The sequence below is a fragment of the Notolepis coatsorum genome, assembly GCF_963971535.1.
Source record: "Notolepis coatsorum genome assembly, chromosome: 10".
Taxonomy (NCBI): domain Eukaryota; kingdom Metazoa; phylum Chordata; class Actinopteri; order Aulopiformes; family Paralepididae; genus Notolepis; species Notolepis coatsorum.
The window spans coordinates 88,361,995-88,434,083 of NC_140174.1; the positions used below are offsets into that span (position 1 = coordinate 88,361,995).

Here is a 72,089-nt window from a genome sequence, read left to right on the forward strand (position 1 = left end):
TGGCTGACGTTTGCGCTGCGGGCGTTCTAGCTTGGGAGAGCCGCTTGGGGAGTGTTCACCGCTGGCCATGGTTAATATTAATATTATATTAAATATTACACTGATACCCTCCGGCTCGAAGGACCAATTGTAACTGAGGGGTTACAATACCCTGACTGTATTAAAGATTGTGATATATTAAACCACTACTAGTTATGTACTTTAATTACTGGCCATACAGTACATGAATATATATGGTGAACACCCACACAAGAATACGGCATTGACACATAAAGTTCTATTTGGAGGGTATTTATTATTATTAAGCAACGTTAGGTTACAGATTGAGAATTAGGCTTGCGCTTGTATGGCGAAGAACACACGTAAAGTCAGTCAAGAGCGTAAGTCAATGAGAATAGTATGAATACTAGGATGGGTCTAAGCTGACGCCACCTGTGGTATAGCAATTATATAGGGCACACTGGTACCAGCTGGAGACACTGGGGGGTTCCCTCCGGGGTGTAAGGCCGGCAGGGGTAGAGGAATGTTCGGGTACAAAGTCTGGGTCAACGAGGAATAACGAGGCTCCAGATACAGGAGCCGGTGCATGTACTCCCTTGATCAGCAGACAAAGCAACAGCTATAATCCAGTATGCTCGACAGCATGGACGACAGCTAGCCAGCCTCTTCCTAGAGCCGGGCCCGAGTGATGATCCTCACGGGGGTAAATCCCAAACGACAGTGGGATCGACGGTTCTCTTCTCCAACGGTCACGGTCCCAAAGCAATATAATCCAACCAGAAATGGTTCTGCAGTCGCCGGTGTAGGTTCTCCGGTGTACATATCCAACGGTTCTCGCCTAGGACTCCTCGGGTGTGGGCGCGGATTTAGGCCGCACAGCCTGGATAAGTGCACTAGCTTGATCACGACGAACCGGTGGTAATGCTGGTCACTGAAGAACTGTAGCCGCACGATACACTATAAATGATCGACTATTACTTCACATTAGATTAAGTCGAACTCAACGTTACTGCGTTAAACTCTGACACTTTAGCACTCTATTCGCACGCGGTTCTCAATGCTCTATTTAGATGCAAAGTTGCTCACTTCACTGCACGTTGTATGCGTGGTGAAGGCTTGGACACTGAACTTGAACTACTGCTGTTTTACACCTGCGCCGTATTTATACGTAAGGTGAATTATCTAGTGCCAACCTCAGTTCTGTCTCGTATTACTGCGCAGACTCTGGGCATGTTGCGACATGCCCGGAGTTGCCTTTGAACTTGCCGTTGGGGGCTTGGTCGTTGGCGCCTAGGGGTCGCTGTCCAATAGGAGAGCGAATATTACTCTGGTTTGTACACAGGTAAAGGGATATTCCGTGTATATATACAAATAATATACAAGGGATATCAAACGATATACAAATATTATACAAGGGATATCAAGCAATAAATATATATATTCGGTTTAATCTGACCCTTTGTAACAGCCTAGTTTATCACTGGTTAAGCTTAGGCGATTCTTTCGCAGTTGGTTAAAGTTAGAGTTTGGAATCAGGGCTGGTGTTCTATCGCCCTGCTCTAAGACAAACTCTAACCTTAACCAACTTCGAAAGAGCGCCTAAGCTTAACCGTCCAAAGAACTTGCCGTCACACTATTGGGCGCACATGTCACATGACCAGAAACGTGCGTGGCCAATCAGAGCGCAAAACGGGAACACGGAAACACGAACCGTTTGGTAAAAGCAATGAGGCGTACAGTTCATCATCATCACTTTGCTGCTCACCAGTGTCAGATATAGCATGCATCCTCTTTGCCTGTGGCTTGATCTGACGTTGCTGTGGTGCTGACCTGCACATCCTGGCAAAGTGGTGGAATTTGTTGCAGTTGTTACATTGACGTCCCTTAGCTGGACATTCCTGAGCACGGCTGTGCTCTCTCCCGCATGCTCCACATTCCTCCTGCATGATGTCAGCCCTACTCACTGTTTTGCGACCATAACGTGCTTGGTCCGGTTTGAATGGTCTCCTGCTGCTAACTGCGTGGACAAACTGATTAGCTCCACTCACAGTCGCACACTCCATTGTTTTTAGTTGTTGCTGGGAAACGTCATGTGATCTTGCGATGTCAATCGTCTTCTCCAGCGTTAAATCTGGACCATAGCAGAGTAGCTTTTCCCTCACTCTTGCTGAGTTAGTGGCAAACACAATTCTGTCTCAGACCATTTCGTCACATTTGTCGTAATTACAGTCCTTCACTAGCAGCTTAAGCTCAGTTACAAACTGATCAAAGTTCTCACTGTCGCCTTGCATCCTTTCGTGGAACTTATAATGTGCAAAAATGGGGTTAGCTTTGGGTATAACATAGGCTTCAAAACCTTCATAGTACGTATTCAGTACCTTCCTTTCGTCTACCGACAGAGTCCACGTATTGAAGACGTCTCTGCCCTTCTCTCCTATCCACATGAGTAGGTAGCTGCATTTCGCCTCCTCTGTTCTTGCAGACAAAGGTCCCGAAAACATTAACTCCACATGCTGGCAAAACTTTCTCCATGCATCGGGTAGGTTGGACGAGTCCCAGTCCATTCTCGGCATTGGAACGCCCGAACTGTCCATTCCAAACATTTCCAAAATAAGCTTAAAATTCTGACACCATGTAATGTTTATATTCTGCCTGTCACTCTTAGTGTCTAGCAGAAAGAATTGAATGTCCACACGATGACATTATAGCTGAAGGTTTGTTTACTTCCACTTTGGGTTGCATACATAAAAACTGACAGGCACCGTATCTGAGGACAGCAGTAACAATCACATTCAGGACAGCTGAAACCAACACATTCAGGACAGCTGAAACCATCACATTCAGGACAGCTGAAACCACCACAGTCAGGACCGCTGAAACCACCACAGTCTGGACAGCTGACACCACCACAGTCAGGACAGCTGAAACCATCACATTCAGGACAGCAGAAACAATCACTGTTGTAAATTCCCAACTATTTGTCATACTGTGTATTATTATTTCCATTCAGGCACTACTTTGGACAGCCCAGGGGTATTCTCGGTCCTAGTCAGGCATCTCTCTGGACAGCCCAAGGGTCCTTAATCTGGTAATTAAATACAGGTGGTGAATTGCCGGCACCCGTGTTTCCATTGCAGACTGAGAGTGCGTTCTTGAGGAAGTACGTTATCACCAGCCTCCAAAATGTAGTGCCTGTGGTTTATGCTAGATAAATGTCATATGTAGCCTGCATTGTGTGTTGTTGGGATGCTGTGACTTATGTGTATGATTGTGACTTGGGGTTTGCTGCTTTGTGTTGTGTTTGGTTCGTGCCGCTAATTGAGCTAATGCTAGCCAGCTAGTTATGCTATGGCATATTTCCATCCATTGGCATGTCAGCACTAGTGTTGGCCGCATGGGCCGAGCATGGCACGGGGTAGCGCCTGGTCGTGGTAATGCATATGGGTCACCTAGCAGCCTAATGCAGGCAGTGCATGATGCATATGACCTTTACCTCTGCTAATTATGTATTCTACTAATTCCTTGTTTTCTGCTTATGTGTTGCAGAAACCACTCTGAAACACTCTAGCATTTTGAGAGATCTCTCATTCAACAACAAATCCTAATTAAAATACAAAAGGACTGTTCTCTGTCTCTTGTGTCCACTCTCTGACCGGGGTGTGCTGTTTTGGATGAAGTGGCTCCAGCAAACATTACAAAACGTTATATCTCAATAATCAGTCAGGACATCTGAAACCATCACAGTCATAATACATAATAGTTCACCCCATTGCATCAGCCGTTAGCGTACATATTTGGGATATTGCTTGTAAAAAGAATGCATATTTATTCCACCCTGCCTTTCATGATCATCACAGCTAAGAGGCTTGTATGCAGTAAGAACTTCTTCCTGATGCAAAAAATATGAATGAATATATAAAATGATGTGAAAGCCCTGTTCTATAAAAACCCTGATGCAGCCCCATAGAGCTGTTGGGATTCTATACTCTCTCCTGTCCTTAAACATTGTGTTCCAGTACCCTCTGCTGGTCTGTTGCCTCCAAGGGGTGGAGTGGTCACCAACCCGTCGATCGCGATCGACTGGTCGATCTTTGAGACTTTCCCTGTAGACGTTTTTTAGAAGTAGACGTTTTTTTTAAGATCTTTCCCTGAGAGTCCACATTACAGTTCTACTTTTGTTTTGATGTGAAAAGTGATGCTGCACTTAGCACTGACTGCACTTAGCACTGACTGAGAAAGTACACATTACAGTTCTACTTTATAAAATGCTAATTGTAAATATGTTTGTCAATGTTAATAAAATGAGAGTCCACATTACAGTTCTACTTTTGTTTTGATGTGAAAAGTGATGCTGCATAAGATGACTGCACTTAGCACTGACTGAGAAAGTACATATTACAGTTCTACTTTGACGTTTTAATGTTGGACCAAAGCATTGCATGTAATTAGAATACAGGCAAATAAGTCTTTAGTTTAAAGTACAATCTTGGCTCTCTTTTTCTCTCAACACTTCAATAGGTAAGATCTTGCCTTCACAAAAAAAAAAAAAAAGGGGGTTATCTTGGGCTTAAAAAGGTTGGTGACCACTGATTTAGATGATCTTTTCACATGGACCTACTGTGACCACACAAGTGGGGGAATAAGCACTTCACCACGCCAATGATATAACAAAAGATCTGCTAATTATTAGAACTTAAAACATGAAAAAAAACTAGACAAAGGATGCGCATGAATCAACATTTTATTCATAAATTATTCTCAAAGTTAAGACAAGTTTGCTCACACACCCCACAGCTTCTCTTAATACACTCACAATTTATAATTTAATTTATTCAGAGGCAACCTTATAATTTAAATTCCTTCATCTGCCACATGGTCCATATAACTGACCCACAAGTGTCACAAAGCAAAGACATTCTTTCAAAAGAAGAGGTGGAGGTACGTGTTAAAAGATGAAAGGAAATTCAAATATCACGTGAGAAGATTTCCCTGATATGATAGAATCATATTAATTCATCAGCAGTTAATAGAAAGAAGAAAGGGCCAAATGAAATCCCATTAGCCCCTCCAGTGCAAGTAATCAGTGCATAAAGAACTGAGAAAGCAGCCCATGTTACTTTGACACATCGGCTCAAGTGAAACAACAAGAGGTGTTTGTTAACATGTTTCATAGTTCATAATTCATCTTGCGTTCGGCTCACAAGTGGCGTACGGCTGACGCCCCCCCCCCATGGCTCCTAGGCGGTGAAAAGCAGATGGCCAGAGAAATAGCTGTCCTTGGTCAAGCCGTTACCGCCGAAGTTAGCGACCAGCCAGACCTTGTCGTCCTTGTTGAGCTGGATGAGAGTGCTCCCGCTGGCCGTGACGTAGCCGTTCTGCCGCGAGGTGAAGGAGTGCAGCACCAGCTTCCCATTGCGCCGCAGGTCTATGTTGCCATTGTTCTGGTAGATGGAGCAGGAGAACTCAAACTCGTAGACCCCCGGCTGGTCACAGGTGAACACCCCCGACTGGGTGTTGTAGCTGTTCTGTCCGTTGTAGATGACATTACGGAAGGGGATGGGCGCGCCTGCCTTGGGGAAGTTGTTGCCCAGTCGCACAGCGAACGCAACCGTCGCCACGGGGCCAGGAGGCCCGGCGGGGCCCCTCTCGCCACGGGGCCCTTGGGGTCCTGGGGGCGAGACCAAAATGCATAGTTTTTGCATTTTGTACTTGTAGTTTTGTATATTGTATATTTTGTATAGCGTTTGGTCTTTATTCTTCCAAGCATTTCACTGTAATATATCATGTACTTTATATGTGACAAATAAAACAAAACATGAACTAGTTTGGAGATAATCACACCAAGATGAGGTTGCCATTATGACATCTTGAAATGTTACACTTAGTAGCACATCAGTGTCTAGATTAGGAATAATACAGAAGGGCTTAACCCTTACCTTGTGGTCCTTGTGGTCCATCGCCGTCTTCTTCTTCATCTTGTTCAATAGGAAATGACAGTGAGAAATCAGTATTGGGGGGGGGGGGGGGGGGGTTGACTGATTGTTTTTAGTGACATAACTCAGTAGAGGGTTAAAGACATCCACTCACCATTGTCCTTCCACGGACTGAGGTCGAACGCAGGGATGTCTTCGCACTTTGTGAAAGTACGTCTGGGACGGTACTGGAAGGGTTTCCCTGGCACCTCCGTGATCCCGGTGTTGTCACAGATGATGCGGGCCAGGGAGGTGGTCCTCAGGGACTCTCTCTGGTCATCAGTGAAGACTCCCTCATTCTCCCACCACAGCCTGACAGGGAGAACATGTTCTGTTCAAGTCCCAGCGTGAGGGTACAAGTGTGGCAAGTGGGCATATACAGTATGAACTGTACACATTCTATATACATTTATCTATATCTGCATATCCATACCTACTATTAGTTAAACCACTGGCTAGTATGGTTTATTATCATAGTGTATTCATACTGTACCACTGTATATAATAATACTGTACATACAGTAGCTTAGTATACAGTTAGTCCGTAGCTTCATCATATACTGTATACTCCACATATTCACTTGTTATACTGCTACTTTGAACTCTGGTTAGATGGACTGAGGTCGAAAGCAGGGATGTCTTCACACTTGTCTTGTGTAAAACCATCAAAGTAGGCATATCTATGGGCATCTATAATACATGCCAGTGAGTGATCTCATTACAGGTTCCTCCGTGGTTTGTCTGGACCACTGCGCTCTGAACAAGTGTGTCGCTCTACAACAGCTTGAAGGATCATTGTAGACTGATTGGTGAACTAAAAGGCCTCTAGGCTATAGAGTTGGAATTATTATTATTATTATTATTTCTCCCCTCCCCTGTCTTGAACGTTGCTAGACTATGCCCCCCACTGGTCGGTTGTAATGAGGATAGAAGCCTTGCATCACGTGTCCCCTCCGGTACACGAGGAGGCAGCCTGTCGCATATTTTCACCAGACAAGGCGGACTCTCAGTGGCGAGGAGTAACGCGTGGGAGGCTCACGCTGCCCCCGCTACTTCCTGTCTCTGCTGTGCAGGCATCACCCAACCGACCTGTAGGAGTCGCTGTCCACAACGTCCAATCCCCATTCCCCACCCATCGACTTCCACCCGCTATACCTCTGCCAAATGATAGTATGACGACTGGTCCAAGCCGGAGGCAATGCCGACACCCAGATTCGAGACTGGAGTCTCTTGCATTGGTGACGAGCGCAATCTCCGCTACGCCACCCAGCCGCTTATTGCCTTTTTTTAAAAAAAATTGCTCAGTCATAACTAGTTGGCCTTTTCTCCACTTACCTGTCTCCCAGGCGGATGTTCTTGAACTGGGTGGAAATGAGGCAGGCAAACAATGGCCCCACTCTGCCTCCAGCGACGAAGGGCTCAGCCACGCCACCCAGCCACACATCAATGTTGTCGGGAGTGCCGTAGAGGTCCAGCAGATTACTGGCCAGTTCAGTGTTGTTCAGAACTTCAGTCAGCTCCTCCAAGCTCTGGGGTTGTGACAGTCCACAGAACTCACGCCACTTGTTGTAGCCTACACGAGGAGCGGGTAGCAGATGAGAGTCAGACCGTTATGTTACGTTTGTGAAGGTAGTATGGCTGTACAGTGCAAAATATATGTTGCACGTGCTACACTGACGTCAGTCTGTGCGATGAATGGATTGACTTCAGTAGCACTGGTGCGATGGCCCGTGCGTGTGGCCAAAAAAATTAAGAGGCCAATCAGGGCACGCAAACCGAACGCGGAAGGACAACTGCCTTGGGTAAAGTATTCACGCGTCCCGTTTGCGTAGAGTCCATATATCAAACACCAAATCCCATAATTCCTAGCGAACAATATGCCAGCGAGTCGCGAGCTCAATGTACACTGACTGAGTGACTTCGACAAAATGAAGCGCTTTTTTAAGGTATTAAATCCAACAAAAGAAGGATTAGTACAAGATCAAAACCCCAAACGAGCCCGAGAGGGACCACCGTTAATAGAAACGAGACAAAAGGAGAAGATTAACAAGATTTACAGATATAACGCAGAGTGGAAAAATTCTTTCCCGTGGCTATTATTCTGTCACTGGTGCCGGGAGGCTCCGGAAAAGATCCGATCAGAGAATCCCTATGTCGTGGGTAACAATATCCTAAAAAGGGATAACATCAATAAACATAATACGTCCCATCGACACAACCTATTGCACTCGCTGAGTAAACAGGCGACTAGAGCGGATGATGCTGATCTCCGTGAGGTAAAGCTTAAGATGAATGTGGCATATTGCATCGCCAAGGAAGAAATGCCGTTCACTAAATTTAAGCCGCTAATTTTACTCTGTAAAAAGAACGGAGCCGATATAACTCCATCGTATGACAACCACGTCCGATGTGGAGAGATGATCGAGACGATAGCAAATGAAATGAAGTCGGACCTGGTGGAGGAAATTGGAGGAAGCCGCTACCTGTCCGTGATGATTGACGGGGACACGGACAATTCGAACAAAGAATGAGAGATGGTCTACATTCAGATTATCAAAAATGGAAAGCCAATGAACAAACTGATCGGGCAACAGGAACTAGAGCATGCCCATGCATTAGGTGAGTAGACACTATTATGACGTTTTTCAATACTTAAATACTGACTACTTAAATTCCTCTCCGGGATCAATAAAGTATTAATTATCTATCTATCTATCTATCTATCTATCTATCTATCTATCTATCTATCTATCTATCTATCTATCTATCTATCTATCTATCTATCTATCTATCTATCTATCTATCTATCTATCTATCTATCTATCTATCTATCTATCTATCTATCTATCTATCTATCTATCTATCTATCTATCTATCTATCTAATAACGAGACAATATGCAAATAAGGTAATAATAATTCATTTTATTTATAAAGCACTTTTCATTCATGCAGAGTTCCTTGTACTTCTGATTAATGGTGTGTGTGTATGTGTGTGTGTGTGTGTGTGTGTGTGTGTGTGTGTGTGTGTGTGTGTGTGTGTGTGTGTGTGTGTGTGTGTGTGTGTGTGTGTGTGTGTGTGTGTGTGTGTGTGTGTGTGTGTGTGTGTGTGTGTGTGTGTGTGTGTGTGTGTGTGTGTGTGTGTGTGTGTGTGTCTTTGTTTTTTTTGTTTTACATTATGGGCAAATAAAGAAAGAATTTGTATGAAAGCATTTCTTGTTAAAGTTTGGATTTTGTGTGCCCTGTATGCAAGATTCATGTCCCTTGCCAGTCACATACCTATTTAAGTAATGAACTGCACTACTTGTGGTTGTTTTTAGAGATTTTAGAGACGTTTTATACACGTGCTACAAGATTTTGGCCTGTGCTACAAAACTATCAACCTCTGTAGCACCAGTGCTATGTGCAAAAAAAGTTTACGTACAGCTATGTAATTTTAAATATGGGTTCTCCTCAAATATGGCGGCTAGATGTCTGATCACAGAGTGTGTCTGACTCCCACCTAAATGGCACAGACTACAACACATCACTCCATACGTACCTTATGTATACTGCACCTGTGTATAGGTATACTTACTCATAGTATATATTTAGAGTCTAGTGTTTATTGCAACCATATTTATTGAATGCATAATATAACCGATGAGGCATACAGACCCTCATTTGCACCTCGATTACACGGCCTACTTGCTCATGTGCGTATATTCAGAGTTAAATTGTATTGTTTACACTGCTTATTTTAACTTTTTCTACTGTACTATAATTTTATTGACTATATTTATGTCTTTCTACTATTACCATGCCCATACCTCCCCTCCCCCATGCTGCTATGCCTGAATTTCCCTCAAGGGGATGAATAAAGGAATAACTTAGATCGTAGTTACAGAAGGGAATGAAGTCCATACCTGGGAGTCCGTGGTCTCGGCCTCTCTGCAGGTTGAGAGCCGCCAGGTCCAAGGCCAGTCTGCTGGAGAACTCAAACAGCCGGTCCCTCAGCTCATCGTTCATCATCTTGCTCTGTGTGTTGAGCTTGGCCTTCCGACCCACCATCCCCCTCAGGATGGGGTCCAGACCACCTGTGGAGCACCAGAAACTATGTCAGATAGCCATGTGGGGGCGACAGTGGCTCCTGGAGGTAGAGCAGTCGTCTGGTAATCCGGAGGTTTCCGGTTCGATTCCCGCTCCTCCCGGGAAGCGTGTCGAAGTGTCCTTGAGCAAGACACTTAACCCCTAACTGCTCCCAATGAGCAGGTTGGCACCTTGCATGGTTGCCTCCGCCGTCGGTGTGTGAATCATGTGTGAGTGAATGGGCAAAATGTGTGGAACAAATTGTAAAGCGCTTTGGATAAAAGCACTATATAAAATGCACCATTTATGTAAACACTGTGTGCACAGCGTCTAGATCTACCAACCTCATATACATTCCATAGTTAGGCGAACGCTAATATCATGATGGAGATTTTAGATTCGATTCGATTAGATTCAAATGTATTGTCATTATACAACGATAAGAAGTTTGGCATCCAACCAGATTGCAAATGTAGCAGTAAAGTGCAATAGTGATATACAATGTACAGGTGATTAAACTGTGTATGATATATATATATAAATTAGTACTACTGTGTATAGTGCTAATCAGATGTATGTACAGAGTTGTAATACCAATATGTACAGTGATACAGGTATAAAGACAGTATGGTCGTAGTCATACTGGCCAGCAGTGTAACTAGTAAGAGTACAGTAGGTAAGGGATATGTACAGATATAGATCTAGTAGTATCTACAGATACGTAAAAAGGATTATGTGCAGGTATGTACAGACAGGTGGATAGATATGAATGAATGATCTTTTTCGTCATCGTACAGGTACAGGTACGACAGGTACAGCGAAATTTTAATGCAAACCCTGGGTGCTAATGTGGTAGATTTCTCTGTTCAAACTGTCAAATATTATGGAATATGGGTATGTTTGATGAGACTTGAGTCCCATAGGTTAACAGCTCCAGAAAGAGGTTGGATTGGGTATAGGACCAGTGCACACACATTTTAGAATAGTCTGAATGTTCTCCCCAACAGTTAGTTCAAATACATGGGTTTTAGAAATCTCATATTAGTAAATCCCTAAAAAGCTTTTTATAATAGACCACACGTAAAGTGAGTGATTAGATTATGCACTATTTGGTCTGGGCAAACTGCACCGAGAGTAAAAGGATATCCCTGATTAAGCAACCCCCCAGGAGATCATTATATGTAAATAAGACAGGATACTAGCTCAGGTTGGTCGGCCAGTTTTGAAATTAGAACAAAAGACTGTGTTTACCAAAACAGGACGCTGAATAAGGCTGTCAGCAGACGCCCAGTTGTTACAATTTACAGGCTTCAAAAGGAAGTTTCAGATGACGCCGGCTGAGACAAACGGCCGGCAGAAAACGCCCCTCCTGGTTTGCAGGGAGAGAGTAACCGCGTTCAAACTAAAACATTGGTTTAATATAAGAATACACTAATTTAGTGATAATGTACTTGTTAAATAAACCTAACTTAATAGAAGTAGAAAATAATAAATAGGTTCCATTGGGGTAAAGTCTAAATCAGTCAGTAAAAACAGTTATAAAATAGTGTATTCATCTTTACAAAGTATAGTCAAGCTATAGAAATCAATCTGTTTACAATATTGAACTGATCAAATCAAGACTAAACAGGACATTATTCAAGATATATGGTTTAAAACAGGTGTAAGCATCAAATTAAACTTCAAAGATATTAACCTAGACTACAGAAAGTAAAACAGTTTGTCTTAAAAACCAACAATAGGTATAAAGTTATGTTTAGGACACTAAGAAATTCGGTGGAAAGACTAAATTAGATGTTTAATCAAAATAAGCATTACTCTTTGATTGATAAATTGATAAATCTAATGCCAGATACATTTAAATGCTAAACTAGAGAATTCGCTAAACAAGGAACAGCCTGCCCTGTAAGATTTACATCTAGCCCTATAAGGTAATATCTGGCGTCAGACCTGGTTCAAAATGGCCGACTATGCGCCTTAGCCAATCAGAACAAAGGGGTCCTCCCCCTCTGACGTAAGATCTAGCATGTTCCGAAGGGGAGGAGTAAAGGCTTTTAAACTAGCAGTCTAGGTAGAGAGAAATAAGGAACAACACACACTTTTGTGAGCCCACACAGAGACCCACAGGAGGACGGCAGCAGGAACACACGAAGAAGCCGCTTTTCAGACGAGAGACCGGATTTTTTTGTTGTCACCAGGCAACAGAGAAAAACAACAACACCAGACGAGGCTCGACTATCGGGCCTACATTGACCATTCCTTTTGTAACTACTTTTTGATTAGTCTGAAACAAATAGCCGATGGCATAGTATCGTGTATATTTGTTTCATTGCACGTTTTGAATCAAGCCTGTGTTATTTCACCTTTGACTGTGAAATAAAAAGCGTATTTCTACATTAGCTCAACTCTCTTCTCTTTATTTAATGCTTCTCCTGCTGCGCTGCCGTCTTGCAGGCCGTGTTGGCCTTTATCAGTAATAGGGTTTTAACAACGGATCAAACACAACACAGAGTAGCTAGGATATTTGGTTTTAATAAGTAAAACCATTCGACCCTATTTACGATACTAATAAGACACAATAATAAAAGATAATATAAAAACAAGCAATGACACATAAAGAAAAAAGAAAAAAATATATATACATAAAAATAAATAGAGGAGTAAACTACGCATATAGATGCACTATTATTGCACGATTTCGCTCATATTGCACGGTAGCTATTCGGCGTATACGGTGGAAACGCGTGACTACCTTCAAAGACGATTCTCCAGGGTGTGAAGAAGGCCGTGTGGAGCAGCGTGCTGGGGAACTGGGGGTGCTCGTTGTACTGCTCATCCAGGCGGAAGACGAAGGGCTGGACCATCAGGTGGGCGAACCTGTAGGCGGCCGTGGCGAACACGTTGGCGATGCTGGGGTCGACGTCCTCGTCGTAGCCGGGGTAGTTGGACAGCTCGCTGGCCATGAAGTCCGGGCCGACGATGTGGAGCAAGTAGTCCCTGAAAGTGATGACCTGAGAGAGTAAAGGAACGGAGCGGCGGGTGAATTGCTGGGGTGTAGACGTCACACTAGATTAGTTTAGATTACATTAGATTCAAGTTTATTAGTACAAAAGTACAGTACAACGAAAAGAGGTTTGGCATCCAGCCATATCAGCTGAAGGACAGGAGTACCAAGTATGTAGCTGTGGCTGGTCCAAGGTAACTTCCATCAGAGGCATCAAGGGAGGATGAAGTGCTTGAAGAAAGTGAGGCCGGGACCTCGCATTGATCATTATCTTCTGAGAGAAAGGTCAAGTCAGGCGAGTGAAGCTCAGCGGCAGGAATTAACCCACAGTCCACCGAGCATCAGTACCCCAGTGGCTGAAAGTAATTCAAGCACAACATCAGAGAACTTGGAACCAAGTCACTTGCAACCTTCTTTGGAGAAGAACATGCAAGGCCACAGACCTCATGTGAAGTGGCCAAAGTCCAGCAGCAAGAAAGAGTGGGCAACAATCGATGCAGACCTGATCAATATCCTGGACGGAATCAAAGGAACAGTGGCAAAGAAACTGGAGAATTAGGGCGATCTGATCTACTTCTACGGAGCAGAAAGGTTCGGAACAAAAGAGACAGGAAAGAAGGACATGACACCAACAACCCCTCCCAAGTCCAGAAGGCAGCAAGAAATCCAGCGCCTTGTCAAAGAGAGAATGGACTTGAGGAAGCAATGGAAGAGAGCCTCATTGGAGGAAAGAGTGGGCATCGACTTCCTGCAAACAGACCTGAAGGAAAGGGAAGACTGCGGAGAGCTGAAAATTCCTGGTTTCTCAGGATGTTTGGAACATACAAGCATGATATGGCACCAAATCCAATCTGCCAAAAGGGAAGGAAGAGACCTGCACGTCTTATTCCTGGACCTAGCCAACACTTTTGGATCCGTCCCCCATTATCTCATCTGGACAGCCTTCAACTTTTTCCACAGCTCAAATACCATCACAAACCTGGTGAGAAATTACTTCCAAGATCTGCAATTCTGTATCAAAACAACAGAATACACAACATCATGGCAATCTTTGGAAGTGAGAATAATGGCTGGATGTACCATCTCCCCACTAGCCTTCACCATGGCAATGGAAGTGGTCATTCGAGCTTCCAAGTGGGTTGTGGGAGGAGAACGTCTGCAATCTGGACAGTGTCTACCTCCTATTCGCGCCTACATGGATGACATGACCACCTTGACCTCAACCATCGCATGCACCAAACATCTGCTGGGAAAGCTTCATGCCAACATTACATGGGCACGGATGAAGTTCAAACCCAGCAAATCCAGGAGCATATCCATTGTCAAAGGAAAACTTGTGGACCAGAGGTTCCACATCAAGGATACACCCATTCCTTTGGTGTCAGAACTTCCAGTCAAGAGCCTAGGGCGATGGTACAACGCGAGCCTCAAAGACTCAGACCAGAGTGATCAGCTGAGGGAAGAAACCATCAAAGCCCTTGTCAGCATAGACAAGACTTTGCTCCCTGGAAAGTTTAAACTGTGGTGCCTGCAGTTTGGATTGCTCCCCCACCTGATGTGGCCTCGCGGTCTACGAGATCCCCATGACCAAAGTCGAGAAGCTGGAGAGGACAGTCAGCTCATACTGTACATCAAGAAGTGGCTTGGCCTCTCGCGTTGCATCAGCAACATCGGCTTGTATATGGACACAGGGCCCTGGAATTGCACCAAAGTGAGGCTGAACATGACCTCACTAATAAGAGTAGGTAAGGGATATGTACAGATGTAGATATAGTATCTACAGATATGTAAAAATGATTACATGCAGGTAACTATGTACAGATGTGGATGTGGATATATATATACAGTAAGAATAAATATATACTGTATATATGCGGTATATACAGAATTATTATACATGCTATCATAGAGTATATGGGTAGACTATAGTATGAGGTGGGTAGTGAAGATTATCATGCTTACTATGATTACAGTGTAGGGCAGTTGTAGACACTCACCTGGAGATAAGCACCAATGATCTTCCGGGTCTCCAGGTAGAGTCTATCTCCACGCCACATGGGGTTGAGCTCGGCCAGGGCTCGCGCCAGGCGGTTGTGCTCACGCAGCATCAGCGTGTGAATCGAGGTCAGCTGAATGTTCTCATTGGACCGCTCATCACCTATAGAGAGAGAGAGAGGCAGGGAGGACAGGCCGTGTTTCTTACGGGCGGTAATGTGAGGATAGGTTAGGCGGATGTCCAAGCTACAGTGGGTTGTGGTCAACTTGACACTCGCACATCAACACATGGGCGTCATGTTCTATTTGCAATGTGTTTCATACGTTTGTTTGTTTCTCACCAGCCATGAAGCAAGGCACCTCTTCGGTGGTGCTGTTTTTGGTGATGCGGGCCCGGGTGGCACACATGTTGGCGCCCATGTTGCTGAAAGGCAGGAGCTCGCGACCGGCGTCCGTGTACATGGTATTGACCCTCATGAGGCCCTTGTCGGTGATGAAGTCACGGAGCGCGCGTGCTTTGACCTCCTCCGCGCCGTACAACTGGCCCACGTCAATGAAGGCCGTGATGGAGTTCATCTGCTGACGCATCTGCTTACTGCTCCCGAAGACGTAGCCTGTCCTGCCCGAGCCGCAGGCCGGCGCGGAGCGGAAGAAAGGGATGCACTCGCTTGAGTTCTTGCCAAAGCGTGGATCGCTTTCGGGGATCTATCCCAGGGCGACAGGAATAACAATTTGGATTACTTGAGTGTTAGCGAGGTAATTGCTCTGGATCTGCTATAAGTGTCAAGTCTTGTGAGGAAGAGATGTTGCTTTTCATATCCTTGCAGTGAATCTTTCAGATGTTGCTGTATGTGCCAACCTGAATATCAGTTAATGCATAATGGTCTTCATTTACACAGTTTATGCCCCTTGCCTATTTTGTAATTAATTTGGGCATAAATAAATAATGTGTGTGTGTGTACGCGCGTGTGCATGTGTGCAAGCATTAATGAAAGGTCTGTTATTTAATGTTTGTGTAAAGGGCTATTTTAACTGTTGATGGGTAGTGCATCAGTCAACTGAATAGGGTATTGTGCTCTTGCTCTGTTTGAATAGGTGGAGAGAGTGGTTAACTGTATTATAATAGTAAATAGAAAAATATGTTGTGCTCTTGCTTTTTTCTTTTTGAAGGTGGAGAGAGTAGCGTTGCTAGTGCCACAACAGTTTTATTTGAGGTTCATAACAGTACATTGTACTAAGCAATTGTTGGCTCATTAGTTTGTGATTCACATGCACTAAAATTCACCAGAATGCAGGAAATTGCGTGCGTGTGTGCGTGTGTGCGTGCGTGCGTGCGTGCGTGCGTGCGTGCGTGCGTGCGTGCGTGCGTGCGTGCGTGCGTGTGTGTGTGTGTGTGTGTGTGTGTGTGTGTGTGTGTGTGTGTGTGTGTGTGTGTGTGTGTAAGCAATTACATGCATGTATATATTAATTTGCTTGTGTGTTGCTGTGATACTGACCGGGATGGGGAAACAAGGCTCTGTGCGATCGCAGCTCTTGTCACAGTCGATGCCACTGTTGAACGAGCGGATGACGGGGGAGTGGGGGGTGAAAGTCAGGTCATGGTCTGTCCACTGGCCAAAGTTGGTCACCAGGTGGGTGTAGAGGTCGTCACTCGTCACATCTGCCGCTTTCATGACACGATTGGACACTTCCCTCACCTGGAGGAGAGACATGTTGGGAGGGAACACATTAGAGACAGTGATAATGATACCAACTGTTGTTGTGAGGTTCAGATTCAAGTTTTGTTTGTCATATACATTAGAAAGTACAGTGTACAGACAATGCAATGAAATGCATTTCACCCTGGCCCTCTCTCTCTCTCAGTACAAAAAAATGATAAAAGCTAACCTGAGAATAATAATAATAAAAACAATAGCACCATGTAATAAATAAAAACAATAGCAACGAACGCATCAATAAATAACTAATCCACAGTTTCCCAAGGGGAGATAAGAGAAAAGGCTATGTGCTGGGTGACCTTCATAATGCAGAGTTTCTTATTGCAGTGGGTAGTGTAAATTACCTGTAACTGTGGTAATCACTTTTGTAATTTGTTATGCTGTTTTCACTATCCTGATCGGCCCTGTTCCTCGTACCTGTCTAACTGAGTTAGCCGGATAATTTTCAGGATAACTTGACATAAGTCAGACCTTTCGGTTCCCTGAAGCACGTTTTTATAAATCACTATGGCAACAGATCGAAAAGTTTGAACTTGCTCCAGCGCAGGGTTTATTTCAGTTAGCTGGATGAACTGGCCACGCCCTCACAAAAAATGCCAGCTCCCTTCCTCACAGATCCCATTATACCATTCTGAATTATGTTTTTGTGCTTCATTTTTCTAGAGGGGGCTTTTGAAATGTAAAATAAGAGACTTAAAATGCTGATAATAAATCATATTCAGCCTATGGATTTACTTTGTCCTAAATAATGCACGTCATAGCTATACGGCACTTGTGAGTTGAGACACACACTATGTGGTTATTTTAATAACGGAGCATTGCAAATGTGAATTCGTTTCATATTCTCCACTGTGGATGTATTTGCTTAACGGAGCGCCCGGATTGTGTTTCATTCAAGCATAAATTGAAGCGTATTAATGCATGGATTGTGGATGTGAATTACGACAAATCTGAATCTGTGGATTGTTGAATTGTATCACTGTCACTCACACGTTATTGTGATATTGTAACTGCTAACTGGGGTTAAAATGTCTGAGGAGATGCGCTGTTTGACGGATTTGATGACGTGGGCGTGACTTGAGAAAAGTGAATGAGCAATTGCAAGCCTTTGACGTTTTGATGTATGCATTTATCTGTTCAAGGACTGTTATATATCGTATAGCTTACGCTCTGCTCGTAGTGGAACTGTCCCTTTATCCAGTCTAATAATGAATAATTTTCTCCACATGCACACACCCATCCGCCTGGCCACACCCACATCCGCTCCTCTACATAAGCGGGGTCGTGGCCACACCATCAGCTCCTTCCCTATTTTCACCACCGAAAAAGTGCCTGTATACACCACTTTAGAGTTTAGTGCCAAAATAGTTTATTGACGAGAAGAGGAGCTGCGTTGACGTTGTATCTTTGTTTTCTCTCTCACAATTTTTTGAGGAAATACAGCGATAATGTCTTCGCCACCAGAGTGTCTAGAAGATGATGATCATTCTGACCTTCAATTCCCCGGGGCTCTGGACAAAAGGATACCCTCTGCCGCCGCGCTGGCCCCGCTTTTCAAGACGAAAAACACCCGGCGCGAGGGGGGTGAGCTTGGTGTTTCATTATGAGAATATCTCCGAGCTCAGGTCGGCTGCAGCCCGCGTACAACGAGGGGCTTGCTGCCGATAACGCTGTGTCTGGTAAACACCGTTCTGTAAGAGGGGCGTGTGATGCCTTTTTTCCTTTTTTCTTCGGATAAGAAGTGGAAAAGACAGCGGCTGTCTGAAGTGTTGGCCTGTATTGCTATTCTCACGTTGTACAGCTTTAGTAGTAGCCGCTTAGCTTGCCACTGCGTTAGCTGGTGGCTACGCTCGGCTAGAAACGTTAGCTTGATGCTATCAGTTAGCCTGGAGTTAGCTTTAGCTTATGCTACAACTATTGGCGCTAGCCGTGAGGATAGCGGGCCCTGGCACTCTGACTACGACGTCATCTCTGGCAGAAGATGCCGTCGGGCCTGCACCATGACCAGCTGCAGGAGGGGGGCGTCACGCCGGAGCGAGGCTCCAGCCATTGCCTCTTCTGGCCTTGCCAGCGAGAGGCCTTGTCAACGTGGTAGACCAACCTGTGTTGCGGCCTTTCGTCCTGCGTTCGTAGGTGCAGGTAAGGTGTCCATAGGACATTGCTCCACTCTTCCTTCCTCCCCCTCCCGAATGTTTTTGGTTAATAACGATGTCTTTGTTTAACAAAACATATGTTGCTTCACTACATTTGGAGATACGACGTGTGGTGTGAAAATGTTCTTGGTCGCTTTTGTATAGCTTAGGTTAGCATTGGCTAAGGCTTATGTCTTCTCTCTACCTGAAAACACTGTTGTTTTTTACGTGAGTAAAAATGAACTGGGTTTTTTGTTGTATGATGAGAAGTTGTGTGTGTTCATGTAACGTTTAGACAACGTGGCTGAGTCCACAACTGGCTGGGTGTTACCCTACAACGCTGTACATAGTGGCATATGATCGAGGGCCTGAATCCCTCTCTTAGCTTGTTATTCTTTACTTAAGGGTAATGATAAAAATAACGAGTGGCAAGTTTTCACACATAAGCAGAGCTGTGGGAAACCTGTTTTTCAAACGAGGTTATCGGCGGTGGCTGGCGTGCATGATGTAAAGCTTTTACTCTACAGGTAGAAGTATGTGCTCCATCTGGCGCGCCATGCGCCTGGTATCACGGCTCTGTTTTTTCATTTGGTGTCGTATCAGGGTGAGGTGGTGAGGGGGTGGGTAAAATTATTCCCTGGTTTGCCCCTGGCAACCCCCCCCCCCCCCCCCCCCTCCCCTCAAATATGATTTTGTTTACAAAATGTGTGTTGATTCACTATATTTTTGGGGATAAGGTGTAATCTCTCAGCTACTGCTGGGGTTGTGCTCTTGCTTAGAGAGAGGCAGTTATCTCTGAAAATTGTTTGGTCGCTATCATGTAGACTTAGCAAGGCCTGTAACCAGCACTTGATGACTTATGTCTTCTCTCATCATAAAAAAACAGCGTTCCTCTTGCAGTAGTGAGAGTGAACTTTTTGCCCTTTTTTATTGTGATAGAGGGTTGTGTGTATCGTGTTTCACATTTAAGTAAACATTGAGCATTGAGTCCACAACTGGGTTAGGTGTTGGCCTACAGAAGTTTACATGTGTAGCTCTTGTACCAAGGCATTTGGCCCCTCTCTTTGGTCTGTGTTTTTTTTACTTTAGGGTAAAGGTGTAAAAATTCAGGTGGCAAGTTCATCACATGAGCCTGAAGCCGTGTATAAAGCCAGTTTTGCACAAACGAGGTTATCGCCTGTGGCTGGCGTGCAGAATATGAAGCTGTTACCCTAACAGGTATAATGCGCTTTCATGTAGCGCGCTACGACTGGTGTCATGGCTCTGCTTTGTTGTTGCATCGTATCAGGGGTGAGGGGTCATAAGGGGTGGACTAATAAATCCCTCCCCCCCTTTACTGATTGGCCGGGAGGTTGGACCTCCTGCCTGTCAGTCTCCCTGTCGGCTGAGGGGCAGCGCGTCACAGGGAGGGGGAAGGGGGGGGGTTCCCTGGTTCCACTCCATGTTAGGATGGGTGGGTCACAGGATTTCCCCCCGGCCATGGAATACGTCACTAGGCGCGCTTTTCCTATTTGGCCATGAGACATCCGTGAGTTTACAGACTCATGCCCGTGCTGCAGACCGCTGTCATTGTCAAAGTTGGATGATGCGATGCATTCGAAAGCTGTTCGTTTTCTGCTCTGCTCTCTATTACAGTGTGTATTGGGCCGCCAATTATTATTACATGTATCTTTTTCAATTGTTACTCACGTAGAGGTCTCTCTGGGGGAACTTCTGTCTTCCCCTCTTATGTAAAGAGCGGAATTGACAGGGTTGCCCTCAGACGCGTCATATGAGACCCGTGTCTGTGTCTTATTGACCGGCTTCCTGCTGCTCGTCCCAGACAGCATGGAGGGAACGTTGTCTGGTGTTCCTTATTGGAATTCACCATTGATGTGTTTCGGATTCTTGACGTGCATATAGCGCTGGCCCTGGATGCTTCCAATGTGGAACCACGTTATGGGCCGGCGCGCCTTGGTTGCCCAATTCATAGAAACAGCGTTTTTTATGCGGGCGACTGAGAAGGAGATTTTTATCTCTACCGAGCGCCAGTGCACTAGGTTAGACTCAATGACTCACGTGCATCTCCGGGGGGAGATGACGGAGTAGATCATTACATTGGTGGAGGGGTCTCACACCCATGAGGTGGGCCACCAGGAGCAGCGCATTCACGTACTGTCCATCTTGGTGGCGCCCTCTGTGATGTTTTAGATCGACACGCGTACCTACCCCCCTCTTAGGACTGGGGATGGCGGCGTGACTAGGACGCGGGACTGGTTCTGGTCGCGCCGGACCAGGTCAGTTAATGTTAACCCGTTGTCCGCCCGGGCGCAGATCTGCTGTTCTGGTACCCCGAAGGACTTTGTGCTTTTCCGGGGGTAAAATGCCGGGTCGGTCCGGGCTTCGCGGGGATTGATGTTGTGGATGTGTGTGTCATATGTATGCCACTACGAGTTGCCCATAACAGTGGCGTGCTTGGTCCATACTGTGTTGTACCTTGTGCTGTGTTAGGGGGCCTGGTCCATCTCCATTTGGTTCACCCCTCCCTCCCCCTGCTGGGCGGGGATGGGAGGGGGCTGTCGGGGTGGTTGCTGTCAACCCCTCTAGGCATCCCTGTGTAGGTCCCGGTCCGCCAGGCCCAGGTCTGGACTCGTTCTCATCGACCTGTTGGCCTGGATTAACCCTTTGAAAACTGAAACACTTGTACTGCTTGTATAGCCTGTGTATACACGCAGTTATGTTTCTAAATTTTCTTGGTGGGTTAAGGGAACAACCGCCTCCTGTTAAACCAAACATAGGGAGGTGGTTGGTTCTCCGGTGTGTTGGTAGCAGAGTCGACTCTCGGGTTGAGGCCAGGCTTGACCCCGTCTGCCCGAGAGTATGCCTCCGCATCTTTCATGACGTCTGCCAATTGTGTCAGCCTCTCCTTTGAACCTCGACCCCGCTGGAGGGGTCGGGTTTGTGGAGGTCATGACATGGTGCACAGCATACCAAACACCCCTTCCGCCGGGTACTGTTCTCACAGTAGACCCCTTAGGCGCCTGTCTAGTCCGCAGTGCTCCAAGCACAGGTTGAGTTCTGGCCTGTTGCCTGGATTGAGGGATCGACCCCCTTGGGGGTTGTCTCCCCGGTGCGCCATCTGGCCCCACAGTATTGTGGGGGGGTAGCCTCTTGGGGCTTACGGTCATGCCAACCTGGACACGCCCGATCTCGTCAGATCTCGGAAACTAAGCAGGTTCGGCCCTGGTTAGTTCTTGGATGGGGGACCCCCTGGGAATACCAGGTGCAGTAAGCTAGAGTGCTTCAGACCGGCGTGCCAAGGGGGGAAGGGCCTACTCTTGATTTGGACCCTGTCCGATACGCTGGCGATGTGGGGGGTGGTGTCACCAGTGACCGTCTGGTGGGGTCCCGATGCTACGGCATCGTTGACCTCACCGGGGCCCCTTTTTCGGGGGGTCCTGGCCCTCAGGTTGTTCCTAGTACTTATTCTGAAAGAGTTGAACTAATTATTTTTGCTAGCAAGATCTCATTCGATTATTCATTCCATTAAGCCTACTGCCAGCAGGCACATTTAAAGAAATATAATCTGATTGATTGGGGTAATGAGGGACTTAAAATTTGCCTATAGACATGCATTTAACTTGTCTGTGAGGCTATTGAGCCGTACTGTATTGTACCCATTCTGCAATCTGTTAATAAAGTTTTCAATCAATCAATGCTGTAAGAAAATCAGGATTTCTGCTATCGACACCTGCTGGCTTTTCAGGTGAGGCGGCCGCGCGCAATTATCAAGTCTGGTTCGAATTAATGAGAGTGAATCAGCGTTCGAGGAACAGGGAAAGCCTGGTTTCAAACATCGGGTTAATAGAATCTGGCTAATGGGAATTTTGATCGACTTAGTTGAACCAGGTACAGGGAATAGGGCCCATGGTGTTTATGATCCCATGCTGTGACACTGCCAAACCATACACATGGTTCAGACGCCTGGTTCAGATGCATGGTTTAGACGCCTGGTTCAGACGCCTGGTTCAGACGCCTGGTTCAGACACATGGTTCAGACGCCTGGTTCAGACGCCTGGTTCAGACGCCTGGTTCAGACGCCTGGTTCAGACGCCTGGTTCAGACGCGTGGTTCAGACACATGGTTCAGATGCCTGGTTCAGACGCCTGGTTCAGACGCCTGGTTCAGACACATGGTTCAGACGCCTGGTTCAGACGCCTGTTTCAGACGCCTGGTTCAGTCGTACTTTTCTCAAAACAGGCAAGAAGGTCTGCTAAAGGCGTGAGATAATAATTTAGCTTGTTTTCAGAACGTAAACAAGCTTAACAAGTGGTCATTTTTTTGTCTTGAGAAAAATATGATTTTACATCTTGATACAGGTTAAGAGGAATATATTTTTTACAGTGCAAGTGACAAACAATGATTAGGTTCCCCCTCTGAGTCAAATTACTGTGAGAAAATACATATAGCATTATTAATACCGTATTCTAATTAAGAAAGAATCTAAACACAATGTACAATGTATTTGCCGATATGAGGATATGTTTATGTATACCAGTGGGAGCAGGTTGTTGTTGATTTTCCGGTTGGGGTCCCAGCCCTTTGGCTCTGAGATCCCATCCTGGTACTCAGCAGGTAACCAGCGTGTGAAGGGCGTGTTGGAGGACCCTTGACGAGGGTTTTCCCTGAAGAGGAGAAACCACAGATTTATCTCTTAATCTAAGCTGCTAAACCTCTTAACCTTGATGATGATGATGATGATGATGATGATGATGATGATGATGATGATGATGATGATGATGATGATGACAGCATTGGAATTTAGTATCATCATGTTTCCCCCTGGTTTGTATTGTTCAAGTTTCAAGTTTCAAGTTTCTTTAATAGTTGTCATACAGAAGTACAGAATACTTTTATACAAAATGCTTCTTACTGTTACACTCCAGAGACTGTGCTAGACAAGATAAGTATGAAATAAAATAGTATAGCATGTAAAATAGAAGTAAAAATAGAGGTCACAGTGTTCAGTATAGACATATGTACAATGTTCGATGCAGAATAGAAGTAACTGAGTTACCATACAATATACAATATACTATGCAATGTACTAATATACAATACTATATAGTGCAGAGCAGAAATGGGATGAGGTACAATTTAGGTACAATTTACAGTAAGGTGTACGAGTTGTAGTGCAAATCCTTTACCAATAAATATAAAGTGTAAAGTGTGTTTATTATCTAAAGTGTGGAGAGTGGGTGCTGCAGTTTGTTGTTTGTTTAAGTGAGTGTGTGCGTGTGGGTGTATGTGCTGTGTGCATTGAGGGTTGTTGCATAGTGTTTATTGTTCGTTGAGCAGCCTGATGGCCTGGGGATAGAAGCTTCTTCTGAGTCTTTCTGTGCTCGCCTTAAGACTCCGGTATCGCTTGCCTGACCGCAGCAGTTCAAAGAGGCAGTTGTTCGGGTGGCTGGAGTCCTTGATGATTCTCTTAGCCTTCCCCCTGCACCGCTTGTTGTAAATGTTCTGGAGGGTGGGAAGCCCCCCTCCAATTGTGCGTTCGGCTGAACGTGTCACTCTTTGTAGTCTGCTACGGTCTTGTGCAGTGCTATTCCCAAACCAGGAGGTGATGTTGCCAGTCAGGATGCTCTCTATTGTACATGAGTAGAAGTTCCTAAGGATCTTCTGACTGACTTGGAACTTCCTTAGGCGCCTGAGGAAGTAGAGGCGTTGTCATGCCTTCTTCACAACACTGTCAATGTGTGTGGTCCATGTCAAGTCCTCGGATATGTGGGCTCCGAGGTACTTGAAACTGTTCACTCTCTCAACCGGTGCCCCGTCGATGCTGAGGGGGCTGTAGTCCTTGACCCCCGACCTCCTGAAGTCCACAATCATCTCTTTTGTTTAGCTGACGTTCAGGGAGAGGCAGTTCTCCTGACACCACTGTGACAGATTCTCTACCTCTTCCAGGTAGGCCCTCTCGTCGTTGGCAGAGATCAGGCCCACCACTACTGTGTCATCAGCAAATTTGATGATTGTGTTGTTGTTCCGCTGTGCCACGCAGTCATGTGTGTACAGGGAGTAGAGGAGGGGGCTCAGAACACAGCCCTGGGGGGCCCCTATGTTGAGAGTGATGGATGAGGAGGTGCAGTTGCCTGCTCTTACCACCTGGGGTCTGCCCGTCAGGAAGTCCAAGACCCACTGGCAGAGGTCATAGTTCAAGCCCAGGTCCCTGAGCTTGGCTATGAGTTTGGAGGGGACTATGGTATTGAATGCTGAGCTGTAGTCGATGAACAGCATTCTCACATAGTTCCCCTGCCTCTTGTCCAGGTGTGATGCTGCTGTGCGCAGCACATGGGCTATGGCATCCTCCATGGATCTGTTAGGGCGGTATGCAAATTGCAGGGGGTCCAGGTTGATGGGGAGGGAGGAACAGATGTAGCCCTTCACTAGCTTCTCAAAGCACTTCATGGCTATGGAGGTGAGGGCTACAGGGCGGTAGTCGTTGAGGCAAGCGGGCGTAGATTTTTTGGGTACAGGGATGATGGTGGACTTCTTCAGACAGGTGGGGATGACAGCCTGTTCTGAGGACAGGTTAAAGATGTCAGTGAATACCGGGGCCAGTTGGTCGGCACAGACTTTTAGGACGCGGCCGGGGATGCCGTCCGGTCCTGCTGCCTTCCTGATATTCACTTTTTTAAAGGTCCGCCTCACCTCATGCTCTGTTACCCTGAACACTGAGTCTCCATCAGCAGACCCCCCCCCCCCCCCCATTGCCGTGGCTTGTAGGCTGGTGTTGTTATTCACAGCCTCAAACCTCGCATAGAAGGTATTGAGATCATTTGCTAAGGAGATGTCACTGTTCAGCACTGAAACAATAACACACCAAAAATCACAGCGGTTTAAAAGTATCAAATAATAATTTCTAAGTACATAAATAAATAGGTCTGCCAGGAACAATGGAAATAAAGATGATCAAATAATGATAATAATCAACCTGACTTGACAGATATGTTGCTAGGCAGCTTCCGCACCTGTTGTTGCAGGCACTGGTGGCAAGGCGGTATTTGTCCACATTGGGCGTGGCTTTGCAGTTAGGAGCATGAGACCTGGCAGAGCAGCCAGTCAGCTCAGCAATGGTCTCCAGGTCCTCCTCAGAGATCAGATCTGAATGGCAGAGGTGGGAAAAAAGAATACAGTTAGCTTCTCATTATTATGCACCTGAAAATGCCAGGATAAAAGACTGTAGAACAAATTGATCCCCCTCACTATACTTTTAAGGACTCTATCACAGAGTTGTTTACACACACCTGCAACTGTCACACAGCCTGTGATTTGACTGTTCTGCTTCATGTATGCCCCTTTGTAATTTTATTTGGTTGTTTGATGTGTGTTTTAATTATTCCCTTACCTCTGTGATGTATGTATGTGTCTCGTTTCTATTTATTTTATAAAATTTTATTTAATCAAAAAAAATCTTGGCCCCTTCCCCTTATACCCTTCGAGGGGACCTTTTGTCCTCTCGCCAGGCCGTCATTGAAAATAATCATTTGTTTAAACATTTTAACTGACCTGCCTGGTTAAATAAAGGTTAAATAAAAATAGAAGAACAGACCTGTTGCGTTAATGGAGCGCTTGCTTATCTGGCGCCCCAATAGGGACCGCTTCTGGATCAGGTGGATGGCATTCTCCATGTAGTTAGCAGCGCGCACCGCTGTCCGGGTCTGACCAGAAGGCTGCTTCATCAGCCGCAGGATGTCAGAGGGCGTGGCTGCATGCCTCCGCACACGCGCTAAGCTCCTATGCCGGAAGAGAAATCAGAGAATCCATCCATCACCTGGTTGAGTTTGTCTCATGCCTTTTGTGTTTCAGAGCCAGTGGCTGTCAACGTGCCGACGTCTCAAAGCGAACAGGAGTCTTGAGTCTGTTTGAGTTGGAACACACCCGGATGTAGGCCGACAGTAGCCATGATATTATTTACAGGTAGGGTTTGAAATTGATACTATCTTGTATTTATGCAGAGAGAAAAAAAAACGTTTATTTCAATTTCTTTTGGGGGGGGGGGGGTGTCTGCTGAATGAGTTATTTCCAGAAAGATGATAACCACATCTCCAAATAATCAGGGGTGCGTTGCTCATGGGACGGGGTTGCACACGGGAATGCGCTGCACTCGACTGATGCACCAACTCGCTAAGTACCCTCCTGGCTACTTTGCATAACAATAGCGCAGGTCATCAGGTGTGTTCAAATACGTTCTCAGATACATTCACACAAAACTTGTGAATGAAATGTGTTACATTCCATTCGTAGAGGCAATTAGGCATTGTCTTTAGTCTGTGCTTATGCGAGGGAACATCTATGCGCATGCGTGGGAGCGCGCATGCACGTGGCGTCATTAAAACACTGTGCAACCAGCTTTGGAATCAGCAACGCACCCCTGCAAATAATACAAAAAAGACCCAGGCGGAATTCTATAATGTAGTAATAAAAGGGTTAAAGAGGTCCTTCTGCATGGTTACATGTGGGAAACACAATTTTACATGTATTAGTTGATCAAGTCCAATGGCTATTAGTCGGTAGGTAATCCATTGCAGGAACTGTAAAAAGTTTAGATTACAGGGTTAAAGAAGGGTTAAAAAGACATTCATCATAAATCCATAGCTTCATATTCAATGGATGTTGGAGGCAAACAAATCCAAAAGTACTGTAATAACAAAGAAAATAAACTTACATTATGTGAGTTAGTGAAAGCAAATGGATTACGTTTCTGATTGCAATTTCAATGAGGTAATTAGTGATCTCTTACAGATAACATTTGTAAAGTAAGCGCCTCTACCATGTCAGTGGGTTTGTATACTCACTCTGTCCTGGAATATTCATAATCTACGTCCACTCTCGCCATGGCGTCATTCACGGCGCTCTGGATGAAGCCCCGTCTTAAGTGTGCTTCTGCATCTGTATCAACATTCCAACATTGTTACTTTTCAGTTATCACTCACCTGTACCATATTCATACATTCATTATAGTATTACAAAACCTATTCTGAAATGTTGCCACTGAAATTTCACAAGCTTCTCAGTAATCCTATCTAATTAATTAGACATAACTTTACCAAGTGCTTGCAGTAGGAGTAGGAACACTGATTGCTATTTAATAAGACTAATGTGTGAATGGACATATGATTCACATTCAGTGTCAGTATCTGTGGAAAGATGCCCAATGCATTTGTCATTATGTCACAGTTTTATCTTAACAATTAGCCATCTATCCAACAAAATTCCTTCAATTAAAAACCTCCTGTGATTGGAATTCTTCAGACGATGAACCATGTAAGTCCGTTTTTAAGTTTAAGTTGAATGAGCTCAAGGTGGCATTGGCAAGTTAGATCATAGTTACAATCATAGTTAAAGACAGGAGAGGTTGAGTACTTCCAGGTGCTGTGACACATTCACACTGAAAGTGACTTGTATAGACCTTTGTCTCAAGGATTCGCTTAGTTTACAGCTAGAACGTTTTCGGCGGCTCCCTTCCCTCCCTCGAGTCCCTACATTCCACCAGGGCCTTGAGGAGGGCGAGGAAGATCATGGCAGACCCCGCCCACCCGGGTCACAACCTCATCACCCTGCTTCCCCGCGGCAAGCGGCTACGGCTGCCCAAGACACTGAAAACCCGCCACAGACTCGGTTTCTTCCCCTCAGCAGCTCGCCTAGTAAATGAGTCAGGTGCCCCCCTCCCTCATGGCGAGCTGCTAGGGCTGGAATTTGAAACTTTATTTTGCACTGACAACAACATGTCCTCGGCCATTGCACTTTATTGTCTTGTCGTTGTCTCACTGTTTTGTCCTGTTTTGCACTTTTTTATTTGTGAAAAAAAAAGTGTATGCACTGTACTGTACTGTATTTGTAAACATTATTGCGATTAAAGTAATCTGAATGTGAATCTGAAGATGCTGTATGGCTTACCTGCATTGACCTGACTCAGAGAGCACAGACACAGGGCCGCGGCCAGCAGGCATGGAAAACCTTTCATCTTTCTGAGAAATGCAAATTGTCTCTTGTCAGACAGACACACACTATCCATCATCACTAGTGTAAAATAATCATTTCAAAGAGAGACTTCTATAAACAATTCAGCATAATTGTAGACAACATAAACAATTTACTGGTTTCAACCTATTGACCTATTTTATTTTATTTTATTTTACATTCCTCTATCATAAGAAAAACAAATCAGATACACAATTTGTCACAATGTCACAAACTGACTATAGCAAACAAAAAGTACCATAAATTGAAAACGCGAGTAGAAATACCCATCCTGAGATACACTTAAAGAAAAGAAGGACAATAAACTATACATCAAAGCCAGAATGTTATTCTAAAATAATGCTGACACAGTCGGAGCTGCTGTTATTACCATACCTTGTATCCTCCGGCACGCTGAAATCACTTCCTCCACGAGAGGCCTAGAGAAGCTGTGCACACAATGTCTGTAGCAGATTGACAGCATTTATACCGTGATCATATGGGGAGGAGACTGTCCAGTGTGATGCAGGGAAGAAGTCCCGCGGTCAAACATGTTCAGCAGGCTGTGACGTAAGCGAGCGTCAGGGGGAACTTATCGTGCTCCTTTCAAAGAATAGTATTCCTTATTCCTGATTCCTCTTCCTCCTTCTTCTTCTTCTATGCCCAGAGATACTTGGTCCACGTGCATGAGTGTAGTATTTTATCTGTTAATCAAGACCACGGAGAGCTCCATGCGGCCGTCGACATGAAAACAGTGGAAAACAGAGTTTTAGGTCATGGCATCAGGTAATTTCATGCACGTTTTTTTTTTGCATTGTTGTGTGAATGGTGAGATTTTCATCCACCAGGATAGGCCTCAGTTTCATCCACAAGGATAGGCCTCAGTCCTCAGGATAGGCCTATCTAACTATTCCTTGTGTTTCATTATGAATTTATTGTTTTTTTTTTTTTTTTTTTTTTTTTTCCCCCTCCATTTTTCCTCCGATTTTCTCCCATCCCAATGTTAGTCGTATGCCAATTCCCAGTCCCTTCCTGGTCGCTGCGCTTTACCCCCCACAGTCAGATCATTTGGGAGAGTGGAGGCTACCACGTGCTTCCTCCAACACACGTCCAGCCAATCACCGCCTCTTTTCACCTGGCAGCGCGGATTCTCATTGAGAGGGCGTAGCGTGTGGGAGGACCACACTATCCCCCTCACGTCCAATCCGCGCTTAGCAGGCGCCCCGACCGAACTGTAGGAGTCGCTGTTTACAACGACCCGGACCCACCCCGCCAGCTTCTCCCACCCTCTGATACAGCCAATTGTATCAGTGCAGACGGCCAGCCAAGCTGGTGACAACCCCGGAGCTGTGAGCTGGATTCGAACAACCAAGCTCACAGCTCCGGGGCTGGTGACGAACGCAATCTCCGCTCGACCACCTAACCGCGTGAATTTATTGTTCTAACAATGACAGACCTCCCTCAGCCACCAGGATAGGCCTCAGTTGCATATGTTCAAATGGACATTTCCAACTGCATACTTGCCTATCCTGACAAACCACATTTGTTCTAATAAAAGGTATGTAATAACTGCATTGATTTGTGGCTTCATGTCATAAATAATTCATCATAAAAAAAGGAATGTAAAGGGCGGCTACGTGGTGCAGTGGGCAAGGCGCTCACCACGAATACTGGAGACTGGGCTCGAACAGGTTTGCCTCCCTGTTCGAGCCCAGCGCTCCACATTGCTTTCAGTTTAGCTGGTCGTCCGCACTAATACACATTGGCAGTATTAGGGGGATGGAAACTGATGGGTGGGGATCGGGCGTTGTGGACAGCGACTCCTACAGGTCGGTTGGTGCGCCTGCACAGTAGAATCAGGAAGCGACGGGGGCGGGGCCCCTCCAAAGCCCAGACCCCTGACGCTGAAAGATCGAGCCGCGCAGGTGGAAAGATGCGACTGCTGTTACCTCGAGTATCGGAGGGGACTCGTGCTATGTATGACTTAGTCCACATTGCAGCCGGCTTGTGGGAGGCATGAAACAGCGTTCAAAGACAGGGGAGGGTTGAATTGGATGATACGAAAATTGGGATGGGAGAAAAATAGAAAATGGGAGAAAAAGTGGATAAATCGCTTCCATCTACCTCTCTGAGATGTTTGGCCATAGGATAGTCTACATTTTGTATTCTTATCACATAAGAATCTATTCTTAAGGCATCTGTGTGACAATAAGGACATCACAATAAAAACAACAGACAAAGGGAGTGTAGCCACCAGAGATAACATTTAAGATATTCCTGGAGCTTACCGTCAACTGAATAGGCCTAATTACTACCGGGAACTCTTCTCAGGATGTATGAACATACCAGAATAGGAGGTTTTCATGCTGTTGAATATTCACCGGACTGGCCAAAAGACAATGGGTTCGAGTTTTGTGCTCTGATTGGCCAGATCATGTGACATGTGCGCCAATCGTGGGACGGCAAGTTCTGTGCCTATTTCCGGGTCGAACAGCCTGCAAACTACCTAACGCCTAGTTTATCACTGGTTAAGCTTAGGCGACTCTTTCGCAGTTGGTTAAGGTTAGAGTTTGGAATCAGGGCAGGCGTTCTATCGCCATGCTCTAAGACAAACTCTAACCTTAACCAACTTCGAAAGAGCGCCTAAGCTTAACCATCCAAAAACTTGCGGTGCCATGATTGGGCGTACATGTCACATGACCTGGCCAATCAGAGACGCGGAAACACTAACTTTGTTGCGGAAAATATTCAGGCGTCCCTGTTACATTCAGCCTGCAGCGTTGGGGTGTGCCCTGTTCACCCCTACATAACCCAGGACTTCCTGATTTGGCAAGAGTATTTCAGATTTTACGATTGACAAGATAGCATCTCAAGGTTTGCGTGACAGCTGAAAATACCAAAAACAACTTCATCGATACAAAAAAGTGCAGAGGGCCATTACAAGAATTCCCCATTGTGACAGCTTGACATTTAGATTAATGATTCATGTGCACTGTGTCTGTAGACAGGTGTTACAACATATCAGGGTTATTTTTTTGCAATGGAAACAGTTTTTGGCATCATGTATTAGTGTCTCTCTCTCTCTCTCTATCTCTCTCTCTCTCTCTCTCTCTCTCTCTCTCTCACACACACTGTTTGTAAGGAATACCTTTCTCAGATCATTTGTGATATTTCTAACAAAAATAAATATGAATTTGAGTCTATTAGTACAGCACACCAGTGTGTAGTAAACCTTGTAATGAAAGAGGTGGTGGGGGAAACTCAGTATTGAAATAGGAAATGCATGTTCAAAGAAATGTCCTCATATTACTGTGAAATGTTCCAACATCAATGTATTAAAAAGGCACTTCAGCGATTTTCAACCTTCATCCTGTCGTTCTGTTGTGAGGAGGACGTGTGATGATCAGACATCTAACTCACCGACGTAGTTCTGTTGTGAGGAGGACATGTGATGATCGGACATCTAACTCACAGACATAGTTCTGTTGTGAGGAGGACGTGTGATGATCTGACATCTAACTCACCGACGTAGTTCTGCACCTCGAGAGCTCAGCCACATCGGCACTCTGAGAGATTCCTTCCGGTGACGTCACCGAGAGGAGAGCAAAATAATAATAATAATAAATCAAATTTAGATAGCGCCTTTCAAGAAACCTGAAAAACAGTGCATCTTTAATGTCTATGGATTACTCTGATTGTTTAATTTAAAACATAGTTGGTGCAAAGTAAAACATTTATAAATAAAAAAAAATTTATTTAAAAAGCGTTTTCTTAAAGTAAACAAACAAACTATTCATTGAAACTTTTGAATGTGATTTGTTGTCCATAGTATTCCAGGACATCCTCGTTGCAGACATCTTGGCAGGTGATACGCCTGATAGTGGGCTATCAAGTAACAAGTGACATACGTAGCTAATGATCTAGGTTGATGGCACTGTGCCATATTCTCCTGAGACCCAGGAAAAGAAAATCCACATTCACATTGTCTTTTCACTGGCCTATACGGTGTGTGACAAAGAAGAAAAGATTAGATTCTTCTGAATTGGTTAAATACCGGTCAAAGTAGACCAGTATCAGTCAAGCAACTTCATCTAGCCCTTCGTCTTGGTCAACTTCATCTGGCCCTTCGTCTTCATCAACTTCATCTGGCTCTTCGTCTTGGTCAACTTCATCTGACCCTTCGTCTTTCGTCTCTCACACTCTGACATAGAGCTGTCTACTAAATAAATATGAAACAAACACAGTAAGTCCTGATGTGCACTACAAAGTACATTAATCAATTAATGTTTTTCCTCTGAAAATAAATATGTTTAACTCTGACAACTCTCAATGCTCCTTTGGTGTTTACTTACTAAAAACAATCAAAATATAACATTAAAAAACATTTAAAATATGAATATCATGCGTATCTAAATTATTTCCGTGCAATGTGCCTTTTGTGTTGGCAGCCATTTTGAAAAGACTAAAAAGACAAGTTTGCATGGTCACACTCACACCCCAACATATGTCATTGAAAAGCTACGGTTGTCCTCTGTAATGTTAGATCCTGATCAAACTGGCCAGTATCACGTCTTCGTCTGGTTGGCTCTCCATCCAATTCCTCTGCGTTGTGTCATTTTAATGGTCCTGACGTCTCCGATACTGGCAGATAAGATCCTTATCTCACCCCGTTAGTACAATCCGCAAACCATAATAATTCTCCACCTCCGTAAGAATCCGACACTTCGACAACGTGAAATACATTACAAGGAAAAGCGTGGTTTTATTTGATAAACAGAAACCTCAGCTCAGATGTTAACAGATTGTATTGTCCTTGAAGATTCTAATGATCTTTCGGTGTGTTCGTCTATCGTCCTTTTGTTATTCAGTCCATTAGTGTTCAGGCCTGGTCTTTAGCCTAACCCTCCTCGTGGTAGCCGAAGCTAATGATGATGTGGCATTCTTCCTCCCCCCCCCCTCTGTGATAAGAGGAGAGAGAGTCTCTCCTGGGCCCTCATTCATCAACGTGATTTACGCACAGATATGTGCTTAAGCTGTGCGTACGACCATTTCTAAGCAGAGTGTGGGATTCATCAATTTCAACTTGAACTTGACTTCGTGCTTATATTTACGCACAGCTCGGACCATGCGTACCTGGCGCCCGTTGGTAGAATATATTATTACAACAAGGAAATGAGCTTCTGTGCATTAGTTTCAACACTGGCATGTTCTGTATGAACCGTAATTCATTATAGTTCATTGTAAAATAGCAACAGTAGTGTAATTATGGTCAAAACCCTATAAATAGCATTTGGAATAATAGATCTTTCTCTCAGAATGAATGCAGCATGGTTTATATAGCGTTATCGGAATATGCGGGGTGTACTGACTGACTGCGCTCCGCGTAGCTCAACTCGTTATTATTCTGCGCACAGACCGCAGAAACACGGGAACGTTTTGATTATATTTAAAAGGCTTTACGTTAAACGAAACAAGTGGAATTTCGAAGCTGTAAGCAGAATACAAGTCATATGAACACCCACGATATAGTGTTCTTCCCCCTTTTTACTGTATAAGAAAGAATAAAAAACGCATTGCAATGACACCAGGGTGTATGTGTATTACAAAACCCTTGCAATAACAAACATAGTGGACAGACACAACATATAAATATGATGATGGAATTCATTCAAGTCCTCTCCACCCTCGGGTCTTTGCCACCGGCACGGTCCACCGTGATATTGGAGATGGATCGAGCAATAGACTGTTACTGTAGCTGTCAAAGCTCCATCACAAATGCAGTTATGTGAATAGAAAGGGATTCCACTCAGTCAATGTTGCGATGCGCATTTGCCTGATACATGTTGTTGCTGCATGCCGGGAGGAAAGGCATGCTGCATGTTTTCAATTCATTAAATAAAACGGATACTTTTTGCAAGGGTTTACTGACTGTCATACAAATAATCAACCAACTACATACTGTAACTTTTCAGTGCACGTTCTTATTTACATTGTGACAACAGCCTTGTGAGTTCCCGCAGTGACCCGCACACAGACATGATGGAATTCAAGTTCATGTTTGTATTGATCACATATAGGCAGGCTACACATGGCGTTGTTCTTGTATATGCTCTCGTATTATTGTTTATATAGGCTACCCAATACTGACATCAAAATAGATTGTATGCCTCTAGAAATCATCAGCAGCAGGTAGAAAATTGACGGAAAATCCGTCGCGATTTGGAATAAAATTGAGGAGAACTTTAATCCCTGGGTATTAATCAAACAAAACGGAAAAAGGCAGTCATATTCCAGCACGGTCTTTATTAGTGTTTGCGCTGCCCATGCAGCAATGGTTAATAGATATCATATCCGACATCACCGTACGTGTACACGTCTGTCAGCCTGTCTCATAACACGCTTCCCTCGGTTTAGTCCATTCTTCCACATTTCATGGGGGTGTCCATTACCGTATATGGTTAATCGGGGCGGTATTGGTATGCAAATACGTGAAAGTGTGCACGAGCCTCGGCGCAGGGCCAAGGTGATATTTATCATGACAGGTGTGCGTAGAACCTGCGTACGCACGTGTGGTAAATCCAGTTTTTTTTGTGCGTGCACTGATTCTAAATTCTGTGCTTACGTGTGGAAATAGAACATTTTCTACGTCACGTTGATGAATGAGGGCCCTGGTTTCTTCCCTCTTAGTCTCAGTCAGATTTTAGTCTGCCTTACACCCGGAAACACCGTTCGACTTATAGATCTTCGTCGTAGAAATGACGGCCCACCCCTTTCTGGTTATCATGTGCCGCGTTGTCATGACAACTGCGTTAATAACCTTTCACACCATTAAACGTTTCATTCACTGTTGCATTAAAGAGGTCACCCCTCTCCCTCGCTCTGTACCACTCCGTTATCTCTGTTCTTACAAGGAATGCAAAACAAAACACTGACGCGGCCTGTGCCTGTGAAACCACTGGTTTCCACCACCGTCAATATCATCCCGTGATGATGATGATATTACCCTCTTAAAGCGTCTCTTTATATCAGTTTATAACCAAATATACATTGAAAAAACCACCATTTTCTCTCAGTAAGGAACGTCGGGACTCAATAGAGTGATATGTATAGTATTAGAAGAACGAAGCAAAAACCAATGGGCACTACAGTGTACAAAAATTGATTGCTGGGTCTCAGGAGGATATTGGTAGGAAGGACATGATATGAAGTTGAAATAAGGCCTTTAGGTTGCATGGAGTTCTCTTTATGTATTTGTTTCCTCCAAGCCAAAAATAGCAGAGACAAAAGCTAGATGGGGCCAGGCATGTGGCCCTTCCTGTCTCACCTTCATGAGTACAATGTGTATGACTTAACACACACCCACAGATAGGGTTATTATTGTACTTTAAAAAAATATCGAATATATTTTCATTTCGTTTTTCATTTTAGTTTTCACTTCCGTTTATAAATTTTTTCCCAAGCTAGTTTTCAGAATGGGTTTTCTTGTTTCAGTTTAGTTTTTAGCAATCTTCAATCATGAACACGTGGGGCTGGCATGCTCACAGTGCCTCTCCACAGAGCCCTCTCGCTTGAAGTGGAGCTTGCCTATTTTTGAAAATATTTAGATTTAGTTTCAGTTTTAGTATAAAAAGAAAATGTATATGAGTCATTTCATAATAATAATGATCCGTACACACATTTGACAACTATAATGTGTTACAGTAGACAAAAAGTGTTATTTTTGTTGTTTTTGTTATTGCATTACATAACTGAGCAGCTTTGAGCACAAAGTGTAATAGTATACATATAGTAAGCTATATAAGTATAGTAAGAAGCCCCTCCCCCCCCCCCCCACACACACAAACACACACACACCCAAAATTCTCCCCCACCACCCAAGGGGGGTGCACCCCTCAGATTGACTCAAGTCATTCACATTTATTCACACATTATTCACATATCTCCCTGTCTCCGGCTGTCCCTGAGCAATGACCGGAGTGTTGAATGTCCCGTGACTAAGACGGGGAGGACGTGACCCTCTTTGCGCCGCCCCTGTGCCTCAAATAGATCCGCTATCAGCTCTATCTTTAATCTTTCAAAATGTTCAGTTGCTATCGCTATTAGCTTTATCTTTAATCTTTCAAAATGTTCAGTTGCTATTGCATGCACTCATCTGTGTTTCACTACACACATGAGTGCATGCTTACCAACTGTCCGTCTGCAACACTACTATCACCAACATCTAAGAAGGGAGATCCCACCTTGAATGGCCCTTCTAAGGTTTCTCTCCTCCACACTGCCTGTGGAGCTTTTTTCCCTATTGTTAGGTTTTAGTGAGTTTTTCCTTACCTTCGCGTGGGATATGTCTGGGAGTGCTTGCATTCTTTAATTTTAAATTTTTTTTGCATTCATCTAAAAATGTTTGGACCTTATGGTGTTCTTGTTCTGTTCTTGACTTATTGTTATGTTTTCTTCTTGACTTGTTTAAAGAAGACCTGTACGGCCCATGGGGACATTAACGTGTGTTGTCGGGCCTTATAAATAAATTTGATATGATTTGATTTGATTTAGCTAATTTAATGAAACTATTGACCAAGATATCCTAAATGATCAGAGTTGACATTTTAACTCATCACTTTTGCGTGGTGCACGGAAGTCCTGGAGGAAACCTATAGGGCGAAATGACTGTATGACAAAATCCACCTGAAAAAAAAAAAAGGGCATAGCTCTGAACAAGTCACATTCCAGTTAAGATCACTTGCAATTTCACCCGGCTTCCAGGAACTATACTATAATTAAGGCTTTAGAGACTCACTTACAAATTTACTACCTGCAGTTTCCTGGTATTACGCAAGGATTCTTTACTCAAATAATCTGTTGTATCACATACTGGTATACTTACTTGGACAAAAGCACTGTATACATGCTATGTCCATTTGACATTTAATCGTAGTTATATATAAGATACAATAGAGTAACAATTAAAAGTTACAGGCCAAAGGGGAATCCTTCCTGGGGAGGTAGTATAGGCTTATCCATGCTTCAAACAGTGCTACTTTGTTACTCGCCCCCTTTCATCTGTCATCGCAGAGACACCTGTCTAGGACACGACACCACTGCACTTCAGTCAAATATTAGGTAACATGATTCAAACCTGTGGAAACACTACTGGGGTTTAAGTGACAGTCACACAAGGTGACACAGGGCCGGATTGATTATACTGTTCCAGAGAAACGAAGGAACCGAGACACGGAGCTCCCTGGCTACGTCCGTCACCAGCTCTGGAAAAATAAGCAGACTCTACAACATGAATGGAATTCCCCACACCAACGTACTGCTATAAGCCCAGTTTGTGCCACAGGAACTTTTATTTTATTCAATCTTTATTTAATCTCGAAAGATCATTGAGAGCAGGCTCTCATTTACAATGACGTCGAGAGGAACAACACATGATACAAAAACAATGTACAGAACAGTCAAACAATTAAACAATTCAAAAAAATGTAAACAGTTACAGACTGGGGTGAAATTGTTGGCCATTATAGATTTAAACTGACCAATGGATATTAAAGTATTCTATGTGTCGGGGCACAGATGCTAACAGCAGATTTTCCTAATTCTGTGCAAACTGAGAAATCTACTGTTGCATGTTTATTGGTATTATACCTTAGCAATGTTGTCGTTGTTTTTGAGTCAGTTATTGTATTATCTCTTCTACTATTGTATAGCTACTCTCTCCTTTGTTCAGCCTTATTATACCTGTAGCCCATTTTTAAGAAAACACCTTTTTCTATTTGTCTACCTTTGATTTGCACTTTTTTTACTGAGGTCCCATTCCAGATACCTCTTGGGTTGAGTATTTGTATTTCTCACATCAGTACAGTAAAATAAGTTGGCATCTAACCAGAGTGCAAGGTAACAATAAAGTGCATTAACAATATACAGTACAGTGTGATTAAATGTGAACAAGTGATTAAGTGGTATATAAAGAAGCAAATGAGTAATATGCTAATACATACTGTATTGTATGTATGTACAGTATTATTTTGTACAGTGATAAATATAAGTATAAATACACTACGGTAGTAATCCATACTGGTCAGTGGTATAACTAATAGGAGTAGGTATGGGATATACAGATATACATATAGTATATACAGTGTGTGTATATAAACAGGAATAAATATATAAATATGAATATATGGAGGAATATAAGCAATATAAAAATATAAACACAATAACCTCTGTCTTACCATCATTAAGATTGAGGAATTGTAGGTCCATCCAAGTCTTAATGTTGTTAAAGGAAAACTCCAACATTTTGGGAAATTAGCTTATTTAACATCTTCCCTGGAGTTAGACAAGAAGATACATACCTTTTTTGTCTCTCTGCATGCATTGGGCTTAGGGAACGCCCAGATGGACAGAGAAACTCAGTCAAGTACAACTGAAGTAACATAAGGGCAGCACCTCTGATGCCAACACACTGTTCTAGGTGGGATAAAAGGGTCTTATGATCCACAGTATCAAAGGCAGCGGTCAAGTCTAATGTTACCAAGGGCAGTTTAGAGATGGGCCTGAAGTTTGAGAGAACAGAGGGGTCCAAATTAGGTTTTTTGATAAGTGGCTGCACTATAGCATGTTTAAAAGGAACTGGAAAAATTCCTGAACTAAAACAGGCATGCACCAAAACAAGAATAAAAGAGCCAACTGAGTCAAATGCCTCTTTTAAAAGGCGAGAGGGAACAATGTCAGAGAGGCAGTTTGTGGGCCGCAACTCACGAACAACATCAGACAGTGAGGACAAGGATATGGGCTTAAACTCTTCAATAGCAGCTGGGCACACAGGTGGAACAGAGGGGTCAGGGGCAGCAAGAGAGGGTACAGACCGAAGAGACTTTGATCAACAAAGAAAGAAAATAAATCGTTACAGAGAGCAGGCGATGGTACAACAGGGGCAGTATCGCGAGGGTTTACAAGAGAGTCAAGAGTAAGGCGGCTGGGTGGTGCAGCGGACTAAGCGCTCGTCACCAACGCGAGAGACACTGGTATCGAATCCGGCTGTCAGCTGGCTCAATTGGTGGGTGGTAATCTGGTCGTTGTAAACAGCGACTCCTACAGGTCGGTCAGGGCGCCTGCACAGCGAGGAAGGGAAATGGTGAGGGTAGTGTGAGCCTCCCACACGTTACACCTCACCAATGAGAGTCCGTGCTGGCAGTTGAAAAGAAGTGGCTGGCTGACTCTGCATGTATTGGAGGGGACATGTGATAGTATCTATCAACCCTCCCTAGACCGACCAGTGGGGGGCACATGCGAGCAATGACCAGGAAGGGGAGGGTGGAATTGGTGTGCAAAGTTGGCTCGCGGAGTGCAATTTGCTCTTGATATCTGTCAGCGCAGTTGGCTCGCTGGTAAATAGTATAAATACTGCCCATGCAACAGTATGCATGTCCTAGGACAATGGCAGACAGAAAACGAAAGCTTAAATTCTCTGATCACGAATTGGAAGTCCTGACAATCAATAGCTCTTCTAGTCCTTGGGCCAAACACTTTTTTGGTACCAATTGGGTGGGCAAATTCTCGATTCTCAATAAAAAAAATTAAAATCCTATACATCCCTAAATTGTGTTTTGATGATAGACATTTTTGTTTTGTAGCTTATTAGGCCTAAAGGTATGGAGTGCTTTTGTTTAAAAAAAAAAAAAAAAGTTTTCGCAAAATAAGCCTATTGCCATATTTTGCTCCCCTTCATAGATTCACTTGTAGGTCGGGTTGTGGGGGTACTAGAGACATGACCATGATCACGTTTCTATGCACCTGCGTCTCCTGAACATGTAGAGATAAACCTGAGTCGATATGAAGTTGAAATAAGGCCTTTAGGTTGCATGGAGTTCTCTTTATGTATTTGTTTCCTCCAAGCCAAAAATAGCAGAGACAAAAGCTAGATGGGGCCAGGCATGTGGCCCTTCCTGTCTCACCTTCATTAGTACAATGTGTATGACTTAACACACACCCACAGATAGGGTTATTATTGTACTTTAAAAAAATATCGAATATATTTTCATTTCGTTTTTCATTTTAGTTTTCACTTCCGTTTATACATTTTTTCCCAAGTTTGTTTTCAGAATGGGTTTTCTTGTTTCAGTTTAGTTTTTAGCAATCTTCAATCATGAACACGTGGGGCTGGCATGCTCACAGTGCCTCTCCACAGAGCCCTCTCGCTTGAAGTGGAGCTTGCCTATTTTTGAAAATATTTAGATTTTGTTTCAGTTTTAGTATAAAAAGAAAATGTATATGAGTCATTTCATAATAATAATGATCCGTACACACATTTGACAACTATAATGTGTTACAGTAGACAAAAAGTGTTATTTTTGTTGTTTTTGTTATTGCATTACATAACTGAGCAGCTTTGAGCACAAAGTGTAATAGTATACATATAGTAAGCTATATAAGTATAGTAAGAAGCCCCCCCCCCCCCACACACACAAACACACACACACCCAAAATTCTCCCCCACCACCCAAGGGGGGTGCACCCCTCAGATTGACTCAAGTCATTCACATTTATTCACACATTATTCACATATCTCCCTGTCTCCGGCTGTCCCTGAGCAATGACCGGAGTGTTGAATGTCCCGTGACTAAGACGGGGAGGATGTGACCCTCTTTGCGCCGCCCCTGTGCCTCAAATAGATCCACTATCAGCTCTATCTTTAATCTTTCAAAATGTTCAGTTGCTATCGCTATTAGCTTTATCTTTAATCTTTCAAAATGTTCAGTTGCTATTGCATGCACTCATCTGTGTTTCACTACACACATGAGTGCATGCTTACCAACTGTCCGTCTGCAACACTACTATCACCAACATCTAAGAAGGGAGATCCCCCCTTGAATGGCCCTTCTAAGGTTTCTCTCCTCCACACTGCCTGTGGAGCTTTTTTCCCTATTGTTAGGTTTTAGTGAGTTTTTCCTTACCTTCGCGTGGGGTATGTCTGGGAGTGATTGCATTCTTTAATTTTTTATTTTTTTTGCATTCATCTAAAAATGTTTGGACCTTATGGTGTTTGTTGTGAAGGGCCAGATTAAAGCTGAGAATCTACATTTATTGTTTTATATACATTGTATATTATTTATATATACATGGTATATCCCTTTAAGCCTGCGTTCGAATCATAGTAATATTCGCTCTCCTTATTGGATAACGCCCGTAGGCGCCAGACCGCAAGCCCCCAAAGTCAGGTTCAAAGACGAGCCCAGGCATGTCGCAACATGCCTGGAGACAGCGTATTGATTCGAGACGAGAACTGAGGTTTGGGACTAGATAATCACTTAAGTATATATGCTGCGGCAGGTGCGAACAGTAGCTGTTCAACCAGATGTTCATCAAGTTCATCCCGAGTCAACGTGTAGTAAAGTGAGCAGCAGTGCGTCTAACAGAGCGTTGAGAACCACGTGCGAATTGAATAGTAAAGTGTCAGATTAATGCAGTAACGTCAAGTTCGACTTAGTTTAATGTGAAGTAAATAGTCGTTAATTTACTGTATATCGTGCCAACCACAGTTTGTTCGTGTGTAGCATTACCCAGCGGTTCGTTCGTGTTAGCTAGTGGACCTTAGCCAGTGCGCGTGGACTAAATACCTTAGTACCAGCACACGAGGAGGCCTAGTCGGAGAACCTGCTGGACATGTGCACAGGAGAACCAGCGGCGGCGATTGCAGAACCATTACTGGTTGGATTATATTGATTGTGGAACGTGTTACCTGGAGAAGAGCATCGTTAATCTCCACTGTCGTTTGGGATTTAACCTCGTGAGGATTTACATTCGGGCTGGCCTCATGGACCGAGGCTAGCTGGCTATCATCGTTTGCTATCGAGCATTGGATTACAGTTATTGCTTTTGTTGCTGATCGTTGGATTTACAAGGACTGGCTTCTGTACGTGAATCCCCTTATTCTTCATTGAATCAGACTGAGTATCCGAACATTCCTCTATCCTCCAGACCTTACAACTCTGGGAGGAACCCAGTGTCTCCAGGCGGTACCAGCGTTGCCTTCTATAATTGCTATTATACGCCAGGTGGCGTCAGCCTAGTACCCATCGTAGGAATCATTCTATTCCCAGTGACTTATGCTACTGACTGACTTTATGCATATTCTTCGCCATACAAGCGCGACCCTAATTCTCATTCTGTAACCTAATGTTGCATAATAATAAAATACCCTCAAATACTATTTCTTTGTCAATGCCGTGTTATTATGAGTGTCCACCATATCTATTCCATGTACTGTCTGGCCAGTAATTAAAGTACATACCTAGCAGTGGTTTAATCTATCACAATCTTTAATACAGTCAGGGTTTTGTAACCCCTCAGTTACAATTGGTCCTTCGAGCCGGAGGGTATCAGTAATCTTTAATATCATATTAATATTGATATGGCCAGCGGTGGACACTCTCCAGACGGCTCTCCCAAATTAGAGCGCCCGCGGCGCAAACGTCAGCCACCTCCATACCTGGAGGACTTCGCTTTCGTTTTACCCCCTAGCTTATCTAAAAAGACGTTAAATACGGATAAAACGGATAGTTTAAGCATGCCCAATCCTATCGACTTGTCGGCCCTCCAGTAGAGACCCCAGTGGGTTCAAACGAAACTGACTTAGCTCACGGGGGGGACCAAGCGGGACATGACGTGACTATACCTCAAGACAGCGCCACCGGGATAGACCCCGGAGCGCCCCAGGATAAAGAAAGCGCCACCGGGATAGACCCCGGAGCACAACCAACCCAAGAGCGCGCACCCGAGACAGACCTCGGCGCGCAACCAAGAGAAGAGTACCGCGCTCAAGAGATAGACCTCGGAGCGCGCCAAGAGAACAGGTCTCCACCAAGCCCTGTCAGCGCCCGATCACCTCCATCAGTGTCATCCCCCAGCGAGGCTGACCAGAGACTGGCGCAAGCCTTAATCGCCACGCTGACGGCTTCAACCGAAAGAGACCGTATCCAGGGTGAGCGCGACTGTCTTCAAGCACAAGCGTTTAGTGAGCGCGAACACTCTGCAGCGGAACAAGAGCGTCTTCAAGCACAGACGCTTAGTGAGCGCGAACACTCTGCAGCGGAACGAGAGCGCCTCCACGCGCAACTCCAAGCACAAGCCCTTAGTGAGCGCGAACACTCTGCAGCGGAACGAGAGCGCCTCCAGGCGCAACAACGGAGTGAGCACGAACGCATCAGACTGGAGGAGAGGCGCCTCCAAACGGAAGAGAACATCCAGCGAGAACACGCCAATGCACAGCGCGAAGCGGAGCGCGACCGGCTGCAGGCGCAGATGATAGAACAATTGATCGCCAGGGCGACCCCCCACCCCTCCACGCGGAGCTCCCGGAGATCATCACGACACGGGTCTAGGGCACCTTCCCCTACCCGACAAATCTACATGGGACCCGGCCAACAGGAAGAACCTGCCTACGCCGCCGAGCCCCCTCCCCGACCGGTCTATACGGGACCCAGCCAACGGGAAGAACCGGCCTACGTCGCCGAGAGACTAACTAGAAGACTCCAAGACCTAGCGGAGGAAGAGGAGGGACATCAAGCCCACCAGCACGAACCTACTTTGGACCAGGAGGCCCAGTACAGCCCCGACTTCAGCCCCGAGTCACTGCGCTACAAACCCCCGACCCAACTCAAGGGTGAGTTTGATGTACAGTCAGCACCGAGGAGCAGCACCTGGGGGCCCGGCCTCTGGTACCCACCCAGTACTAACCCACGACCACCCATACAGGGAGACTCGCCCAGGAGGCCTCTCCCCCTACGCTCATCGGTGTCCCAGCCATCCATGGCGTCTTACCTTGGAACACCGACGTTCCCAGACTTTACGCGCGAGGACAGAGCACAGTACACAGAATTACGCATGTGTTTAGAGACTATAATGTCCGATGTCCACGACGAGTCTTATAAATATGCCATCCTCCTCAAGCATCTCAAGGTGCCCAGAGCGCATAACATAGCGCTGGCATATTCGAACTCAAGCACCCCATACTCAGCTGCTCTGGTGGCCCTCGACGCGCGCTATGGACGCATATGGGATTACGTGATCCAAGAAATACGAGATATCGACCGCCTCCCCCCAGCCAAAGACAATAGAGCACTGGATGACCTCTCTATCAAGGTACAATCCCTCGTGGGGATGCTGGGGTCCCAAAAGGAGAAGGGGAGATATGAACTGTATGCAAATTCTAACGTGGAGCGGATACTGGAGAAGCTCCCTCCAGCCCGTCAAGAGCGTTTTCGGCGGCAGAAAGACCACCGTGACCCCAACGGCCCAGAACCATCCCTCCTAGGCCTGGCTGATTTCCTCGCCAGGGAGGTCAGCAGTCTACGACTGGACACATTCGTGTGGAGTGGCTCTAGCCCTAGAGATGGACCGCGGACGTTCAATGACAACCGCCGGTCAGTGACAGTTATGCACCAGGCCGAGTCAGTGCCGCAGCACAAGAACCACAACACCCCCCACGTGAAGGGAAAGTGGAAGATTGCCTGCCAGTACTGTGAAAATGAACATTGGCTGTCTCAATGTGACACCTTCAAGAAGCTGACCGCTGACGAGGTGAGTCAGTGGATCAAAGCGAACCGCCACTGCTTCCGCTGCGCGCGCAGCCATATGGCAGCTGAGTGCCGCCTAAAGAAAAGATGCAGCAAGTGCGACGGCGCCCACCTGGAGGTCCTGCACGACAGCAACAAGAGGAGACCAGTACCACAAAGCAGCTCGAGAGTAAATGTCATGTATATAGACCCTGCGAAGAGCGGGAGCTCCCGAGTGCTCTTGAAGGTGGTCCGAGTGCTCCTAAGCTACGAGGACAAGGTCATGGACACTTACGCCGTCCTAGATGATGGGTCGGAAAAGACTCTCCTCCTCGCTTCCGCCGCAGCCCAGTTGGGTCTGCGGGGTACCGAAGAAACAATGACAATCCGTACCATTAGAAGAGACCTAAAGACCATAAAGGGTGAAAACGTCTCCTTCACGATAGCAGCGGTCGAGCAGCCCGAGAAGCGGTATAGCATCACTAACGCCTTCACAAGCCACGACATAGGTCTGTCACGGTATACCTACCCCATCACACAGCTGACGGAGAAATACGTGCACCTACGTCAACTACCTATACCGCCCATCGACGGCGCCACCCCGACCCTGCTCATAGGATCCGACCACACACACCTCATCGTCCCAACGGACCAGGTCCACATCGGGCCCAGAGGCTGTCCAGCAGCGGTCAAGACCCGCCTGGGTTGGACACTACAAGGCCCCCTCTCCGGGTCTTCCAACCGACCGACAGCCACTCGCTGCCTCTACACGAGGATAAACGAAGACGACACCACCCTCTTGCAGCACGTCGAGAGACTATGGATGCCCTTTAAGAACGAAAAGAAACTAGTTCGTTCAAAGGAAGACACGTATGCCATAGCTCTCCTCGAGCAGAAGACAAAGAGGGTCGAGGTCGACGGAGTGATGAGATACGCAACTCCACCCTTGAGGCGAGAGGGGATGCCCAACCTCCACGCCTCAAAAGAAGCGACAGAACGCTATCTACTGAACACCGAGCGGCGTCTAGCCAAGGACCCCACTCAAGCCACTGTGTACCGCGCTGAGATCGACAAACTGATCACAGCGGGACATATCAATAAAATTGACAATCAAGAGGCAGACCAGACGACTGAATCCTGGTACGTGCCCCACCACAAGGTCCACCACAACGGCAAGAACCGCATTGTATTCAACTGCAGCTACCAGATCGGACTACAGAACCTGAATAAATTGCTCTTGCCCGGCCCGACACTCGGCCCCTCCCTCCTCGGCGTACTACTACGTTTCCGCCAAGACAAGGTGGCCATCAGCGGCGACATCAAAGGGATGTTCCTGCAGGTGCGACTGGTGGAGGAGGACAAGCCCCTGCTGCGGTTCCTATGGAGAGAGAGGATCAACGATGAGCAACCCTCCATCTATCAATGGGAGGTCCTCCCCTTCGGCACCACATGCAGCCCATGCTGTGCTACGTTCGCACTACAAAAACACGTGACAGAAGACCCTGAAGCTGACGAGGAGGTCAGACAAAGCGTAGAGAGGAGTTTCTACGTGGACAACTGTCTACAAAGCGTCTCGACGCCAGAAGAAGCCGAAGCCCTCCTGCTTAAGCTCCGCGCCTCCCTGATCAAAGGCGGCTTCGATCTTAGGCAGTGGGCCAGCAGTGACCCTCAAGTACTTCGCAGCCTCTCCCCAGAGACAAAGGCAGCAAGCAGCGAGACCTGGATGGCGACCACCCCAGGTGAAGCACAGGAAATGACATTGGGCCTCGTCTGGCGCTTCAAAACAGACTCGCTCCATTACAAGCACACACCCCTGACCCAGGAGCAGGGAAGGTCGACCCCTCTACCGACCACTAGACGGAGCGTATACAGAACACTCGCAAGCCAATATGACCCGCTGGGGTGTATCCTACCTTACACCACTCTGGCGAAGATGCTTGTGCGAGAACTGTGGGACAAGGAACAGGGCTGGGACGACCCCATACCCGACCACCTAGCTTCCACCTGGAGAGAGTGGGAGAGAGAACTCAGCTCGCTCCAAAATGTGAACATTCGCCGGAGCTACTTCCCACCCACAGTGCGGCTGGAGACGTGCCAGATGGACCTGCACGTCTTCAGTGACGCCTCGGAAGTAGCCTACGGTTCGGTGGCTTACTTGCGAGCCCGAGAGGAGGGAGGAGAAGTACACACAGCTTTCGTCCTGGCTCGCTCAAGAATAGCCCCCAGCAAGCAACAATCGATCCCGCGTCTAGAGCTCTGCGCAGCTCTGGTAGGCGCGCAACTCGCCACGCTGATACAACGTGAACTCACCATAACGGTGCAAAGGACAATCTTGTGGTCAGACTCCATGACTGTACTCACATGGATCCAGTCCGATTCTTGTAGATACAAGGTCTTCGTGGGAGTCAGAGTCACCGAGATTCAAGACCTGGTAGGATCAGCGTGCTGGACGGTACGTTGACACCAAACAGAACCCAGCCGATGTCATCACACGGGGGATGTCCCTAGATGACCTCACACGTCCCAATATTTACAGTGACGGTCCTGAGTTCCTCAAGCTCCCGGAGGAGGAGTGGCCTACCCCCACCCCACGGGAGGCTAGTCAAGAGGAGGCAGAGATTAAGAAATCTATGTTCTGTGGGCTGACGCACATCCCAGCCCCCACTGACCCTAACATAGACGACTGCCTAACCTTTGAGAGTGTGCAGATAAAAACATTCTTGTGGCACCACCCTGAGGTTCCCCCCACTACAGACATTGACGCATCGAACTACGCAGAGGCAGAACTCCTTCTGCTACAGCGAGCCCAAAGAGACTCATTTCCAGATGAGCTAGACTGCCTGCAGGGAACAAAGCCAATCCCTTCAGACAGCCGACTGCTCCACTTGGCCCCCGAGCTCGACACCCATGGCCTCATCAGGGTGGGTGGTCGTCTGAGACGGGCCCCGGACTTAACGGATGACGTCAAGTATCCTATCGTCCTCAACAGTCGACACAAGGTCACAGAGCTTATCATAAAGAAATACGACGAGGATGTGCACCACGCTGGGGCAGAGAGAGTCTTCGCTGAGATCCGACGTCGTTACTGGATACTGCAAGGAAGAGAAGCAGTACGTCGCTTCCAGCGGACCTGTCTAGACTGTCGCAAGTGGCGAGCACAGCCCAGTATACCTATGATGGCCAACCTGCCTCCCTGCCGCCTCCGACTCGGCGAGAAGGCCTTCCACTCCACAGGCGTGGACTGTTTCGGCCCGCTCTACGTCAAGAAAGGAAGAGGGACAGAGAAGAGGTGGGGCATTGTATACAAGTGCATGACCACCCGAGCAGTGCATATAGAACTCCTGCAGACCATGAGTACGGATTCATTCCTCATGTCCCTCCGGAGATTTATAGCAAGAAAAGGGAAACCGTCTGCATTGTTGTCTGATCAAGGGACAAACTTCAAAGGCGGAGAAAGAGAACTGAGAGAGAGCTTCCAGGCCATGGGCCCAGAACTTAAGACCCGCCTCGCTCCCTCTCAGATCGAGTTCCAGTTCAACCCTCCGAACGCCCCTCACTTCGAGGGAACCTGGGAAAGAGAAGTCCGTTCCATAAAGACAGCTCTGTACGCCGTGCTTGGGGCCCAGACCGTGGCGGAAGAAGTCCTCACGACAGTCCTCACGGAGATCGAGGGAGTATTGAACTCAAAGCCCCTCGGGTACGTCTCAAGTGATGTAGCAGACGTCGACCCAGTCACCCCAAACACTCTCTTGATAGGGCGGCTGGACCCTGCCCTTCCACAGGCGGTGTACAGACCTGAAGAAGCGAACGGCCGAAGAATGTGGAGATACAGTCAAGTATTGGCTGACCAGTTTTGGAACAGTTTCCTCCTCCACTACCTACCGTCCCTCCAAACCCGTCAGAAGTGGGTAAAGGACAGGGACAACTTAAAAGTGGACACAGTCGTTATGATCATAGACCAGTCACTACCCCGAGCTATGTGGCCGGCCGGCCGCGTAAGCAAAGTGATCACTGGTGCCGACGGGAAGGTCAGAGCGGCAGAAGTTATTGTCCAAGGGCGGACTTACACCCGACCCGTGGCGAGGCTGATAGAGTTGCCAGAGCTCCCTGACTCCCCTGATGACGATCATGACCCACTGACTTTGTAGATTGCCCTACTCCTCACAACAGATATTGAGCAGTTGACTGGACTATTAATCTGTCTCCCTTAACTAATTAGGTGCGGCTGTTGTGAAGGGCCAGATTAAAGCTGAGAATCTACATTTATTGTTTTATATACATTGTATATTATTTATATATACACGGTATATCCCTTTAAGCCTGCGTTCGAATCATAGTAATATCCGCTCTCCTTATTGGATAACGCCCGTAGGCGCCAGACCGCAAGCCCCCAAAGTCAGGTTCAAAGACGAGCCCATGTCGCAACATGCCTGGAGACAGCGTATTGATTCGAGACGAGAACTGAGGTTTGGGACTAGATAATCACTTAAGTATATATGCTGCGGCAGGTGCGAACAGTAGCTGTTCAACCAGATGTTCATCAAGTTCATCCCGAGTCAACGTGTAGTGAAGTGAGCAGCAGTGCGTCTAACAGAGCGTTGAGAACCACGTGCGAATTGAATAGTAAAGTGTCAGATTAATGCAGTAACGTCAAGTTCGACTTAGTTTAATGTGAAGTAAATAGTCGTTAATTTACTGTATATCGTGCCAACCACAGTTCGTTCGTGTGTAGCATTACCCAGCGGTTCGTTCGTGTTAGCTAGTGGACCTTAGCCAGTGCGCGTGGACTAAATACCTTAGTACCAGCACACGAGGAGGCCTAGTCGGAGAACCTGCTGGACATGTGCACAGGAGAACCAGCGGCGGCGATTGCAGAACCATTACTGGTTGGATTATATTGATTGTGGAACGTGTTACCCGGAGAAGAGCATCGTTAATCTCCACTGTCGTTTGGGATTTAACCTCGTGAGGATTTACATTCGGGCTGGCCTCATGGACCGAGGCTAGCTGGCTATCATCGTTTGCTATCGAGCATTGGATTACAGTTATTGCTTTTGTTGCTGATCGTTGGATTTACAAGGACTGGCTTCTGTACGTGAATCCCCTTATTCTTCATTGAATCAGACTGAGTATCCGAACATTCCTCTATCCTCCAGACCTTACAACTCTGGGAGGAACCCAGTGTCTCCAGGCGGTACCAGCGTTGCCTTCTATAATTGCTATTATACGCCAGGTGGCGTCAGCCTAGTACCCATCGTAGGAATCATTCTATTCCCAGTGACTTATGCTACTGACTGACTTTATGCATATTCTTCGCCATACAAGCGCGACCCTAATTCTCATTCTGTAACCTAATGTTGCATAATAATAAAATACCCTCAAATACTATTTCTTTGTCAATGCCGTGTTATTATGAGTGTCCACCATATCTATTCGATGTACTGTCTGGCCAGTAATTAAAGTACATACCTAGCAGTGGTTTAATCTATCACAATCTTTAATACAGTCAGGGTTTTGTAACCCCTCAGTTACAGTGTTCTTGTTCTGTTCTTGACTTATTGTTATGTTTTCTTCTTGACTTGTTTAAAGAAGACCTCGGCCCATGGGGACATTAACGTGTGTTGTCGGGCCTTATAAATAAATTTGATTTGATTTGATTTGATTTAGCTAATTTAATAAAACTATTGACCAAGATATCCTAAATGATCAGAGTTGACATTTTAACTCATCACTTTTGCGTGGTGCACGGAAGTCCTGGAGGAAACCTATAGGGCGAAATGACTGTATGACAAAATCCACCTGAAAAAAAAAAGAAAAAGGCATAGCTCTGAACAAGTCACATTCCAGTTAAGATCACTTGCAATTTCACCCGGCTTCCAGAAACTATACTATAATTAAGGCTTTAGAGACTCACTTACAAATTTACTACCTGCAGTTTCCTGGTATTACGCAAGGATTATTTACTCAAATAATCTGTTGTATCACATACTGGTATACTTACTTGGATAAAAGCACTGTATACATGCTATGTCCATTTGACATTTAATCGTAGTTATATATAAGATACAATAGAGTAACAATTAAAAGTTACAGGCCAAAGGGGAATCCTTCCTGGGGAGGTAGTATAGGCTTATCCATGCTTCAAACAGTGCTACTTTGTTACTCGCCCACCTTTCAGCTGTCATCGCAAAGACACCTGTCTAGGACACGACACCACTGCACTTCAGTCAAATATTAGGTAACATGATTCAAACCTGTGGAAACACTACTGGGGTTTAAGTGACAGTCACACAAGGTGACACAGGGCCGGATTGATTATACTGTTCCAGAGAAACGAAGGAACCGAGACACGGAGCTCCCTGGCTACGTCCGTCACCAGCTCTGGAAAAATAAGCAGACTCTACAACATGAATGGAATTCCCCACACCAACGTACTGCTATAAGCCCAGTTTGTGCCACAGGAACTTTTATTTTATTCAATCTTTATTTAATCTCGAAAGATCATTGAGAGCAGGCTCTCATTTACAATGACGTCGAGAGGAACAACACATGATACAAAAACAATGTACAGAACAGTCAAACAATTAAACAATTCTAATTTACAGACTGGGGTGAAATGGTTGGCCATTATAGATTTAAACTGACCAATGGATATTAAAGTATTCTATGTGTCGGGGCACAGATGCTAACAGCAGATTTTCCTAATTCTGTGCAAACTGAGAAATCTACTGTTGCATGTATATTGGTATTATACCTTAGCAATGTTGTCGTTGTTTTTGAGTCAGTTATTGTATTATCTCTTCTACTATTGTATAGCTACTCTCTCCTTTGTTCAGCCTTATTATACCTGTAGCCCATTTTTAAGAAAACACCTTTTTCTATTTGTTTACCTTTGATTTGCACTTTTTTTTACTGAGGTCCCATTCCAGATACCTCTTGGGTTGAGTATTTGTATTTCTCACATCAGTACAGTAAAATAAGTTGGCATCTAACCAGAGTGCAAGGTAACAATAAAGTGCATTAACAATATACAGTGTGATTAAATGTGAACAAGTGATTAAGTGGTATATAAAGAAGCAAATGAGTAATATGCTAATACATACTGTATTGTATGTATGTATGTTTGTATGTTTGACGAGATGGCGCCGCAACGAACGGCTGCCTGTCTGTGCGCTCCGTCGAGACTGTGCTTACTTTTGTTAATATTTATAGTTTTTAGAGTTTTGTTTGTACCAACTGTTGGTGCATTTAATGTATATGACCGTCAGTCACTCATAGACATTGGATTACGGGAAACTTACCAACTGGATTACTCACTGGACCAGCTTTCCGAACCGCAACAATGGCCTGAAGAAATTCTCCGGAGATTAGGACCAGATCCTTTGTTCCTTGATCCCAGGAAAAGAGGACCCAGACGGCGAGGAAAGAGAGCTGGAGTCCGTAACAGGCTGAGAACCAGGCGGCACAGGACACCACTACCCAGTATATTGCTAGCCAATGTACAATCAATTGACAATAAACTGGATGACATCCGAGCAAGGATTCAATATCAAAGAGACGTTAGGGACTGCAACGTTCTCTGCTTCACTGAAACGTGGCTCACACCGGAGGTTCCAGACCACGCAATTCAACCGGCCGATCACTTCTTTATCCATCGCAAGGATCGGACATCAGAGTCCGGTAAACAACGTGGAGGAGGTATTGCCTTCATGTTTAACAAAAATTGGAGCGATCCAACTAACGTGAAGGAATTATCCAACCACTGCTCCCCAGACCTGGAATATATAACCATCAAGTGTCGTCCTTTCTTCCTCCCGAGGGAGTTAACGGCGATCATCCTGATCGGAGTGTATATTCCACCGCAAGCCAGCAACAACGCCGCGCTCTCCAGACTCCACGACGAGGTAAATAGAATACAAGTGGCGAACGTTAACGCCGCCATTTTGGTGCTGGGCGATTTCAACAGCGCCAATCTGAGAAAGGTATTGCCTGACTTCTATCAGCATGTGACTTGCAACACCAGAGGCGGTAACATCCTAGATCACTGTTACACGCAATTTAAAGGTGGCTACAAGGCTCATTCTGATAGTGGCTTTGGTAAATCAGATCACGCGTCAATCTTTCTTTCACCAAAGTACAAACAGAGAATTAAAAGTACTCCTGTAGTCTCGCGAGAGGTGCAGAAATGGGATTTGACGTCAGAGGAGACGCTCCGGTCTGTGTTTCACTGCACAGACTGGAATGTGTTCCGCGACACAGATAACATTAATGTCTACACGGAGACAGTGCTGGACTATGTTTGTACTAGGGTGGAAGAAACAATCCCCACTACCACAATGAGAGTTTACCCAAATCAAAAACCCTGGGTAGACAAATCCGTCCGTGAAGCTCTGAGAGAGCGCACCAAAGCATACAACGACGGCCTAGTGGCAGGCAACATGAATGACCACAAGGGGGCGCGATACAACGTAAGGAGGACAGTGTCAGAGGCCAAACGGCGCTACAGGGATAAAATTGAACTCCAGTTTGAACAAGCTGACCCTAGAGCTATGTGGCAGGGGCTCAAAACGATGACAGACTACAAAGGCGCCTCCCTCAAACTGAACAGTGACATCTCCTTAGCAAATGACCTCAATACCTTCTATGCGAGGTTTGATGCTGGTAATAACAACACCAGCTCACAAGCCACGGCAATGGGGGGGGGGGGGTCGGCTGCTGATGGAGGCGCAGTGTTCAGGGTAACAGAGCATGAGGTGAGGCGGACCTTTAAAAAAGTGAATATCAGGAAGGCAGCAGGTCCGGACGGCATCCCCGGCCGCGTCCTAAAAGTCTGTGCCGACCAACTGGCCCCAGTATTCACTGACATATTTAACCTGTCCTTAGAACAGGCTGTCATCCCCACCTGCCTGAAGAAGTCCACTATTATCCCTGTACCCAAAAAATCCAAGCCTGCTTGCCTCAACGACTACCGCCCTGTAGCTCTCACCTCCATAGCCATGAAGTGCTTTGAGAAGCTAGTAAAGGGCTACATCTGCTCCTCCCTCCCCATCAACATGGACCCCCTGCAATTTGCATACCGCCCCAACAGGTCCACGGAGGACGCCATAGCCCATGTGCTGCACACAGCAGCATCACACCTGGACAAGAGGCAGGGGAACTATGTGAGAATGCTATTCATCGACTACAGCTCGGCATTCAATACCATAGTCCCCTCCATACTCATAGCCAAGCTCAGGGACCTGGGCTTGGGCTATGACCTCTGCCAGTGGGTCTTGGACTTCCTGACTGGCAGACCCCAGGTGGTGAGAGCAGGCAACTGCACCTCCTCATCCATCACCCTCAACATAGGGGCCCCCCAGGGCTGTGTTCTGAGTCCCCTCCTCTACTCCCTGTACACACACGACTGTGTGGCTCAGCGGAGTAGCAATACAATCATCAAATTTGCTGACGACACTGGTGGTGGGCCTGATCTCTGCCAACGACGAGAGGGCCTACCTGGAAGAGGTCAAGGTCCTGGCGGGATGGTGCCAGGAAAACAGCCTCTCCCTGAACGTCAGCAAAACAAAGGAGATGATTGTGGACTTCAGGAGGTCGGGGGTCAAGGACTACAGCCCCCTCAGCATCGACGGGGCACCGGTTGAGAGAGTCAACAGCTTTAAGTACCTCGGAGCCTACATATCCGAGGACTTGACATGGACCACACACATTGACAGTGTTGTGAAGAAGGCACGACAACGCCTCTACTTCCTCAGGCGCCTAAGGAAGTTCCAAGTCAGTCAGAAGATCCTTAAGAACTTCTACTCATGTACAATAGAGAGCATCTTGACCGGCAACATCACCTCCTGGTTTGGGAATAGCACTGCACAAGACCGAAGCAGACTACAAAGAGTGACACGTTCAGCCGAACGCACAATTGGAGGGGGGCTCCCCACCCTCCAGAACATTTACAACAAGCGTTGCAAGGGCAAGGCTAAGAGAATCATTAAAGACTCCAGTCACCCGAACAACTGCCTCTTTGAACTGCTGCGGTCAGGCAAGCGATACCGGAGTCTCAAGGCGAGCACAGAAAGACTCAGAAGAAGCTTCTATCCCCAGGCCATCAGGCTGCTAAACGAACAATGAATGAACACTACACAACAACAACCACCAAACGCACATAGCACACACATCCACACGCACACACTCACTTTAAACAAACACACTGTAGCACCCACTCCACACACTTTATAGCACACACCCACTTTAAACAAACACACTGTAGCACCCACTCCCCACACTTTATATTTATTGATGAAGGATTGCACTACAACTCGTACACCTTACTGTAAATTGTACCTAAAATTGTACCTCATCCCATTTCTGCTTTGCACTAGATAGTACTGTACATTAGTACACTGCATAGTATTGTATATTATATGGTAACTCAGAACATTGTACATATGTCTATACCAAACACTGTGACCTCATTTTTCTTCTTCTAAATTACATGCTATATTATGTTATTTGATACTATCTTGTCTAGCACAGTCTCTGTAGCGTAATAGTAAGAAGCATTTTGTATGAAAGTATTCTGTACTTCTGTATGACAACTATTAAAGAACTTGAACTTGAACTTGTATGTACAGTATTATTTTGTACAGTGATAAATATAAGTATAAATACACTACGGTAGTAATCCATACTGGTCAGTGGTATAACTAATAGGAGTAGGTATGGGATATACAGATATACATATAGTATATACAGTGTGTGTATATAAACAGGAATAAATATATAAATATGAATATATGGAGGAATATAAGCAATATAAAAATATAAACACAATAACCTCTGTCTTACCATCATTAAGATTGAGGAATTGTAGGTCCATCCAAGTCTTAATGTTGTTAAAGGAAAACTCCAACATTTTGGGAAATTAGCTTATTTAACATCTTCCCTGGAGTTAGACAAGAAGATACATACCTTTTTTGTCTCTCTGCATGCATTGGGCTTAGGGAACGCCCAGATGGACAGAGAAACTCAGTCAAGTACAACTGAAGTAACATAAGGGCAGCACCTCTGATGCCAACACACTGTTCTAGGTGGGATAAAAGGGTCTTATGATCCACAGTATCAAAGGCAGCGGTCAAGTCTAATGTTACCAAGGGCAGTTTAGAGATGGGCCTGAAGTTTGAGAGAACAGAGGGGTCCAAATTAGGTTTTTTGATTAGTGGCTGCACTATAGCATGTTTAAAAGGAACTGGAAAAATTCCTGAACTAAAACAGGCATGCACCAAAACAAGAATAAAAGAGCCAACTGAGTCAAATGCCTCTTTTAAAAGGCGAGAGGGAACAATGTCAGGGAGGCAGTTTGTGGGCCGCAACTCACGAACAACATCAGACAGTGAGGACAAGGATATGGGCTTAAACTCTTCAATAGCAGCTGGGCACACAGGTGGAACAGAGGGGTCAGGGGCAGCAAGAGAGGGTACAGACCGAAGAGACGAGATTTGATCAACAAAGAAAGAAAATAAATCATTACAGAGAGCAGGCGATGGTACAACAGGGGCAGTATCGCGAGGGTTTACAAGAGAGTCAAGAGTAAGGCGGCTGGGTGGTGCAGCGGACTAAGCGCTCGTCACCAACGCGAGAGACACTGGTATCGAATCCGGCTGTCAGCGGTGCCTCCGGCTTGGCCGGCCATCATACTGGCTCAATTGGTGGGTGGTAATCTGGTCGTTGTAAACAGCGACTCCTACAGGTCGGTCAGGGCGCCTGCAACGGCGAGGAAGGGAAATGGTGAGGGTAGCGTGAGCCTCCCACATGTTACACCTCACCAATGAGAGTCCGTGCTGGCAGTTGAAAAGAAGTGGCTGGCTGACTCTGCATGTATTGAAGGGGACATGTGATAGTATCTATCAACCCTCCCTAGACCGACCAGTGGGGGGCACATGCGAGCAATGACCAGGAAGGGGAGGGTGGAATTGGTGTGCAAAGTTGGCTCGCGGAGTGCAATTTGCTCTTGATATCTGTCAGCGCAGTTGGCTCGCTGGTAAATAGTATAAATACTGCCCATGCAACAGTATGCATGTCCTAGGACAATGGCAGACAGAAAACGAAAGCTTAAATTCTCTGATCACGAATTGGAAGTCCTGACAAATCAATAGCTCTTCTAGTCCTTGGGCCAAACACTTTTTTGGTACCAATTGGGTGGGCAAATTCTCGATTCTCAATAAAAAAAATTTAAATCCTATACATCCCTAAATTGTGTTTTGATGATAGACATTTTTGTTTTGTAGCTTATTAGGCCTAAAGGTATGGAGTGCTTTTGTTTAAAAAAAAAAAAGAGTTTTCGCAAAATAAGCCTATTGCCATATTTTGCTCCCCTTCATAGATTCACTTGTAGGTCGGGTTGTGGGGGTACTAGAGACATGACCATGATCACGTTTCTATGCACCTGCGTCTCCTGAACATGTAGAGATAAACCTGAGTCGATATGAAGTTGAAATAAGGCCTTTAGGTTGCATGGAGTTCTCTTTATGTATTTGTTTCCTCCAAGCCAAAAATAGCAGAGACAAAAGCTAGATGGGGCCAGGCATGTGGCCCTTCCTGTCTCACCTTCATGAGTACAATGTGTATGACTTAACACACACCCACAGATAGGGTTATTATTGTACTTTAAAAAAATATCGAATATATTTTCATTTCGTTTTTCATTTTAGTTTTCACTTCCGTTTATACATTTTTTCCCAAGCTAGTTTTCAGAATGGGTTTTCTTGTTTCAGTTTAGTTTTTAGCAATCTTCAATCATGAACACGTGGGGCTGGCATGCTCACAGTGCCTCTCCACAGAGCCCTCTCGCTTGAAGTGGAGCTTGCCTATTTTTGAAAATATTTAGATTTAGTTTCAGTTTTAGTATAAAAAGAAAATGTATATGAGTCATTTCATAATAATAATGATCCGTACACACATTTGACAACTATAATGTGTTACAGTAGACAAAAAGTGTTATTTTTGTTGTTTTTGTTATTGCATTACATAACTGAGCAGCTTTGAGCACAAAGTGTAATAGTATACATATAGTAAGCTATATAAGTATAGTAAGAAGCCCCCCCCCCCACACACACAAACACACACACACCCAAAATTCTCCCCCACCACCCAAGGGGGGTGCACCCCTCAGATTGACTCAAGTCATTCACATTTATTCACACATTATTCACATATCTCCCTGTCTCCGGCTGTCCCTGAGCAATGACCGGAGTGTTGAATGTCCCGTGACTAAGACGGGGAGGACGTGACCCTCTTTGCGCCGCCCCTGTACTGTCTCGGACAACGACGAGAAGGCCTACCGGGAGGAGGTGGAGGTACTGGAACGCTGGTGCCAGGACAACAGCCTGCTCCTGAACATTGGCAAAACCAAGGAACTGATCGTGGATTATAGGAGAGGACAGCAGGAGACACACACACCACTGATGATAAACGGGGCTACCGTGGACAGGGTGAGCAGCTTCAAGTACCTGGGGGTCCACATCTCAGAGGACCTGACATGGTCAACACACATAGGCACAGTAGTAAAGAAGGCGAAACAGCGTCTCTACCACCTGAGACAGTTAAGGAAGTTCAGAGTATCGGGGAAGATACTCCAGTCCTTCTACTCAGGAGCTGTAGAGAGCATCCTGACCGGAAACATCACTGCCTGGTATGGAAACAGCACGGCACAGGACAAGAAGGCCCTACAGAAAGTGGTGCGCTCAGCCGAGTGTACCACGGGTATTGCACTACCCCCCCTGCAGGTTCTATACAACAAGAGGTGCAAATCCAGAGCCTGCAGGATAATGAAAGACCCTCACCACCCCAATAACAGCCTGTTTCAGCTGCTGAGGTCAGGCAGACGCCTGCAAATCTCAGCTACTAGGACAGAGCGGTTTAGGCTCAGCTTCTTCCCCCAGGCCATCAGAGCCATGAACAATGTACATTGAGTGCTCAGAACATTGAACTGTCCACACACAAGCACACATGAACACACACACGACACGCACACTGTGCACGCTCACACACGAGCAGCCACTTAACACTTTAACATGAGCGGGCACACACTCATGTCGCACACACGCACACTTATGGCCAAAGGAAAGGTCACTTTAAATTAGAATAACAGGAACAGTGTATTGCACTACCAAAGCTAACTAGCATGTCACACATGCGCTGTAAATAACTATGTACAGATACCGAGATGTCACTCCATGTTACCTGCTATCTGTTACTGCACAATGTTGTTTCTTCTTTTGATTCTATTATATGTACCACTGTATTGCACATCGTTGCGGGCAAGACCACCCGCATTTCATTGTATACCTGTATGCCGTGACAATTAAAACTCTTGACTTGACTTGACCTGTGCCTCAAATAGATCCGCTATCAGCTCTATCTTTAATCTTTCAAAATGTTCAGTTGCTATCGCTATTAGCTTTATCTTTAATCTTTCAAAATGTTCAGTTGCTATTGCATGCACTCATCTGTGTTTCACTACACACATGAGTGCATGCTTACCAACTGTCCGTCTGCAACACTACTATCACCAACATCTAAGAAGGGAGATCCCCCCTTGAATGGCCCTTCTAAGGTTTCTCTCCTCCACACTGCCTGTGGAGCTTTTTTCCCTATTGTTAGGTTTTAGTGAGTTTTTCCTTACCTTCGCGTGTGGTATGTCTGGGAGTGCTTGTGTAACTGAGGGGTACAATTCCCTGACTGTATTGATAAGTATGGTATCATTAAACCACTACCGCTTTATGTACTTTAATTACTGGCCATACAGTACATGATATATAAATATGATGAACACTTCCCACAATAAATCGGTTCCACACAAAGTTATAATTAAGTATTTATTGCAGCAAAAGGTACATAATATACTTCTCTATTATACTTTGAATGCACTTGTAAGGCAAAGGAATGTGCGTAGGCAAATCAATAATGAATGTCCATTCTCTGGTTACGCAGGAGGTAATTATACGACCTGAATCTTAGGGAATTATATCTATGGTGCACTGGTAATATATAGCGGGAGATACTGAAGGGTCCCCCCGGTTGTAAGCCAGCAGGGGTAGAGGATCTGTCGGTAGTAGAGAGTCTGGTCAACGATGACTAAGGAGACTCCAAGTACAGGAGACGGTGCAATAGTCTCTTGATCCACAGACGAATACAGCTGTTCTCCGTAGACTGTAGCTCCACAGTGAAGAAAGCTAGCCTGCCTCAGGCTCTCTGAGGCGCAGACTCGACGTGGCTCCTCACAGGGTAAATCCCACACACGTGTAGGCGTCGGCGATTCTCCGCTCCATAAATCACAGGACCAAAACAAATATAATCCAGCCGTAAATGGCTATGCAGTCGTCGGGTAGATTAATCCAGTGTACATGTCCACACGATCCTCGTCTAGGTCTACTCGGGTGAAAGCGCCATGAAAGCAGCCCAGCCTGGATAAGCACTCTAGCTGGTACGAGGAAGCGTTGGTGATGCTGGTCACTGTAGAACTTTAGCCGCACGATACACTATACACAAATAGACTATTACTGACTTAATAGAAATATGTCGCACTCGACGGTATAGCGCCAAACTCTGACACTTCAGTTATTAATTCGCACGCGGTCTCAATGCTCTCTTTGGGCCAAACAGGCCATACTTCACCGCACGGAGTATCGTGGGTGAGGCTTCAACTTTAGTTCCTAAGTGCTTCTGTATTCACCTGCGCCATATTTATATGCACGGCGAACAATCTAGTGCCAACCTCATTTCTGTCTCGTATTCTTGGGCAAGGCCGGGCATGTACAGACATGTCTTGACGGTGGCTTTGAACCTGACTCTGGAGGCATGGCCCTGGCGCCTGTGGACCGCTGTCCAATAGGAGAATGAAATATTATGGTCTGTACTAGGCTAAAGGGATATTCCGTGTATATGTACAAGGAATATACAAGGGATATCAAACGATATACAAATACTATGCAATATATATCAATCAATAAATATATATATTCGGTTTAATCTGATCCTTTGTAACAGCTTGCATTCTTTAATTTTTTATTTTTTTTGCATTCATCTAAAAAATTTTGGACCTTATGGTGTTCTTGTTCTGTTCTTGACTTATTGTTATGTTTTCTTCTTGACTTGTTTAAAGAAGACCTCGGCCCATGGGGACATTAACGTGTGTTGTCGGGCCTTATAAATAAATTTGATTTGATTTGATTTGATTTAGCTAATTTAATGAAACTATTGACCAAGATATCCTAAATGATCAGAGTTGACATTTTAACTCATCACTTTTGCGTGGTGCACGGAAGTCCTGGAGGAAACCTATAGGGCAAAATGACTGTATGACAAAATCCACCTTAAAAAAAAAAAAAGGGCATAGCTCTGAACAAGTCACATTCCAGTTAAGATCACTTGCAATTTCACCCGGCTTCCAGGAACTATACTATAATTAAGGCTTTAGAGACTCACTTACAAATTTACTACCTGCAGTTTCCTGGTATTACGCAAGGATTCTTTACTCAAATAATCTGTTGTATCACATACTGGTATACTTACTTGGATAAAAGCACTGTATACATGCTATGTCCATTTGACATTTAATCGTAGTTATATATAAGATACAATAGAGTAACAATTAAAAGTTACAGGCCAAAGGGGAATCCTTCCTGGGGAGGTAGTATAGGCTTATCCATGCTTCAAACAGTGCTACTTTGTTACTCGCCCACCTTTCAGCTGTCATCGCAGAGACACCTGTCTAGGACACGACACCACTGCACTTCAGTCAAATATTAGGTAACATGATTCAAACCTGTGGAAACACTACTGGGGTTTAAGTGACAGTCACACAAGGTGACACAGGGCCGGATTGATTATACTGTTCCAGAGAAACGAAGGAACCGAGACACGGAGCTCCCTGGCTACGTCCGTCGCCAGCTCTGGAAAAATAAGCAGACTCTACAACATGAATGGAATTCCCCACACCAACGTACTGCTATAAGCCCAGTTTGTGCCACAGGAACTTTTATTTTATTCAATCTTTATTTAATCTCGAAAGATCATTGAGAGCAGGCTCTCATTTACAATGACGTTGAGAGGAACAACACATGATACAAAAACAATGTACAGAACAGTCAAACAATTAAACAATTCTAAAAAATGTAAACAGTTACAGACTGGGGTGAAATGGTTGGCCATTATAGATTTAAACTGACCAATGGATATTAAAGTATTCTATGTGTCGGGGCACAGATGCTAACAGCAGATTTTCCTAATTCTGTGCAAACTGAGAAATCTACTGTTGCATGTATATTGGTATTATACCTTAGCAATGTTGTCGTTGTTTTTGAGTCAGTTATTGTATTATCTCTTCTACTATTGTATAGCTACTCTCTCCTTTGTTCAGCCTTATTATACCTGTAGCCCATTTTTAAGAAAACACCTTTTTCTATTTGTCTACCTTTGATTTGCACTTTTTTTACTGAGGTCCCATTCCAGATACCTCTTGGGTTGAGTATTTGTATTTCTCACATCAGTACAGTAAAATAAGTTGGCATCTAACCAGAGTGCAAGGTAACAATAAAGTGCATTAACAATATACAGTGTGATTAAATGTGAACAAGTGATTAAGTGGTATATAAAGAAGCAAATGAGTAATATGCTAATACATACTGTATTGTATGTATGTACAGTATTATTTTGTACAGTGATAAATATAAGTATAAATACACTACGGTAGTAATCCATACTGGTCAGTGGTATAACTAATAGGAGTAGGTATGGGATATACAGATATACATATAGTATATACAGTGTGTGTATATAAACAGGAATAAATATATAAATATGAATATATGGAGGAATATAAGCAATATAAAAATATAAACACAATAACCTCTGTCTTACCATCATTAAGATTGAGGAATTGTAGGTCCATCCAAGTCTTAATGTTGTTAAAGGAAAACTCCAACATTTTGGGAAATTAGCTTATTTAACATCTTCCCTGGAGTTAGACAAGAAGATACATACCTTTTTTGTCTCTCTGCATGCATTGGGCTTAGGGAACGCCCAGATGGACAGAGAAACTCAGTCAAGTACAACTGAAGTAACATAAGGGCAGCACCTCTGATGCCAACACACTGTTCTAGGTGGGATAAAAGGGTCTTATGATCCACAGTATCAAAGGCAGCGGTCAAGTCTAATGTTACCAAGGGCAGTTTAGAGATGGGCCTGAAGTTTGAGAGAACAGAGGGGTCCAAATTAGGTTTTTTGATTAGTGGCTGCACTATAGCATGTTTAAAAGGAACTGGAAAAATTCCTGAACTAAAACAGGCATGCACCAAAACAAGAATAAAAGAGCCAACTGAGTCAAATGCCTCTTTTAAAAGGCGAGAGGGAACAATGTCAGAGAGGCAGTTTGTGGGCCGCAACTCACGAACAACATCAGACAGTGAGGACAAGGATATGGGCTTAAACTCTTCAATAGCAGCTGGGCACACAGGTGGAACAGAGGGGTCAGGGGCAGCAAGAGAGGGTACAGACCGAAGAGACGAGATTTGATCAACAAAGAAAGAAAATAAATCGTTACTGTAACTGAGGGGTACAATTCCCTGACTGTATTGTTAGATATGATACTTACTACTACTACCTCTTGTACTTTAGACTCTGGCCACCCAGTACTAGGCATAAATAATTATGGTAAACACTCCCACGTAGATGAAACGATCCAACACAAATGTACCAAGTCGAAAGTCTGCGTTTAATAATAATTAATACATAGCAAAAGGTATGTAGAGCAATCACTTAATTACATTTATGATTTGAAATAGGATGCACTTTTATGGCAAATGAGTATTCGTTGGTATATCAATAGAGAACGTCCAATCTCTGGTGGCGCAGGCGGTAAATATACAACCTGGAATATTTAAGGAATAATAGCAATGATACTTTAATGATTATAGGACTGGATACACTAGGGGGGGATTCCGGTCGCTTGTAAGACAACTGGAGAAGGGGGGGGGGGGGGGTAGAGTCTGGCTGTATCCGTCTGGCCGAGGGTATCCTAGTTTCAAGTTTCTTTAATAGTTGTCATACAGAAGTACAGAATACTTTTGTACAAAATGCTTCTTACTGTTGCGCTCCAGAGACTGTGCATGACAAGATAAGTATGAAATAAAAACATAGTAAAAATTAGAAGTAAAAAAAGAGGTCACAGTGTTCAGTTTAGACATATGTACAATGTTCGTAGACGTAGTTACCATACAATATACAATACTGTGCAGTGTACTAATATACAATACTATATAGTGCAAGGCATAAATGGACGAGGTGCAGTTTAGGTACAATTCACAGTAGGTGTACGAGTTGTAGTGCAAATCCTTTATCAATAAATATAAAGTGTAAGTGTGTTTGTGTGATCTAAAGTGTGGAGAGTGGGTGCTGCAGTGTGTTGTTTGTTTGAGTGAGTGTGTGCGTGTGGGTGTGTGTGCTGTGTGCATTTGATGGTTGTTGCATAGTGATTATTGTTCGTTTGGCGATTATTGTTCGTTTAGCAGCCTGATGGCCTGGGGATAGAAGCTCCTTCTGAGTCTTTCTGTGCTCGCCTTAAGACTCCGGTATCGCTTGCCTGACGGCAGCAGTTCAAAGAGGCAGTTGTTCGGGTGGCTCGAGTCCTTAATAATTCTCTTAGCCTTCCCCTTGCACCGCTTGTTGTAAATGTTCTGGAGGGTGGGAAGCCCCCCTCTAATTGTGCGTTCGGCTGAACGTGTCACTCTTTGTAGTCTGCTACGGTCTTGTGCAGTGCTATTCCCAAACCAGGAGGTGATGTTGCCGGTCAGGATGCTCTCTATTGTACATGAGTAGAAGTTCCTAAGGATCTTCTGACTGACTTGGAACTTCCTTAGGCGCCTGAGGAAGTAGAGGCGTTGTCGTGCCTTCTTCACAACACTGTCAATGTGTGTGGTCCATGTCAAGTCCTCGGATATGTGGGCTGTCAAGTCCTGGGAGAACCCACGGTTGTGCGGCTCGGTGCCTCAGCGATCCTCGATCCTCGATCCACAGATGAAAGCAGTTGGACTCTCTGTGGGCCGGCTTCCTCCGGTCCACGATGGAGAGACGTGAAGCGACCTCGTCGTGTAGAGCGTCTCCTCACCTGTCGTCCTCTCCGGGGGGGGGGTTTCCAACACACGGCAGTGTTGGTCTTTATCCATAGAATAATCACTGTATACAAAGCATAATCCGTGCCTGGGAAGGCGGGCTGTCGTCGGTAGAATAATCCGGTATGCAGGTCCACTCGCTCGTCGGCTCTGGGGCTCCTCGGGTGCAGCCTCACATGGGGTCGGCCACCCTGGATAAGCAGCCAGTTCTACCCGAAACGATGGGGGTACTGACTACGATAGTATTCTCACCGCACGAAGCACTACATATGAATAGACTATTATTAGCTTAATAGACTACGTCCAACTCGACGATATAGTGCCAAATATGACTATTCAAATATTAATATACACGATGTCTCAATACCGATGGTAGGCCGAACTTGGCCTTACTCCCACACGTGGCGTCGCGGGGAGGCTTTACGTCTGTCACTCTATTGGAGGGTAAGAAACTGGACTAAAAGAAAGTCCTACTTTAGTAGCGCAGTATATATACGCACTATGAACAAATAGTACCATTAGTGGTGCGGTAGCCAGATTCCTACGCGGAACTAGGACTTGTTCGTACATGTTGAGCGGTACGTTTGAACTGGGTCTGGGGGGTATGGCAGCCTGGCACCAAGGTCTCGACCAATAGTAGAATGGAGACTATTATGGGATGTTCAGTAGGCTAGAATGGATATTCAATGCATATTGTACAAGGAATATACAAGGGATATCAGGGAATATTAGAGAATATACAAATACAATTAAATATATATATATAAATAAATATATATATTCGGTTTAATCTGGCCCTTCACAACAGCCACCCCCTGATTGGTCCCAGACCTAATCAGTTAAGCAGAGACAGATTAATCGCGTTGTCTATTTACACATAAGGGTTTGCTGTAGGGGTCAGTCAACTTCACAAAGTCATAGGGTTATAGGGTCATGGTCATCATCGATTGTGTCTGGGAGTCGGGGCAGTTCTATGAGCCTCGCCACGGGACGGGTGTAAGTGCGACCCTGGACAAGCACTTCAGCTGCTCGGACCTTGCCGTCGGCACCGGTGATCACTTTGCTTACGCGGCCGGCCGGCCACATAGCTCTGGGCAGTGATTGATCAATAATCATGACGACTGTTCCTTCTGTCAAATTGTCTCTCTCCTTTACCCACTTCTGGCGGGTCTGTAGAGACGGTAGGTAGTGCAGTAGGAAACTGCTCCAAAACTTGTCGGCTAATACTTGGCTGTACCTCCACATTCGTCGGCCGTTCGCTTCTTCAGGCCGGTACATTGTCTGGGGTAACGCGGGATCTAGCTGCCCCATCAGGAGTGTGTTGGGGGTAACTGGGTCGATATCCGCCACATCGCTGGAGACGTAGCCGAGGGGCTTAGAGTTCAATACTCCCTCAATCTCCGTGAGGACTGTCATTAGGACTTCTTCCGCCACAGTCTGGGCCCCAAGTACTGCGTACAGGGCTGTCTTTATGGAACGCACTTCCCGTTCCCAAGTACCACCGAAGTGGGGTGCGTTTGGGGGGTTGAATTGGAAGTCAATCTGTGCTGGAGCGAGGTGGGTCTTAAGTTCTGGGCCCATAGCTTGGAAGCTCTCTCTCAGCTCTCTTTCGCCACCTTTGAAGTTTGTCCCATGATCGGACAATAGTGTAGACGGTCTTCCTTTCCGTGATGTGAATCTACGGAAGGCCATAAGGAATGAGTCTGTGCTCATGGTCGGGAGAAGCTCGATGTGTATCGCTCTGGTGGTCATGCATTTGAATACAATACCCCACCGCTTCTCGGTTCCTCTTCCTTTCTTTATGTGCAGCGGGCCAAAGCAGTCCATACCCGTTGAGTGGAATGGCTTGTCACCGATTCGGAGGCGACATGGAGGAAGGTCAGCCATCCTTGGTATGCTGGGCTGCGCGCGCCACTTGCGGCAGTCTAGACATGTTCGCTGGAAGCGTCGTACCGCCTCTCTTCCTTGTAGGATCCAGTAACGACGTCTGATCTCCGCGAAGACTCTTTCTGCTCCTGCGTGATGTACATCCTCATCGTATTTCTTTATAATCAGCTCTGTGACCTTGTGTCGGCTGTTCAATACGATCGGGTATTTAATGTCATCCGGTAGATTGGGGGCTCTGCGTAGGCGACCACCCACTCTGATGAGGGTATGAGCGTTGCTCTCGGGGGCCAGATGAATTAATCTGCTGTCGGATGGGACGGGCTTTCCTCCCTGTAGACAGGCCAATTCATCGGGGAACGAGTCTCTCTGGGCTCGCTGCAGTAGAAGCAATTCTGCTTCCTCGTAGTTAGCTGCTGACATTTCAGCGGGGGACTTACACTCCGGGTGGTGCCGCAGGAATGTCCTTTGTTGTGCACTCTCTATGGTAGTGCAATCATCTATGTTGGGGTCTGCGGAGATAACAGTGCTCAATCCACAGAACATAGGTTTCTTATTCTCAGCCTCCTCTTGACTGGCTTCCCTCGGGATAGGCGTGGGCCACTCTCCTTCCGGGAGCTTTAGGAATGCTGGGCCGTCACTGTAGACATTGCGACGGGTGAGGTCATCTAGGGGCATTCCCCGGGTGATGACGTCAGCTGGGTTCTGTTTTGTATCAACGTAGCGCCACTCTGTTTCTCCGGTTAACTCTTCGGTTAAGTCTTGAATCTCGGTGACTCTGACTCCCACGAAGACTTTGTACTTGCATGAGTCCGATTTGATCCAGGCGAGTACTGTCGTGGAATCTGACCACAGGATTGTTCTAGACACCGGTATGGTGAGCTCACGTTGGATGAGCGTGGCTAGGTGCGCTCCGGCTAGGGCTGCGCAGAGCTCTAGACGTGGGATAGATTGTTGCTTGCGTGGGGCTATTCTCGAGCGGGCGAGGACAAATGCTGTGTAGATCTCTCCCCCCTCTTCTTGGGCCCGCAAGTAGGCTACTGATCCGTATGCGACCTCTGAGGCGTCACTGAAGACGTGTAAGTCCATTTTACATGTCTCTGGCCTCACCGTGGGTGGGAAGTAGCTTCGGCGCATGTTAACGCCTGGGAGTGAGTGGAGCTCCATCTCCCACTCTCTCCAGGTGGATGCAAGGTGTGCGGGAATGGGGTCGTCCCAGCCCTGGTCCTTGTCCCACAATGCTCGTACAATCATTTTTGCCCTGGTGGTGTACGGTAGAATACATCCTAGCGGGTCATATTGTCGGGCAAGTGTTGTGTACACACTCCGTCTGGTGGTCGGCGCCGCCGCCGGCCTTCCCTGCTCCGTAGTCAGGGGCTTGTGTCTGTAGTGAAGCGAATCTGTTTTGAATCGCCACACCAATCCCAGGGTCATCTCCTGGGCTTCTCCCGGGATTGTAGCCATCCAGGTCTCGCTGCTGGCTGCCTTGTCCTCGGAGGAGAGGCTGCGCAGTACTTGCGGATCGCTGCTGGCCCACTGCCTGAGATCAAAGCCGCCTTTGATCAATGAGGCGCGGAGTTTAATCAGGAGAGCCTCGGCTTCTTCCTGGGTTGAAAGGCTTTGTAGACAGTTGTCTACATAGAAGCTGTTCTTTACGCTGTGTCGGACCTCTTCGTCCGCTGCTGGGTCCTCTGCTACATGTTTCTGTAGTGCAAATGTAGCACCGCAGGGGCTGCACGTCGTTCCGAAGGGGAGGACTTCCCATTGGTAGATGGCTGGGTGCTCATCTCCTGGCTTCTCTCTCCATAGGAACCGTAACAGGGGCTTGTCCTCCTCTACTAATCTCACCTGCAGGAACATTCCTTTAATGTCCCCGCTGATGGCCACCTTTTCCTGGCGGAAGCGGAGTAGAACGCCGAGTAGGGAGGGGCCGAGTGTGGGACCGGGCAGTAACTCTTTATTCAGATTTTGGGATCCGATCTGGTAGCTGCAGTTAAATACTATGCGGTCTTTACCGTTGTGATGGACCTTGTGGTGAGGCACGTACCACGATTCAGTGGTCTGGTCAGCCTCTTTAATGTCCATCTTTGTGACGTGTCCCGCTGTGATGAGCTTCTCAATCTCGGCGCGGTATACACTCTCTTGGGCGGGGTTCTTGGCTAAGCGCCGCTCCGTGTTCAGCAGGTACCGTTCTGTGGCGTCTGTCTTGGCGTGGAAAGTAGGCATTCCTTCTCGCCGCAGGAGTGGCGTGGCGTATCTCAACACGCCGTTGACCGGGACTCTCTTGGTCCCTGTCTCGAGGAGGTGAATGGCGTAAATGTCATCTTTAGAGCGAATGTCTTTCTTTCCGTTCTTAAAGGGCATTTGTTCCAAGGTCCATAGCCGCTCTACGTGTTGCAGGAGTGCGGTTTCTCCCTCTGTGACTCGGGAGTGGAGACATCTAGTGGCTGTACTTCGGTTGAGAGATTTGGCGAGCGGGCCTTGGAGAGTCCATCCCAAACGGGTCTCGACTGCTGCAGGACAGCCTCGGGGTCCGGTATGAACCCGGTCTATCGGGACAATGAGGTCTGCATGGTCGGAGCCTATCAACAGGGTCGGCATAGCATTGTCTATGAGCGGGATCGGTAACTTGCGCAGATGTGCATATTTCTCCATCAGCTTGGCGACGGGGTATGTGTACCGCGACAGTCCTATTTCTTGGCTGGTGAAAGCGTCTGTAATCTGGTACCTTATTGTCCGAATTGTCATTTGGGTTTCGCTTCCCCGCAGCCCTAGCTGGGCCGCAGCGGAGGCGAGCAGAAGGGTCTTCTCTGACCCGTCATCGAGGACGGCGTAAGTGTCCAGGACTTTATTCTGGTAGCTTAGTGTCACACGCACTACTTTTAGGAGTACTCGGGCTCCACTGCTGCTGGCGGGATCGATGTACATGACGCTCGCTTTGCTGCTGGATGGTGCGGGTGAAGGGCGCCGTCTGTTACTGTCGTGAAGTATGTCCAGATGGGCTCCATCGCACTTGGTGCACCTTTTCTTTAAGCGGCATTCGGCTGCCATGTGTGAGCGCGCACAGCGAAAACAGCGCTTGTTGGACTTTATCCATTGACTTGCTTCCTCCGCGTTCAGCTTGGGGAAGGAGTCACATTGCGCTAGCCAGTGTTCTTTCTCACAGTAGGGGCACACTATCTTCCACTTCTCCGTTCTGGAGGGGGTACTGTGGCTCCTGCTGCTCGGTACTGACTCCGATTGGTGCATCACAGTCACCGATCTTCTTCCATCATTTAGTCGTCTGGTTCCTTCTCTGGAGCCAGGGGTGCTCCGTCCGAATGTATCTAGCCGTAGGCTGCTGACTTCTCTCGCCAGGAAGTCTGCTAGATCGAGGAGGTTCGGTTCGGGGCCATTCGGGTCTCGGTGGTCTCTCTGCCGCCTAAAACGCTCCTGTCGAGCGGGCGGCAGCTTCTCCAAGATCCTTTCCACATTTGAGTTGGCGTAAAGTTCATGCCTCCCCTTCTCTCTCTGCGCTCCCAACATCCCTACCAGGGACTGCACTCTGATGGACAGGTCGTCCAGTGCTCGATTGTCTATTGCTGGGGGTAAGCGGTCGATGTGTCGGATCTCCTGGATCACGTAATCCCATATGCGCCCATACCTCTGGTCCAATGCTACCAGCGCTGCTGTGTATGGGGTGGTGGAAGTCGCGTAGGCGAGCGCTATATTATGTGCGCGGGGTACCTTTAAGTGCTTCAGTAGGATGGCGTATTTATGGCGTTCATCCAATACATCCACCAACATGATCTCCAGACACATGCGGAGTTCTGTATACTGGGCCCGGTTCTCTTGGGTGAAGTCGGGTACCATAGGCGTGCCAATGTATGACGCTGACTGTGGATACATCGGCGAGCGTTGGGGGAGAGGCCTCCTAGGCGAGTCTCCTCCCGCTCCTTGGTATGGGCTGGTACCGGCAGTGTACCATGGCCCGCTTGTCCAGGTGCTGTTCCTCGGTGCGGGTCGTGCGTCGTGCTCACCCGTGTATAGAGTCGGGGGTCTGTAGCGCAGCTCCGCGGGAGTATAGCCTGGGCTGTACCGGACCTCCTGGGTTAGCCTCTCCACAGGATATGCTGCTCCTTCCCGGTTGCTAGGTCTCGCTTGAATATACAAATACAATTAAATATATATATATAAATAAATATATATATTCGGTTTAATCTGGCCCTTCACAACAGTTACAGAGAGCAGGCGATGGTACAACAGGGGCAGTATCGCGAGGGTTTACAAGAGAGTCCAGAGTAAGGCGGCTGGGTGGTGCAGCGGACTAAGCGCTCGTCACCAACGCGAGAGACACTGGTATCGAATCCGGCTGTCAGCGGTGCCTCCGGCTTGGCCGGCCATCATACTGGCTCAATTGGTGGGTGGTAATCTGGTCGTTGTAAACAGCGACTCCTACAGGTCGGTCAGGGCGCCTGCACAGCGAGGAAGGGAAATGGTGAGGGTAGTGTGAGCCTCCCACACGTTACACCTCACCAATGAGAGTCCGTGCTGGCAGTTGAAAAGAAGTGGCTGGCTGACTCTGCATGTATTGGAGGGGACATGTGATAGTATCTATCAAC

General features: G+C 45.9%; 1 protein-coding gene across 1 annotated transcript; it reads right to left on the reverse strand.

The window, feature by feature from the left end:
* Window positions 1–4,723: 4,723 nt before the first annotated feature.
* LOC311235791 (eosinophil peroxidase-like) lies at window positions 4,724–29,374 on the reverse strand. Its single transcript, XM_084323277.1, has 15 exons — window positions 29,286–29,374; window positions 28,827–28,897; window positions 27,725–27,818; window positions 26,479–26,663; window positions 25,898–26,030; window positions 23,422–23,551; window positions 16,534–16,734; window positions 15,379–15,742; window positions 15,040–15,200; window positions 12,791–13,049; window positions 9,876–10,046; window positions 7,308–7,545; window positions 6,088–6,284; window positions 5,937–5,975; window positions 4,724–5,668 (listed from the first exon to the last, which is right to left on the reverse strand). Exons 2-15 carry the CDS (start codon window positions 28,891–28,893, stop codon window positions 5,238–5,240), a joined length of 2,670 nt encoding a protein of 889 aa, XP_084179403.1. The 5' UTR covers window positions 28,894–28,897; window positions 29,286–29,374; the 3' UTR covers window positions 4,724–5,237.
* Between the last annotated feature and the right edge of the window lie 42,715 nt (window positions 29,375–72,089).

Excerpts from the sequence above, each read along its gene's own strand:
- LOC311235791 (XM_084323277.1), bottom strand. The coding sequence starts at position 28,893 with ATGAAAGGTTTTCCATGCCTGCTGGCCGCGGCCCTGTGTCTGTGCTCT. Across the intron at positions 23,552-25,897 it reads ACCAGTGCCTGCAACAACAG|GGAAAACCCTCGTCAAGGGT; the intron begins GTGCGGAAGCTG and ends TCTCCTCTTCAG. Across the intron at positions 16,735-23,421 it reads ACAACAACCTGCTCCCACTG|GTGAGGGAAGTGTCCAATCG; the intron begins GTATACATAAAC and ends TCTCTCCTCCAG.